The sequence below is a fragment of the Triticum aestivum genome, chromosome 1B (genome assembly GCF_018294505.1).
Source record: "Triticum aestivum cultivar Chinese Spring chromosome 1B, IWGSC CS RefSeq v2.1, whole genome shotgun sequence".
In the NCBI taxonomy this organism is placed as follows: Eukaryota; Viridiplantae; Streptophyta; class Magnoliopsida; order Poales; family Poaceae; genus Triticum; species Triticum aestivum.
In genome coordinates this window covers 488582181-488654269 of record NC_057795.1, presented here as the reverse complement: position 1 = coordinate 488654269, position 72089 = coordinate 488582181, and the positions used below count along the sequence as shown (strand labels likewise).

The following is a 72089-nucleotide window of genomic DNA, read 5'->3' as shown; positions in this document are numbered from 1 at the left end:
GCTCTGTAGCATTTCTCATATTATATGTGGATGACATACTATTGATGGGAAATGATATAGAACTTTTGGAAAGCATAAAGGCCTACTTGAATAAGTGTTTTTCAATGAAGGACCTTGGAGAAGTTGCTTACATATTAGGTATCAAGATCTATAGAGATAGATAGAGACGCCTCATTGGTCTTTCACAAAGCACATATCTTGACAAGATATTGAAGAAGTTCAATATGGATCAGTCCAAGAAGGGATTCTTGCATGTATTGCAAGGTGTGAAATTGAGCACAACTCAATGCCCGACCTCGGCAGAAGATAGAGAAAAGATGAGTGTCATCCCCTATGCCTCATCCATAGGCTCTATTATGTATGCCATGTTATGTACCATACCTGATGTGAACCTTGCCATAAGTTTGGTAGGGAGGTACCAAAGTGATCCCAGAATGGAACACTGGACAGCAGTCAAGAATATCCTGAAGTACCTAAAAAGGACTAAGGATATGTTTCTCGTTTATGGAGGTGCCGAAGAGCTCGTCGTAAAGGGTTACGTCGATGCTAGCTTTGACATAGATCCGGATGACTCCAAGTCACAAGCCGGATACATGTATATTTTGAATAGTGGGGCAGTCAGCTGGTGTAGTTGCACAAAGCGTCGTGGCGGGATCTACATGTGAAGCGGAGTACATAGCTGCTTCGGAAGTAGCACATGAGACAGTCTGGATGAAGGAGTTTATCACCAACCTAGGAGTGATTCTCAATGTGTCGGGCCCGATGACTCTCTTCTGTGACAACACTAGAGCTATTGCCCTTGCCAAGGAGCCCAGGTTTCACAAGAAGACCAGGCACATCAAGCGTCACTTCAACTCCATTTGTGAATATATTCAAGATGGAGACATAGATATTTCTAAAGTTCATACGGATCTAAATGTTGCAGATCCGTTGACTAAACCTCTTCCATGAGCAAAACATGATCAGCACCAGAACTCTATGGGTGTTCGATTCATCACAATGTAACTAGATTATTGACTCTAGTGCAAGTGGGAGACTGTTGGAAATATGCCCTAGAGGCAATAATAAAATGGTTATTATTATATTTCCTTGTTCATGATAATTGTCTATTGTTCATGTTATAATTGTATTAACCAGAAACCGTAATACATGTATGAATACATAGACCACAACATGTCCCTAGTAAGCCTCTAGTTGACTATCTCGTTGATCAATAGATGGTTATGGTTTCCTGACCATGGACATTGGATGTCATTGATAACGAGATCATCATTAGGAGAATGATGTGATGGACAAGACCCAATCCTAAGCATGGCACAAGATCATGTAGTTCGTTTGCTAGAGCTTTTCTAATGTCAAGTATCTTTCCTTAGATCATGAGATTGTGCAACTCCCCGATACCGTAGGAATGCTTTGGGTGTATCAATCATCACAACGTAACTGGGTGACCATAAAGGTGCACTACAGGTATCTCCGAAAGTGTCTGTTGGGTTGGCACGAATCGAGACTGGGATTTGTCACTCCGTATGGCGGAGAGGTATCTCTGGGCCCACTCGGTAATGCATCATCATAATGAGCTCAATGTGACTAAGGAGTTAGCCACGGGATCATGCATTACGAAACGAGTAAAGAGACTTGCCGGTAACAAGATTGAACGAGGTACGGGGATACCGACGATCGAATCTTGGACAAGTAACATACCGATGGACAAAGGGAATTGTATACGGGATTGATTGAATCTCCGACATCGTGGTTCATCCGATGAGATCATCGTGGAACATGTGGGAGCCAATATGGGTATCCAGATCCTGCTATTGGTTATTGGCCGGAGAGATGTCTCGGTCGTGTCTGCATGGTTCCCGAACCCGTAGGGTCTACACACTTAAGGTTTGGTGACGCTAGAGTTGTAATGGGAAGTTGTATGTGGTTACCAAAAGTTGTTCGGAGTCCTGAATGAGATCTCGAACATCACGAGGAGTTCCGGATTGATCCGGAGGTGAAGATTTATATATGGGAAGTCCAGTTTTAGTTATCGGAAAGGTTTCGGGGGTTATCGGTATTGTACCGGGACCACCGAAAGGTGTCCGGGGGTCCACCGAGTGGGGCCACCTACCCCGGGGAACCAAGTGGGCTGAATATGGGTGGGAACCAGCCCCTAGTGGGCTGGTGCGCCCCCCCCCCCCCAAGGGCCCAAGGCGCCTAGGGTTGAAAACCCCTAGGGGTGGGGGCGCCTCCCACCAACTTCGGCGGCAAGCTCCCCCCCCTCTAGATGCATCTAGGGGGGACGGCCCCCTCTCCCCTTCACCCTATAAATAGAGGGGTATGGGAGGGCAGCCGCACCCTTGCCCCTGGCGCAGCCCTCCCCCCTCCTACACCTCCTCCTCCGTAGTGCTTGGCGAAGCCCTGCCGGAGAACCACGAGCTCCACCACCACCACACTGTCGTGCTGCCAGAGTTCTTCCTCAACTTCTCCTCTCCCCTTGCTGGATCAAGAAGGAGGATACGTCCCCAGACTATACATGTGTTGAACGCGGAGGCGTCGCCCGTTTGGTGCTTTGATCGGATCTTCCGCGATTTGAATCGCCGCGAGTACGACTCCATCATCCTCGTTCTTGTAACGCTTCCGCTTAGCGATCTTCAAGGGTATGAAGATGCACTCCCTCTGTCTCTCGTTTCTAGCATCTCCTAGATTGATTTGGTAACACGTAGGAAATTTTTTGAATTATTACTACGTTCCCTAACACAAGGTGGGTTCGATGGGAGGAAGAGTGAGAGACGGATAAGTGGTGACGGGCAAGGTGGGTTAATAAAGGGTGACCGGCATAGGTTTTAATGGCAATGTTGCAAGGTTCATAATGCACATTTTGACCCAGCCTTTGAACCTCTTCATAATGCAGATCAACAAGGAGAACAAGGGAAAGGAGGTGGTGCCATCGAAGGAGCAGGACAAGGGCAAGGACAATGTGCCCCCTCAGAGGTGACGCTCGTCCAGAGCCCGAGCACGGAAGACGACATGGTGAAGGTGCTCCCCACCAGCAAGCCCCGAAACTATGACCACTACCATGAGGTGGGAGGGCCAACTACCTTCTGCAAGGTGATCATGCCCCCAGTTCAAGGTCATACCTATGTTGTTGGACTTCACGAGGCACTTCCCATCCGTGCCGCATGAGTTCAAGCTGAAGACGAACATCGACTGCTCCTGGAGGGTCATTGTCCGGCTGTTCAACGGTAGGGTCACCCTCGATCAGGGTTGGGCCACCTTTGCTGACATCCATCAGATCAAGATAGGCTTCATGGTGACCTTCAAGCTGCTCATTTGTATGCTCCAGTTGCTTGACAGCCCCTTGTATGCTCCAGTTGCTTGACAGCCCCTCGTATGCTCATGTTGCTTTAGTTTAATATCGAACTGCTTTGCGTTTGAACCTACATGTTAATGTGTGGCACAATATTTATAACTGCTTGGTACTACTATCTTCTGTTGTGTGTGTTATTCCTCACGCCGCTGTGTACTAGTAACCTCACCACCGCACCAAAGAGGTTACCAGACAACAGGCGTTGCATTCAACCAAACAGCAGGCCTTCTGTGTGCGTGTACAAAAGCAAACAACCAAACACCATGCCTAAGCTAATCCCTAATGCGTGAGAACTAAATGCGGGCAACCAAACATGTTGCAGATGTTGGTTTAGAGGCTGCAAGAATGTCGCGGGGGCGGCACCGAAGGCCGGCGTGGCGGCGGTGCCGTAGGCGGGCGCGGGCGGGGGCGTGGCACCGTAGCCACTGTAGGGAGCGGCCTTCTGCGCGGCAAAGAGGGCCTGTGGCTCGCCGGGCGAGGCCCAAGGATGTCCGGAGCAGGAGCCCAAGGGAACGGCATCGAGTACGCGTGGACGACGTCGGTCCACGGGGTGGTGCCGTACGTCCACGGAGGAGTCGTCTGCTGCTACTGACAAGCCCCCCTCCCCCCGGTGCCTATTGCTGCTTGCGGCCATCCCCGCGGCGGTTGCTGCGGCGCCCGCCGCCAGGCTGCTGGGGGCAGCGGGAGGGGCGGGAGGCGCGGGCGGTAGGGGAAAGTGCCCTGGAGGCGCGGGGGTGGCGGTTGCTGGCGCGGCACGGGTGGGGCGCCACGGGAGGTGCTGGCGGCGAGGGCGTGATGCTGCACACGCTTCTTGACCCCCTTCATCCGGCGCCCCTCCATCCACAAGTACGCCACAAACTTGGGGAAGGAGGGCTCCGGCATCAAGGTGAGGTTGGAGGCGGCGTTGCCGAAGTCCTCGTTGAGGCCGGCGGTGAGCGTGCTGAGGAGGAGGTCGTCATCAACCTTGGCGCCAATGTCGCGGAGCTCATCCACCAACGTCTTCACGGGGCGGCAGTAGTCATCAATGGACTGTTCATCCTGGTGATAGTCAAAAAATTCCTGCTGCAAAAAAACGCGGCGCTGAATCTTGTTGTCGGTGAAGAGGCCGTTCAGCTTGACCCACATGGCGCGGGCGTTGTCGCCGGCGCTCACGACCGTGTGGAACAAGTCCTTGGAGATGGTGGTGAAGAACCACCGGATGATTGTGGCGTCGATCGCGGTCCACTCGGGGTCGTCCACCATGGCGCGGGAGTCAACGGTGCCATCCACATGATCGACGAGGTTGTTCTCGCGGAAGAGCAGCGAGAAGTACGTCTTCCACGCGAAGTACGTGGAGTTGGAGGCGTCGAGGACGACGGGGACGCGTGCGTGGACGTTGATGTCGCGGATTTCAGCAGAGTCGACGGCGAAGGGGTTGGAGTAGGTGGAGGCGTTGGACGACATGGCGGCGAGGGTTTGGGGAAGGGGGCGGCGCTGCTGTGGTAGGGCGGCGCGGCGGTGGGAGAAGGGCGGCGCGGCGGGGAGGAGAGGACGCGCGGGAAGGTGCGCGTGGAGAGAGGTGGCAGTGGCGGCGTGGGGCGGCGGCGGTGGCAGATCGCGGCGGCGGCGGAGGCGGCCCGAGGCGGCGGCGGCTAGGGTTGGCGGAAGTGGGAGGATCGACTTGCGATAGACACCATGTAGAAAATGATTTGGTGCATCGATAATTGATTTATCGTGCACTAGGCACATATATATAGGTACAAGGGGTGCGACCGGAAGATACACGTACATACAGAGGGAGACAGACACTACATGTACTACATACGAAACCCAGGCCTACGTACATGTACACATGTTCAACAAGTATGTAGGTTTTGTTTGGTGAAATCGTATGGAGAAATAAGCACTTTAGGATATGAATCTAATGAAATCTATTTTATGTCACTGAGAATATAATAATTGTTAACCAAATGCTTCTCTGCCATTGTCTCAAAGAACCATCTAAATTCACTCAACACTGTACTAGGCTGCTAGCATGACCTATGTGTGATGTTTGTCTTGTTTACATTAGGAATCTTGAGAACCTACCCATTAGTTTACGGTTGATCATTGCATGCATCAGCGTGCATGCCGTCAGTCAGACGCCCACGGAATCTTTATACCAGACTAAACAACTGAGTGACACTCACGGAAAGATATGACACAAAAGCCTTCAAAGCTTCCTTTTGTAGCTACGGCAGCGCCTAGGTCACCACGGATAGCTTACATAAAACATTGATCACGGTGCTGTATATAACATAAATATATGCACTTTTGGTTGGCTCGCATTCCATTCGGTTCGGTAATATTCAATCCAGTTTGACCCGCCGAAGTCCGGAGGAGAGAGAAGAAAAGCAGCGGCGATAACGCGACATTCCGTCATGATAGCAGGATCAGTGGATCCTAGCTTCCCAAGCCTTAATTTGAACAGAGTGTCTTTGTTCTACGAGCGAGATCATGCACCGAGACACAATTCCCTCTCTTTATGGTTAAGTACCTGGACATAATATAATTCGACAACGGATTATAAACAAACCTTCTACACGGGCCGTAGCCTTTTGATGTTGTGACCGGAAAGCAGTGGTGGTTTAAGTTATGACAATGATTATACAAAGCAAAAGGTTCAGGCTGGAATATGAAAATCAGTACTACTACTACTAGTGGTTTAACACTTGGTATGGCTAGCTAAGTATGTAGTGCGCAGCACAGGCCGACATATACTACTTGTGTAGAGGCAAATGTGGAGAGCGATGTATGGGTTTATTTGGAAAGGCACGTACGCATATGCCCCACATGCACGCACGAGGCAGCCACACGGTTCATCCAAAAAGTTGCAGACAACCGGATGTAATGAAAGATAATGCCACTGTTTCCCTGTACCTAAATTCCCCACTAGAGCTGCAGACCGCGTAACAACCAGCCGTGCAGTTTTAGTAGCAGCAGTGAAAGATGTACATGTGGTATGGATGCTAGTATTCTTGCCGCCCTACTAGATCAGCCGCTGGTTACACGTCAGGGGCTCCGTGTTGATGTCAGTGCACTGCAGCCAAGTCGCTGGTGCATTTCTGGATCTGAACAGTAAGGTTTTTGTGGCCAGTAGCTCGGTTTGCATGAGTGCGCGATCGACCGGCCGATCCGCTGCCGCAGCTCGATCGCTGGCTTTTCCGTCCATCGTAAGGCTGCACTGATCTGCTCTGCTAGATCGATCGGCGATCCACACGTTCAAGTTGCCGAATCGCAGGACCAAAAGCTGGCGAGCCCCGCGCACCGGTGGCGTAACGCCGGTGATCACCGCGGTGGAACTGGAAAACTACCGGCCGCCCCGTGGGGTCTGGAGCGCGCGCAGCGGCCTTTTGGATGGACGCAGCTTCGGTGACTTAAAGACACCTGCCTTTGGGTCCTTGACATGTGGGTCAGCCACATGTTGGACCCACATGTCATAGGCACAAAGGCATGTGCCTTAAGGCTCCGGAAAGAAAAGCAGCGGCTCTAGCGGCCTCCCGGGATTTTTTGTCGAAATAGACCACCTACCCAACAAAATTGCCAAAAAAAAAACCCTTCAGATAAAATTGACAAAAAAGACCCCTTGACCGTGGCGGCAGGCGCGCCGGGCGACACGTGGCACCTGCCGCCACGGTGTGAGGCGGCAGGCCCTGCCGTCATCGGATCAGGCGGCAGGCTGGCCAGAACGAGAACGGGCTAGCGTTGTAGCTGTTGGGCCCTGCCGCCTGCCAGGCAGCAGACTTATCTCGGGCAAAGGGGTCGAACGGGTCGCTGACCCAGGGCGTCTACGCAACAACCACACGTCTATTCAATTAATCACACAAATCGTTTTTAAAAAATAATCACACGAATGATGACCAGATGAACTGAACACACCTACATGTATCATGCTACGTCTTGATTATGGCGAGATGAACCCTCTCAGTTACCGTGTGTTCCTCACATGCGTAGCCCAAGGGCTCCATGCTGGACCGTCACGTGTTGTTTGCCGCTGCGAGCGATTATTCTGGAGCTGGCCGTGCCGCTGCTGCTCCAACGCACATAATCAGTCAGTACACCAAAGCGGCGTGCACACGGCTGCCGCCTGCCCCTTAGGCGGCAGGGCCCACAGCGCCAGCCCAGTTCCGTCGCGGGTGCGGATTCCCGTTCTGGCCAGCCTGCCGCCTGACCCGGTGGCGGCAGGGGCTGCCGCCTCGCACCGTGGCGGCAGGTGCCACGTGTCGCCTGGCGCGCCTGCCGCCACGGTCAAGGAGGTTTTTTTTGTTAATTTCATCCGATGGGGTCTTTTTTGACAATTTTATTGGGCAGATGGTCTTTTTTGACAAAAATTCGCCTCCCGACGGTCACCGCGTTCTCGTCTAAGATCGATCGTGCTACCACCCTGCCGCTACTGTGCGCTAGTGATCCGGCGTAGCTTGAGGCCAGCTCTAGCCACAGTGGTTAGGTAGTCCATGTAGTATAACAGCAGTGGCTTACCGCTAGCCTCTCCCTTTTCCTTTGGCCCGTGCCTTATCGCTAGCTTTTTTTGTTGCATCGATCTGCTTTCCATGGGACTGTGGGAGGATCTAGATAAGGGTGGCTGCCGGGGCCGGCGAAGCAAAAATTAGGTATGTCAGGCTGAGCTGACCCTTCTGATTCCTTTAGAAACAAAAGCGCAGGTGGATGGATAGACAGATCGCCGTTAATCATGCACGCAGCGATCCATGGCTGGCCCACTCTCGCAAAGTCAAAGCAGGTCGACTGGCCGCGGGTGGTGAACTGCATGCCGCGGGAGTCTTTCGTTCCATCGTCCACCTCGCAGATTTCACCGGCACCAAACCAGGAGCACAGATCGAGAGGCACGTGTGAAACACTTGGACAACATCATGCCGCGAATTTGGTTCATGATAGTCGTCCGTTCTATCATCATAGTCGTCATCATGGTCGCCCGTTCTATCATCATAGTCGTCATCGTTGAAGTAGTCCTTCCAGTAACGGAAGGACACGGGAGCGCGACAGCCCTGCCCGGCCGCCGCCTAGCGCTCGCGGAGGAACCGCTTCGTTTCCTCATATGTCGTGCGGAGGGCCACCTTGGCCAATGCCGAGAAAGGTCGGGATGCCCTAGCAGCCTTGCCCCTGCTGACGGCAGAGAAGGTGTCACTAAACAGCCAGTCGCCATCGATCTTGACGAGCTCCCCGTCGAGACGGTGACGCGCGACCGCCTTTGCCGTGGTCGGCGAATGGTCACGGCCCTGGCCTCACAAGGTCGGCGTCCGCGCGGACCTAGGCTGGTGCCTCGTCGGACTTTTTTTTTTGAAAGAAAATTCGAGCTTTATTCATTTGAAATAATCATTACATCGTTTATGAGGATTGGTACAATTGCATTATGTGGTTCCTCAAGCCAATCAGAAATGAAAGAAAATCTAGCCAACTTGGCAAGTTCATGAGCAACTTTATTTGCTTCTCTATTACAATGCTCGAATCTAGAAATAGGAAAATCACAAGCTAAGTGAAAACAGTCATCAAAAATTGCAGCTGCTGCCCCCGACGATCGTCCTCCTTCGTTCATGGTCTCGATCACCTCCATATTATCCGAGTTAATAATTATGCGATTACAACCCGTCCTTTGCGCAAGCGATAGGCCAAATTTTAACGCCAAAGCTTCAGCCATCAACACATCTGCACATCAGTCAATCTTACCATTTCCCCCACCGATGAACCTACCTTTGTCATCTCTTAAGACAGCCCGATCGTACCCCTGAGAAGGTCGTGATCAAAAGAAGCATCAACATTAAGTTCAACAAATCCTGTCGGGGGATTAGACCATCCTCCTCTTTAAATGGAAGCCTTCGGCGAGGAGGCATTAACAAAATTGGCAGCGAGAGCGCGTATCCCCATGGATATCTGTTGTGCATTCTGAGTAGTCTCGTTGTGTACCAATTTGCGCCTTTCCCACCACAAGTACCAGGCTGATATGGCAATCATGTCACGCACATTACGAGTGCCCATAATACATAGTTCCTGATCTGGTAATGAAAGTAAATATTCCAAGATTGCCTCACCCGCATAGTCTATTTTACACGCTTTGTCGATAATACCGTCCATCCCTAGTCTTCTCCAGACTTCTTTTGCTCTGTCACATAGAAACAACAAGTGTTTTGTGTCTTCTCGCCCAGATGAGTAGGCAGGACACTTAGGCGAGACTTTCACATGTCTATTAGCTAAGTTAACACGACACGGAATAGTGCCGTGAAGTGTACGCCAAATAAATATTTTAACCTTTGCTGGACAAGCAAGCTTCCAAATCCTCGCCCAAATAGGATTGACCGTGGTACGTCCCATCCCATTGGTATGTCGTAACTTGTTCCCATATTGGTGGTCCCATTCCACAAAATAAGCAGACCGAACTGAAAAATCCCATTTTTTGTGAAATTCCAAGCTATGAAATCTGGCATATCATGTTGCGATATCGGGATCGTAAGCACTCGCTGAACATCAATAGGCCATAGAGTCTGTGTGAGAAGATCTTCATCCCAACTATTTAGGATTGGATCAATCAAATATGCTACCTTCCGTAACAACTGGCCTCCCTTAGGGGTAACAATTTTACGGTTTGCACAATTTGGAATCCATGCGTCCTCCCAAATGTCAATATTCTGCCCGTTTCCTACTCGCCAAATATGACCATACTTCAGGGAGCTCACACCCGCCATAGTACTTTGCCAGGTGAAGGAAGATCCCTTCTTCAGGTCAGTGTTCAACAAGTCACCGTCAGGATAGTATTTGACTCTCAAAATAGTAGCACATAGAGAATCCGGATTCTCGAGAAGACGCCAAGCCTGTTTAGCCAGCATAGCCAAATTGAAACAATGGATATCCCGAAAACCCATTCCTCCTTGGTTCTTGGGTACACACATTTTCCACCAAGCCACCCAATGCATCCTCCTTTGGTTGTCCTCATCTCCCCACCAGAAATGCCCCATCGCGTCAATAATTCCTTTGCAATTTTTTTTAGGAATTTTAAAGACCGACATTGCATAGGTGGGAATAGCTTGAACAACCGCTTTAAGTAAGATCTCCTTTCCTCCAGCCGACAGAAGTTTTTCCTTCCAGCCACTAATTCTCTGAACAATACGATCAATTAAGTATTGGAAACAATCGGTTTTATCTAAACCCACATTGGCCGGTAGTCCTAAATATTTGTCATTCAAGGCCTCAGTCATTATATTGAGAATTGTACACTTTTGTTCTCTAGTGTCCACTCCCGTATTAGGGCTAAAAAAGATGCTGGATTTGTCAACACTGACCATCTGCCCTGAAGCTGCGCAAAACGAATCTAGAACTGATTTTAATGTTTCCGCACTTTGCAAATTTGCTTTCATAAGGATTAAAGAGTCATCAGTAAAAAGAAGGTTCGTGACAGATGGGGCATCTCTGCAAACCTTTACTCCTAAAATATTCCCATTTTCTTCCGCATGCGTTAGTAAAGCTGTGAGACCCTCCGTGCATAACAGGAACAGGTAAGGAGACAGCGGGTCTCCTTGCCTCAGACCCCTAGTAGGTTTAAAGCTTTCACTCTCCTCCGCATTAAACCGAATACGATATTCAACAGTAGAAACACACTCCATAATAAAATTTACCCACACCTCACGAAATCCAAGTTTGAGCATAATCTCCTTGAGAAAAGGCCATTCAACCCGGTCATAAGCTTTATGCATATCCAATTTTATCGCACATAATCCTTCTTTGCCTGCTCTCTTTTTCTTGATGGTGTGGAAGCATTCGTATGCCACCAATACATTGTCCGTAATAAGTCTTCCAGGAACGAATGCGCTTTGAGTTGGGCTAATAATATCTGGTAGGAACACCTTTAGGCGAGAGGCAATCATTTTTGCAATAATTTTATACACCACATTGCACAGACTAATTGGTCTAAACTGTGTTACCTTCTCCGGAGAATTGACTTTTGGTATCATCACAATCACAGTATCATTCTAGCCAGATGGGATAGTGCAAGTGTTTACTGGCCAAACAGCATTTAGGCTAGGCTGCTTTTAATTTTGAATTGGAAAAACTTCATGAATTTGGAAAAAGTTCACAATTTTTTAAAAATCATGAATTAACAAATTTACAAATTTAAAATAGTTCACTGATTTTATAAAAGGGATTTTAAAAAAGGTTTCATGAATTTTAAAATTAAAAAAAGAAAAGAAAAAATAGGAGCATTTGGCTGGAACATCTAAACATAACGAAGCTTTCAGTCGTGGATACTCACTAAGGGCCAACAAGCGCCAAATAGTAAATACCGCTGCTTCTCCTACGGAAGTACTCCCTCCATCCCCATACAAAATTTTAACTTGTAAAACAATCTTATATTATGGGACAGAGGGAGTACCTTTTTTTAGAGGAAAATGACTCAAAGCCCCGGTTCTATTTGCATTACCAAACGAAACCACATGAGATCCATAATCAGTTACAAGCATGCGGGGGGATAAACAGCTCACGCGCTGCCCCGGCAAACATAAATAGACCGTGCCCATAGGGCAACATCCACTAACTCAAAGGAAATCCAGGACAGTCTCGAAAGGAGCTACACCAATTAGTCGAGGAAATCAAACGAAAACGCGATCATGTAGCGCCTCCGAGCACTTCTGCATGCCTAGCCAGGATCCGGCCATAGCAGGAGGGGTGGGGATCTTGCTAACTGCTCCATCTTCCGCACCAAGTGCATCACTTTTCCTTTGACAGGGTCTGAGCATCGAACCGCCCAGCTGTCCAATGTAAAAGCAGTCTTTCTCCACAACGCCTGCATCCCAGTCCAGGGGATATGATTGAAGCACATGTCGTTACGATATTTCCATAAAGCCCAAAGGGCAGCGGAATGCAATAAACAATCTGCAGGGTGATTTTTGTTAAAGGACCACCATTCTAGCGTGTCAGTCACAGACATTCCAGCATGGTTGTTAGAAATGTCCCCAATCACTCTCCAAAGTTCCTTCGAAACGACACAGCCAAAAAATAGATGCTCAATAGATTTAGGGTCACTACAGAAAAGACAGGTAGCATCATCTACCGTTTGTCTTTTCTGAAGATTATCCCTAGTCAGAAGTTTATTTTTAGCCATGAGCCAAAGAAATATATGAATATGCAGGGGAACTTTTATATTCCATATGGATAAGAGGCCCCCCAGGGTGAATCCCTCTAAACTTAATAATATCATAAAAGGATTTAACAGTGTAAGTACCCTTAGTATCATAATCCCAGCAAACCGTGTCAACTTTGTCTGTCAGCACAGTATTTTTGATGTAGTTGAATAGATCATTCCATTCAGCTAACATATCACTAGTAAAACATCTCCTAAATGAGATCTTTAGATTGGTGCCGTCCCAGACATCACCCACAGTGATGTCCCGTTCATTGGCAATACTAAATAGCTGAAGGAAATATGCCCTAGAGGCAATAATAAAGTTATTATTTATTTCCTCATATCATGATAAATGTTTATTATTGATGCTAGAATTGTATTAACCGGAAACATGATACATGTGTGAATACATAGACAAACATATAGTCACTAGTATGCCTCTACTTAACTAGCTCATTAATCAAAGATGGTTATGTTTCCTAACCATAGACATGTGTTGTCATTTGATTAATGGGATCACATCATTAGAAGAATGATGTGATTGACATGACCCATTCCGTTAGCCTAGCACTTGATCGTTTAGTATGTTGCTATTGCTTTCTTCATGACTTATACAAAGTTCCTGCAACTATGAGATTGTGCAACTCCCGTTTATCGGAGGAACACTTTGGGTACTACCAAACGTCACAACGTAACTGGGTGATTATAAAGGAGTACTACAGGTGTCTCCGAAGGTACATGTTGAGTTGGCGTATTTCGAGATTAGGTTTTGTCAGTCCGATTGTCGGAGAGGTATCTCTGGGCCCTCTCGGTAAATCACATCATTATAAGCCTTGCAAGCAATGTGACCAAATGAGTTGGTTATGGGATGATGCATTATGGAACGAGTAAAGAGACTTGCCGGTAACGAGATTGAACTAGGTATTGGATACCGACGATCAAATCTCGGGCAAGTAACATACCGATGACAAAGGGAACAACGTGTGTTGTTATGCGCTTTGACCGATAAAGATCTTCGTAGAATATGTAGGAACCAATATGGGCATCCAGGTCCCGCTATTGGTTATTGGCCGAGAATGGTTCTAAGTCATGTCTACATAGTTCTCGAACCTGTAGGGTCCGCACGCTTAACGTTACGATGACAGTTTTATTATGAGTTTATAAGTTTTGATGTACCGAAGTTTGTTCGGAGTCCCGGATGTGATCACGGACATGACAAGGAGTCTCAAAATGGTCGAGACATAAAGATTGATATATTGGAAGCCTATGTTTGGACATCGGAAAGGTTCCGGGTGAAATCGGGATTTTACCGGAACACCGAGGGGTTACCGGAACCCTCCCGGGGGTTAATGGGCCTTAGTGGGCCATGAGGGAGAAGAGGAGGGCCGGCCAGGGCAGGCCACACGCCCCCTCCCCCCGTAGTTCGAATAGGACAAGGAAGGGGGGGCGGCGCCCCCCTTTCCTCTTTCCCCTCCCCCCTTTCCTTCTCCACCAAGGCAAGAGGGGGGAGTCCTACTCCTGGTGGGAGTAGGACTCCTCCAGGCGCACCCCAAGGGGGCCGGACGCACCTTCCCCTCCCTCCTTTATATACGGGGGCAGGGGGGCACCCCATAACACACAAGTTGATCTACGGATCGTTCCTTAGCCGTGTGCGGTGCCCCCCTCCACCATATTCCACCTCGGTCATATCGTCACGAAGTTTAGGCGAAGCCCTGCACCGGTAGAGCATCATCATCGTCACCACGCCATCGTGCTGACGGAACTCATCCCCGAAGCTTTGCTGGATCGGAGCCCGGGGATCGTCATCGAGCTGAACGTGTGCTGAACTCGGAGGTGTCGTATGTTCGGTGCTTGGATCGGTCGGATCGTGAAGACGTACGACTACATCAACCGCGTTGTCATAACGCTTCCGCTTATGGTCTACGAGGGTACGTGGACGGACACTCTCCCCTCTCGTTGCTATGCCATCACCATGATCTTGCGTGTACGTAGGAAATTTTTTGAAATTACTACGTTCCCCAACAGTGGCATCCGAGCCTAGGTTTTATGCATTGATGTTATATGCATGAGTAGAACACAAGTTAGTTGTGGGCGATATAAGTCATACTGCTTACCAGCATGTCATACTTTGGTTCAGCGGCATTGTGAGATGAAGCGGCCCGGACCGACATTACGTGTATGTTTACGCGAGACTGGTTTCACCGCTACGAGCACTCGTTGCTTAAAGGTGACCGGCGGGTGTCTGTCTCTCTCACTTTAGTTGAACCGAGTGTGGCTACGCCCGGTCCTTGAGAAGGTTAAAACAGCACCAACTTGACAAACTATCGTTGTGGTTTTGATGCGTAGGTAAGAACGGTTCTTGCTAAGCCTGTAGCAGCCACGTAAAAATTGCAACAACAAAGTAGAGGACGTCTAACTTGTTTTTGCAGGGCATGTTGTGATGTGATATGGTCAAGACGTGATCCTATATTTTATTGTATGAGATGATCATGTTTTGTAACCGAAGTTATCGGCAACTGGCAGGAGCCATATGGTTGTCGCTTTATTGTATGAAATGCAAACGCCCTGTAATTGCTTTACTTTATCACTAAGCGGTAGCGATAGTCGTAGAAGCAATAGATGGCGTAACGACAACGATGCTACGATGGAGATCAAGGTGTCGCGCCGGTGACGATGGTGATCACGACGGTGCTTCGAAGATGGAGATCACAAGCACAAGATGATGATGGCCATATCATATCACTTATATTGATTGCATGTGATGTTTATCCTTTATGCATCTTATCTTGCTTTGATTGACGGTAGCATTTTAAGATGATCTCTCACTTAATAATCAAGAAGTGTTCTCCCTGAGTATGCACCATTGTGAAAGTTCTTCGTGCTGAGACACCACGTGATGATCGGGTGTGATAGGCTCTACGTTCAAATACAACGGGTGCAAAACAGTTGCACACGCGGAATACTCAGGTCATACTTGACAAGCCTAGCATATACAGATATGGCCTCAGAACACGGAGATCGAAAGGTCGAACGTGAATCATATAGTAGATATGATCAACATAGTGATGTTCACCATTGAAACTACTCCATCTCACGCGATGATCGGACATGGTTTAGTTGATTTGGATCACGTGATCACTTAGATGACTAGAGAGATGTCTGTCTAAGTGGGAGTTCTTAAGTAATATGATTAATTGAACTTAAATTTATCATGAACTTAGTACCTGATAGTATTTTGCTTGTCTATGTTTGTTTGTAGATAGATGGCTCGTGCTGTTGTTCCGTTAAATTTTAATGTGTTCCTTGAGAAAGCAAAGTTGAAAGATGATGGTAGCAATTACACGGACTGGGTCCGTAACCTGAGGATTATCCTCATTGCTGCACAGAAAAGTTACGTCCTGGAAGCACCGCTGGGTGCCAGGCCTGCTACTGATGCAACTGACGACGTTAAGAATGTCTGGCAGAGCAAAGCTGATGACTACTCGATAGTTCAATGTGCCATGCTTTACGGCTTAGAACCGGGTCTTCAACGATGTTTTGAACGTCATGGAGCATATGAGATGTTTCAGGAGTTGAAGTTAATATTTCAAGCAAATGCCCGGATTGAGAGATATGAAGTCTCCAATAAGTTCTATAGCTGCAAGATGGAGGATAATGGTTCTATCAGTGAACACATACTCAAAATATCTGGGTATAATAATCACTTGATTCAACTGGGAGTTAATCTTCCTGATGATAGTGTCATTGACAGAATTCTTCAATCACTGCCACCAAGCTACAAGAGCTTCGTGATGAACTATAATATGCAAGGGATGAACAAGACTATTCCCGAGCTCTTCGCGATGCTAAAAGCCGCGGAGGTAGAAATCAAGAAGGAGCATCAAGTGTTGATGGTTAACAAGACCACCAGTTTCAAGAAAAAGGGCAAAGGGAAGAAGAAGGGGAACTTTAAAAAGAACAGCAAGCAAGTTGCTGCTCAAGAGAAGAAACCCAAGTCTGGACCTAAGCCTGAAACTGAGTGCTTCTACTGCAAGCAGACTGGACACTGGAAGCGAAACTGCCCCAAGTATTTGGCGGATAAGAAGGATGGCAAAGTGAACAAAGGTATATGTGATATACATGTTATTGATGTGTACCTTACTAATGCTCGCAGTAGCACCTGGGTATTTGATACTGGTTCTGTTGCTAATATTTGCAACTCGAAACAGGGACTACGAATTAAGCGAAGATTGGCTAAGGACGAGGTGATGATGCGCGTGGGAAATGGTTCCAAAGTCGATGTGATCGCGGTCGGCACGCTACCTCTACATCTACCATCGGGATTAGTTTTAGACCTAAATAATTGTTATTTGGTGCCAGCGTTGAGCATGAACATTATATCTGGATCTTGTTTGATGCAAGACGGTTATTCATTTAAATCAGAGAATAATGGTTGTTCTATTTATATGAGTAATATCTTTTATGGTCATGCACCCTTGAAGAGTGGTCTATTTTTATTGAATCTCGATAGTAGTAATACACATATTCATAGTGTTGAAACCAAAAGATGCAGAGTTGATATAACGATAGTGCAACTTATTTGTGGCACTGCCGTTTAGGTCATATCGGTGTAAAGCGCATGAAGAAACTCCATACTGATGGGCTTTTGGAATCACTTGATTATGATCACTTGGTACTTGCGAACCGTGCCTCATGGGCAAGATGACTAAAACGCCATTCTCCGGAACTATGGAGCGAGCAACTGATTTGTTGGAGATCATACATACTGATGTTTGTGGTCCAATGAATGTTGAGGCTCGCGGCGGGTATCGTTATTTTCTCACCTTCACAGATGATTTGAGCAGATATGGGTATATCTACTTAATGAAACACAAGTCTGAAACATTTGAAAAGTTCAAAGAATTTCAGAGTGAACTGGAAAATCATCGTAACAAGAAAATAAAGTTTCTACGATCTGATCGTGGAGGAGAATATTTGAGTTACGAGTTTGGTCTACACTTGAAACAATGCGGAATAGTTTCGCAACTCACGCCACCCGGAACACCACAACGAAATGGTATGTCCGAACGTCGTAATCGTACTTTACTAGATATGGTGTGATCTATGATGTCTCTTACTGATTTACCGCTATCGTTTTGGGGTTATGCTTTAGAGACGGCCGCATTCACGTTAAATAGGGCACCATCAAAATCCGTTGAGACGACGCCTTATGAACTGTGGTTTGGCAAGAAACCAAAGTTGTCGTTTCTTGAAGTTTGGGGTTGCGATGCTTATGTGAAGAAACTTCAACCAGATAAGCTCGAACCTAAATCGGAAAAATGTGTCTTCATAGGATACCCAAAAGAGACTATTGGGTACACCTTCTATCATAGATCCGAAGGCAAGACATTCGTTGCTAAGAATGGATCCTTTCTAGAGAAGGAGTTTCTCTCGAAAGAAGTGAGTGGGAGGAAAGTAGAACTTGATGAGATAACTGTATCTACTCCCTTATTGGAAAGTAGTTCATCACGAGAACCGGTTCCTGTGACAACTACACCAATTAGTGAGGAAGCTAATAATAATGATCATGAAACTTCAGATCAAGTTTCTACTGAACCTCGTAGGTCTACCAGAGTAAGATCCGCACCAGAGTGGTACGGTAATCCTATTCTGGAAGTCATGTTACTTGACCATGACAAACCTACGAACTATGAGGAAGCGATGATGAGCCCGGATTCCGCAAAATGGTTAGAAGCCATGAAATCTGAGATGGGATCCATGTATGAAAACAAAGTATGGACTTTGGTTGACTTGCCCGATGATCGCCAAGCCATTGAGAATAAATGGATCTTTAAGAAGAAGATTGATGCTTATGGTAATACAACTGTCTATAAAGCTCGACTTGTTGCGAAAGGTTTTCGACAAGTTCAAGGGGTTGACTACGATGAGACTTTCTCACCCGTAGCGATGCTTAAGTCTGTCCGAATCATGTTAGCTATTGCTGCATTTCATGATTATGAAATTTGGCAAATGGATGTCAAAACTGCATTCTTGAATGGATTTTTAGAAGAAGAGTTGTATATGATGCAACCAGAAGGTTTTGTTGATCCAAAAGGTGCTAACAAAGTGTGCAAGCTCCAGCGATCCATTTATGGACTGGTGCAAGCATCTCGGAGTTGGAATAAACGTTTTGATAATGTAATCAAAGCATATGGTTTTATACAGACTTTTGGAGAAGCCTGTATTTACAAGAAAGTGAGTGGGAGCTCTGTAGCATTTCTGATTTTATATGTAGATGACATATTATTAATTGGAAATGATATAGAATTTCTGGATAGCATAAAGGGATACTTAAATAAAAGTTTTTCAATGAAAGACCTCGGTGAAGCTGCTTACATATTGGGCATCAAGATCTATAGAGATAGATCAAGACGCTTAATAGGACTTTCACAAAGCACATACCTTGACAAAATTTTGAAAAAGTTCAAAATGGATCAGGCAAAGAAAGGATTCTTGCCTGTGCTACAAGGTGTGAAGTTGAGTCAAACTCAATGCCCGACCACAACAGAAGATAGAGAGAAAATGAAAAATGTTCCCTATGCTTCAGCCATAGGCTCTATCATGTATGCAATGTTGTGTACCAGACCTGACGTATGCTTAGCAATAAGCTTGGCAGGAAGGTACCAAAGTAATCCAGGAGTGGATCACTGGACAGCGGTCAAGAACATCCTGAAATACCTGAAAAGGACTAAGGATATGTTTCTCGTATATGGAGGTGACAAAGAGCTAGTCGTAAACGGTTACGTCGATGCAAGCTTTGACACTGATCCGGACGATTCTAAATCGCAAACCGGATACGTGTTTTTATTAAACAGTGGAGCTGTAAGTTGGTGCAGTTCTAAACAAAGCGTCATAGCGGGATCTACATGTGAAGCGGAGTACATAGCTGCTTCGGAAGCAGCAAATGAAGGAGTCTGGATGAAGGAGTTCATTTTCGATCTAGGTGTCATACCTAGTGCATCGGGACCAATGAAGATCTTCTGTGACAATACTGGTGCAATTGCCTTGGCAAAGGAATCCAGATTTCACAAGAGGACCAAGCACATCAAGAGACGCTTCAATTCCATTCGGGACCAAGTCCAAGTGGGAGACATAGAGATTTGCAAAATACATACGGATCTGAATGTTGCAGACCCGTTGACTAAGCCTCTCTCACGAGCAAAACATGATCAACACCAAGACTCCATGGGTGTTAAAATCATTACTATGTAATCTAGATTACTGACTCTAGTGCAAGTGGGAGACTGAAGGAAATATGCCCTAGAGGCAATAATAAAGTTATTATTTATTTCCTCATATCATGATAAATGTTTATTATTGATGCTAGAATTGTATTAACCGGAAACATGATACATGTGTGAATACATAGACAAACATATAGTCACTAGTATGCCTCTACTTAACTAGCTCATTAATCAAAGATGGTTATGTTTCCTAACCATAGACATGTGTTGTCATTTGATTAATGGGATCACATCATTAGAAGAATGATGTGATTGACATGACCCATTCCGTTAGCCTAGCACTTGATCGTTTAGTATGTTGCTATTGCTTTCTTCATGACTTATACAAAGTTCCTGCAACTATGAGATTGTGCAACTCCCGTTTACCGGAGGAACACTTTGGGTACTACCAAACATCACAACGTAACTGGGTGATTATAAAGGAGTACTACAGGTGTCTCCGAAGGTACATGTTGAGTTGGCGTATTTCGAGATTAGGTTTTGTCACTCCGATTGTCGGAGAGGTATCTCTGGGCCCTCTCGGTAAAGCACATCATTATAAGCCTTGCAAGCAATGTGACCAAATGAGTTGGTTACGGGATGATGCATTACGGAACGAGTAAAGAGACTTGCTGGTAACGAGATTGAACTAGGTATTGGATACCGACGATCAAATCTCGGGCAAGTAACATACCGATGACAAAGGGAACAACGTATGTTGTTATGCGCTTTGACCGATAAAGATCTTCGTAGAATATGTAGGAACCAATATGGGCATCCAGGTCCCGCTATTGGTTATTGGCCGAGAATGGTTCTAAGTCATGTCTACATAGTTCTCGAACCTGTAGGGTCCGCACGCTTAACGTTACGATGACAGTTTTATTATGAGTTTATAAGTTTTGATGTACCGAAGTTTGTTCGGAGTCCCGGATGTGATCACGGACATGACGAGGAGTCTCGAAATGGTCGAGACATAAAGATTGATATATTGGAAGCCTATGTTTGGACATCGGAAAGGTTCCGGGTGAAATCGGGATTTTACCGGAACACCGGGGGGTTACCGGAACCCTCCCGGGGGTTAATGGGCCTTAGTGGGCCATGAGGGAGAAGAGGAGGGCCGGCCAGGGCAGGCCACGCGCCCCCTCCCCCCTAGTCCGAATAGGACAAGGAAGGGGGGGCGCCCCCCTTTCCTCTTTCCCCTCCCCCCTTTCCTTCTCCACCAAGGCAAGAGGGGGGAGTCCTACTCCCGGTGGGAGTAGGACTCCTCCAGGCGCACCCCAAGGGGGCCGGCCGCACCTCCCCCTCCCTCCTTTATATACGGGGGCAGGGGGGCACCCCATAACACACAAGTTGATCTACGGATCGTTCCTTAGCCGTGTGCGGTGCCCCCCTCCACCATATTCCACCTCGGTCATATCGTCGCGGAGTTTAGGCGAAGCCCTGCGCCGGTAGAGCATCATCATCGTCACCACGCCATCGTGCTGACGGAACTCATCCCCGAAGCTTTGCTGGATCGGAGCCCGGGGATCGTCATCGAGCTGAACGTGTGCTGAACTCGGAGGTGCCGTACGTTCGGTGCTTGGATCGGTCGGATCGTGAAGACGTACGACTACATCAACCGCGTTGTCATAACGCTTCCGCTTGCGGTCTACGAGGGTACGTGGACGGACACTCTCCCCTCTCGTTGCTATGCCATCACCATGATCTTGCGTGTACGTAGGAATTTTTTTGAAATTACTACGTTCCCCAACAATAGCCTCCAATATTTAGTGGCTAGCGTGGTATGACCAAACCACCGATTCCCCCAAACCTGATGCTCTTGCCATTACCAATATTCCAGGAATATCCTATGTTAGCAGCTTTAGCAGCCCACAGAATCCCTTTCCAAAAGGGGGAAGCACCATTGACAGAGGGAGTACCTTGCAAAGCAGACCTCCTGCTTAGCGCTTGAGGGAGTACCTTGCAAGGCGCCACCAAACAAATTGTGCTCGCCCGGAACTAAGATGGGCCGCGGTCCAAATAACGCTCAGCTTGGTCGCTAGCTCGTTCAACGGGAACGTACGGGAAAGCCCTTTGTTTTTTTTTTCTATTTTCAATTTTTCCGTTTTAAAATATAATTTGGGATTTCAAAAAGGTTGTGAATTGTGACAAAAATATTACTCAATTTAAAGGGAAAAGTTTCCCATCAACCGGTGGATTATAAGCACTGCATCCGCCCGTCTCGTATATTTACCACGTGTCCTTATCCTTATCTACTCTTCATGCTTCTTATCCATTTGTTATTTTCTCCTTTCTCTTTCAACCTCGCTCACACCCTCTCGCCTGCAGCTGCGCTCTAGGACCGCCACCGCCCGGCCGCCGCTGGTCGTCCTTTCTCCTCTCCTCCTTTTCCTCTCCTAGTGCTTCCTATGTTCGCAGCCATGGCCGCCGCTCGAGCGCGCAAGCCCCAGCTCCACTTCGGCCACCATCGGTCCAGTTGTGCCGCTTTGGCCTCCCCTCTTGCCCTCCGTCGTCGCTTCAGTTGGAGATGTTTTTTTATACTTTCCGCAACAAGGGCCTTGTTGCAGAAATCCTCTCGCAACATCACCTCTCTTTCACAAATTCCTCAATATACACCAAAGATGACATCATCATTTTTAGTGAATTTTTTTCTGCAACATGATTCATTTTGCAAATGTCCTCCCGCAACATCATCTATGTTGCAAAAAATGCGAAAGACAAAAATAATAATTCTGCAACACCACCTTTGTTGAAAAAGTCCTCCCGTAACATCATCTATGTTGCAAAAAAAAAGGTGAAAGACAAAAATAGTAATTCTGCAGCACCACCTTTATTGCAAAAGTCCTCCGGTAACATCATCTATTGTTGCAAAAAAGGTGAAGATAAAATCAAATTATCAGGCAAAAATGACGCTTCGGTGGTTTTGCAACAAAGCACCTATTGCGGCGCGAGCTTTGCAACATGTACCTTGTTGCAATTTGCGACAAACCTCATTGTGGAGATCTGACGACTGTTTGTGGCTCAATCCAGCGACGTAGGAGGCGGCGGATGTTTTCCATAAATCCACCAGCAGACGCGTGGCGTCGCCCCAATTTAAAAGTGTTTATGACTTGAAAAATGTTCGGAAAGTAATAAATTCTCATGAATTCAAAAAATGTTTGTGATTTCCAAAAAACAAAACTGTGTATTCAAAAAATTTCATGATTTTTAGAAAAATTTCATGACTTGAAAAATGTTCAGGAAATACTAAAATATCACAGCTTCAAAACATGTTCATGATTCCCAATTTTTTTTGCATATTAAATAAATGTTCATGAATTTTTAGAAAATGTTATTGAAATTGTAGAATATGTTCACGAATTTTTATAAAAGGTTAAAATATATAAAAATATTTAGCAATTTCATAATTTGTTCCCAAATTTAAAAATGTGTTTTTTCAAATTCAAAAAAAGCCCACGAATTCAAAAAATTATTCAATATCTCAAAAAAGATTTGTCAAATACAAAACCTTACTCAATTTCAAAAATTGTTCCCCTGTTTAAAGAAAAATTGTTCACAAGTTTCAAAAAAAGTATGCAATTTCAGAAAATGTTAGTGAACTTAAGAAATGTTCACGATTTTATAAAAATGTTAACATATTTTAAAAAAAGTTAATGAATTTAAAAACTGTTCATGATTTAAAAAATACCTTGAAGTTGAAAAAGTGTTCGTGATTTCAAAAACAGTCCATGATTTCAAAAATGATCACAGATTTGAAAAATTTATGAACAAAAAATAAAAAAATACAAAGTAAAAGTAAAAAATATTTAAAAAGGGAAAAAAGACAAATTTGGAAAAAAAAACTACAGGAATTTGGAAACTTTGAAAAAAGTCCAGAAAGTTACAAAAAATGAAATTTTTCATGAGTTAAAAAAAGCCCAGGAGTTTCTTTTTCCATATTTGTAAATGTTCATCAATTTTCCTTTTTTCATATTTTGTCGTTTTTTCTTTTCAAAAGGTTCATCAATTCAAAAAGAGCCAAGGAATTTGGAAAAAAAAATCCAGGGAGTGAAAAAAAATCATGAATATGAAAAAAGTTCGCTCATTGAAATAAAATCATGAAAATGAAAAACACAAAAAGTGTTGGAGTTGTGTCGAATATAGTGTACGAGGTAGGTTACAGTTGGACTTGTAGTTGTATTGTGTTTAGATAGGATATGGAGTCGTGTCTTAGTAGGACACTTGTATCCTAGGCCTCTCATATATAGCGGGGTAGACACACGATGTAACCTATGCCAACATAATAGCACACGCGCGCAAGGGGAGCCGGTGGCGTGTGCCGGCGCCCGGGTGGCCGGTGTGCGGTATTGTGACGGTGTCACGGGGAGGAGCGCCCGTAGTCAGGCCCCGGGGATGTAGCCATATCGGTGAACCTCGTTAACAAATCTCGGTGTTGTGCTCGTGTGATTGCTTGGTCCTTGGATAATCGGTGGTATGCCTCGGATTTATTCTAACAAGTGGTATCATGAGTTAGGTTGTTCGTGGCTGCGGATTGTTGATCTAGAGGAAGTATCGAGTTTGAGATGCAGCCTGTTGCGGTGCGATTCTCGACGAGATTGAAAAAAGCGAAGCAGAGTCGGTGAGACTGGATCAGCTGAAGGCTCGGGTGCGCGTTGTCGTAGAAGTGACGTGCGGCGATCGATCGGTGCATCGATCGGGCGAGCGTATATGCGATGCACATGCACGTATGGCAGCGAAGGCAGCAACAGCAGCGTGTGCGGCTCGATCACGCAAGGTACGGAGGCGCGCCGTGTGGGCTGGCTCAGCGGGGCTAAGCTAGTGTGGTGTTATGCTTGCGGACAAGACGTGGAGGGAGCTGATTAGACGTTGCAGGGAAGGGCTGTGCTGCAGATCCGATTCATGCTCCAGGAGATTTGTTTTGGACCAAAAGAGGGCCGAGTCCTCATTGGCACGGCAAGAGGCAGATCGAATCAGATGAAAGAATTCATCGTGTATGCATCCATCGGAATTGGCAGAGGCGTTGGCAAAGCAACTACTAGCATTGGAAGTTATGCCTGGGAGCTAATACACGTGAGTACAAGAAGGATTTTTGGTACGAATTTGCTACTGGTGCATCTTGTGTACTTGAGCACGTGTTGGAAGCTCGGTTATTTTTTCACAAGGTCAGTTGTACGAAGAATCATGATGTCATCGGGCATCGGGTTTGAGGTGAAGAAGTTCACGGAACAGAAAACCTTGGATTATGACAGACAATGGTGGAAAATTTATTGGCACAACATGATGCTTGAGGGCGTTGCGGGAAGTCTTGTCAGCTAAGATGGAATTATGTCTGATGGATGGAAATTTCGTGGAAGACGATTTGGGAGACTTGAGCGTGTCATACAGTCGAATGAGTTCGGCTGGGTCAGACTGGGCAGTCTGACGGGATCGACGCAAGTCGGTTGATACAAAAGACGGTGGTGGGATCGACGACGATGATGTAGGAGCGTGATGCTGATGGTGACCGACTTCTGGGCGTGGAAACACGTGGCGCAGGCCCTGAGTGCTTGTGTGGCTTCGACAAGACTATGGTGCGGGGTTGATTCAAGACGGTGCACATGAGAGCTTGGAGTCGACGGGGCGCAAGGGTGGACTGATCATCTACCATGGAGTCATGTTGAAGGTGGAGCTGGATTGAGGGGCTACGGTGTAAGGATCCAGAGAATCGAAGCCTATTCAGCGAAAAAGAAAAGCGAGTGGCATGTAGTTCGGACTGGAGCCCAGTGGTCTGATGGAAGCGTGGAACTCGTCATCGGTCGGTGATGATCGATGGTACTCTGCAGTGGGGGTTGAGTGGTGTGGTTTCACGACCCTTGAGACTCGACCGGGACAGCGGAGGCTCGACGCGGAAATAGCGACGAGGCGTGCGGTACGCACGGGACATGGAGACGGGCTAGGGCTCTGGTGGTCATACATGTGGTGAGACAACTGCGAATTTGACTCAGGATGACTATAAGCAACGATGAAATTCTTTTAAGTTTCAGACGGGGCGGTCAAAAAGGAGCGGTGATGTTGAGTTCAGGTAACTCTTATGTGTGACACCCAATATGTGAGTTGTTCACTTTCACGTAGGTCAGTGATCAGTGTGTGATGGCATTGGACTGATGCTCTGGAAGTTGGGAGCACAAGCTAGAGTGACAAGGAACTTAATTTTGCTCGAGTATTGACTGTGGTCAAGAAAAGAAGGGACTACAAGTTGCAGGTGGAGTCACATGGAGTCTTTGGAGTAGCAGCGGTACTCATGGGATAAGCTCAAGTCCAATGTACATGGAAGTTTGACGCATGGACAAATTCAGGGTGGTGGAGTATATTCGCCAAGGTGGAGTTTGTTGGAGTTGTGTCGAATATAGTGTACGAGGTAGGTTACAGTCGGACTTGTAGTTGTATTGTGTTTAGATAGGATATGGAGTCGTGTCCTAGTAGGACACTTGTATCCTAGGCCTCTCATATATAGCGGGGGTAGACACACGATGTAACCTATGCCAACATAATAGCACAGGCGCGCAAGGGAAGCCGGCGGCGTGTGCCGGCGCCCGGGTGGCCGGTGTGCGGTATTGTGACGGTGTCAACGGGAGGAGCGCCCGTAGTCAGGCCCCGGGGATGTAGCCATATCGGTGAACCTCGTTAACAAATCTCGGCAAAAAAAGTCAAACACTTCTAGAAGCTTCACAAAACCGACTAGAATCTTCTAGAAGTTTTACAAAACCGACTAGAATCTTCTAGAAGCTTCACAAAATTGGATGAGGGATACCTAAATGAAAAATGCAACCTGCATGGGCCGGGCCATTTCCTACGTACATATATTGAGGTGGCTGATCTTAAGGAGTAGTTTGGTTGCTGTCCTCGGCGAGATGCCTGGGCAAAAATGTTGCCTGGCTTGCGCCTGCAATTTCGACTCTTCTCGCCTAGCGAGGCAGCTTGGACGTGTTGTTGTTTGGATAGTGGCATGAGCCTGAAGGGTCATCAGAGGATTAAAATAATATAAAAACTGATAAAGCAGCGAACAACCTACCTGCAAACCGCTAGTTTAGCTCAAGGATGATGCTCCCCTTGGCCCAGGCAAACAAAAAAGGACGTCTGGCAGGCTAATCATCTGCCTGCGCTGTCTAGGCCAGGCTCTCTATTTTTTTTCAGGACAACAACCAAACAACACTCAGACAGTTTCCAGCAAAGGTCCAGGCCAGGCATCATCGAGCGTGGACGCAAACCAAACTGGCTCTAAGCGTCAAACATGAACCAACAGCCTTGCAAATAGACCTTCTAGTTGAGGCCCGTGTGCGTCAACTAATGGGTGGCATCGCTAAAGCCACGGCAAATGTGCTGGTCCACTTTGCCCCGCGAGTGATTATTTTCGTTCTTTGGATTTTTAGTCGGTATTTCACCCAAAAAGGTTATTCATTTTTTTAGGTAGGTACTAGCACATATGCTCGTGCGTTGCATCGGGAGAGAAAAATCATCGGTTATGTACAAGCGCAACACCCTGAATTCGATAAAAATGTAACTTGTCCCGACCACCAAAGCGACCGACAATGCAACATCGGCAACATGGAGGCACTCGCCAAAGTCTAGAAATAAAAGCATATCAACAAGGCAATAATCACATATGACTTGCAGTACATCTAACAACATACAGGGGAAACCTTCTTATATTACCTTACCAAGCTATTTGTAATACTAATTTCTTTGCATAGATACTTCCAAAAGTGTTGAAAATAGCAAGTGAGAAAACACGACACATGAAAAGATTAAAAAAACTAAATAAATAAATGTTTTGCGTACCGACCCTTCTATTAAATTAAACTGGCCTTTATTTTCTAGACCACGGGAATATCATATAATCCTTCGATTATGCAGGTTTTTCGATCCTTATCTTCCAGCCCACAAAATCATCAACTCCTCCTCTAATTATGCTCATTTTTTCCAACACACAGGGATTTTAATTTACATTAGCCCATTATCCTTCAGTTATGGATGTTTTCTCAATCCTTATTTCCAGCCCACAATATCATCAGCTCCTCCTTTAATTATGCATGTTTTTCCAGCCCGCAAGGATTTTAATTTACATCAGCCATGATCCTATAATTATGCACTCGTTCGGCCCACAAATACCCCTTTTTATAGCGTTGTCATACAGCATGCAAAGCACATCTCACCTTGTATGTGAGAGATCCTATTTAATTAGCTCACGATAGACAATGGTAACGTATATAAATTGATAAGAATCAGTTTTGTGTAGCAAGGTGGGACTATTCAACACGAAATAACCATAGTCGTAGGTTCAGAGTTCTTTTTTTATGTTCAGGCGCTGCAGAAGCTGGCCCAGCTGGAGCGCAGGGTTGTGTAGCCTTTGTGCCTCCTCCAATATAAATATAGTAAAATCTTTACAAATCAACAACTGGTTTGTGGCTGACTTGGTTAGGCAATGTAGAGTATGGTGTGTGGTTCTAAGCATGAGTCCCATTGAGCCCTAATATTTTTGCAGAATTATTATTGTATTGAATATACATCATTGTGGCTAGCCAGCAGCCCAACGTGAGGCCGCGTGCGTGTGTGCGATATATGAAAAGCTAGAGTATGTGCGTACATAAACGTGACACCAGACGGACAAAACCAAATAGCATACGTGAAACTAATCGAAGCGGGACCAAATGAGCCGGGACGAAATCAAGAATGCCACCTTCCTTTAATAGTTGGTATAGATATAGATATAGATTTAATAATTCTATTAATCAAGAGTATAATTTTGTTAGAACATTGTTCAGTATGTCTTTAATAAAAATATATGTAGATATTAGAAAATGTCCATCGTATACTAAAAAAAACCAATGAGTATTAAAAAAAAAGTTGATCGTATAATTAAAAATGTTCATATTAAAAATTGTTCAATCTATATAATAAAAATGTTCATCATATATTAAAAATGTATTCCAATATGTATTTGAAAAATATCCATTGAATACTGAAAAACATTTAGTACGTGCTTGATCTTTTAAACCATATATTTGGACAAGGATCATTGTTTTTCTCTCGTCCCTAGCGGCTGGAACCCTAGCCGCCGCCAGGAGAGGCCGATCTTTCAATGCCGTCCTCCGACGGCTCCCCTCCGCCGGCGACCTCGGTCATCGGTGGTGAGGAGGGTTGCTGGATCCACACGCGTGGATCAATTTTTTACGACCTCGATCGTCGGTGGTTAGGGGGGTTGCCGGATCCACATGTGTGGATCATTTTTTTCTCCCTCGTAGTCTAGGTTTTTAGGTTTTTCATCGCCTTTGCTTTGGCGGCGATGATGATGGCGATGAATAAAGATTCTTCTGATCCTTCCCTTACGAGGCCATTGGTCCTATGGTTGGTGATGGATTTGGAAACCAATATGTTCAAGCAAGGATGGCGTGGCAGCGGTGGCATCCTCGTGGTGGGCCTGTGTCCTCGGGCTCCACCATTGCGAGGGCGTTTGCTCCAGTGTCGGCGCGGAGCTTGGGAGGTAGTCCAGGAGCGGATGCAGATTATGTCTGCATCGACGACATCTAGAAGACGGAATATGTGCTGGGCTCGTGGTATGTGGATGGCAGGTATGGTTTCCTCCTTCGGCGTCTTAGTCGTGGTGGGGTGCCAGATCTGGAGTTCGATGACATGCCCGGCGTGTTGCCCCGGTCTGATTCGTTCAACGGCAAGGGTTTCACTTTTGGTGAGCCACCTTGGACGTCCACATAGCTGCATATTAGCGACGGAGTCGCGTCGAGTACGGGTGAGGAGGTGATTCGTCATTCCTTTATTTGGTGGCTACTATGGTGATGCTGAAGGCAGGTGATGTGCGTTGGTGTCAAGCTCAGAGATGTTCTGCTATCTTTCCAGCTTTATCATGTTGGTCTTTACATGACTTGTACTTTATCCTTTATGATATGAATGAGACACATATTACCATGAGAAAAACCATATATTTGGACAAACTCACCGTATATTGCAAAACTATAAAAAAAGAAATGTAAAAAAACAGAAGAAAAACCAGAATCTGAATAGATAAAAGAAAAAAAAAAGAACAACCTTTACGTGGATTGGCCCTGTCTTAAGGAGTCTTCAGCAAAGCCACGACTATATGACGCACACATGTGTCATATAGGACTTTTCCCTTGCAAATTGCAGGGAGCAACTAGTTAATGAGCGCTTCTTCAGGAGCCTCACAACGATAAGCGCCATTTGACGCGCTCTCAGCCGTCCACCACGTATCGCCCTCTGGATGCTTTCTCTGAAGTTATTTATTTTTTATTTTTTCGCATGTGTTTTCAGCTTTTTAAACGGTATTTTTCTCGGATTCTTTTGACGTTTTGGTTTTTCACCGGTCTTCCTTATTATTTGAACCAAAAAAATTTGCACGAAAAAACGTGTTTGCACGAAAAAATGTAGAATCTGCCCTTGGGTGGTTGGATTCGATGAAGGCGATTGCTATTTGGCCGAGTGCTTTTTATGTGCGTGTGCTGGTGTTGGTTGTGTGCATCTCAACTATGTAGAGGCCGAGTGTGTGTTTATTATGTTTGTATTCTCTTGATGCTTCATTTTAAGTTAATAAAAATCAACATTTGCTGAAAAAAGCTCGATTAACATTATGTACCAAGAAATTGAATGAACCAAATAAATAAAAGGCAATAACTCCCAAATCTGTGGTCGAGCTAAGCTAAAATTTTCTAAAATTGGTGCATTTATGAATTTATTGTTATATTTTTATTTTCCGGAAAATAGTTTTCAGATCAAATATTTGAAATTGGTTAGAAATTTCTAAAGCGAACAGTTTTTTTGCCACATGTGCACTTACAACCATAACCCATCCATCATCAGAAATTATGCCAAGCAAGCTAAACTCATGCACCTTCACAGAAGAATATTTGCTATTCTACTCGCCCACTTTTTTTCACCTAGACCCCAGTTTTTCTATAAGTTTGCTGGCACACAACTCACAAAAATATCTAATATACCGCTCACTCCATTCACAAATATAAGCAGTCAAACTTTTTTGTGAACCAACTGTAAATAGAGGCGCTTTAGTGTGTATGTTCACTAATTTCAGTTTGCATGTAGTCTATATTAAAATGTCCAAAATATCCTATATTTTTTAGCGGATGTAGTATTTGTCCATTTTTTTTCGAAAAATGGAAGTCAGTTTTGAACGGGAATGTATCCGGTGCACCCGCACTTGTGGTGCTACCGGTGCACCGGATGCCATAGAATATTTTAAAAAATCTGAAAAAATCTAGCATGTTAACACAACATTAATGTATGGTGTCATAAAATTTCGTATAAAATTTTAGAATATTTTTTAATATACAAAATGACAAATTTGAATCAGTGTGATAATGAGCCAAATCTAGGGCCCGAGTTATGTTATGTACTATTCAATGCTGAATTTGTCAATTTTTGTGACAACCTACATTGATGTTGGATGATTGTGCTTAATTTTTTTTTAGATTTTTTGAACATTTTAAAAGCATAATGTGAGATCGATGCACCGGTAGCACCACAAGCTCCGAAGCACCGGATATTTTCCCAGTTTTAAACTTTCTAAAATGGAAGGCGCACGTGCTGTCCAAAGCACAAGATTCCATCCACGCTCGTCATGAGACGGAGCGTATGCATGACTTTGTCCATCCCGTAGTTTGACGCACGTGCCCCATCCTAACTAAGCTCAACGCCTCGACCAACCCCCGTAGCCATCCGAGAAATCAAGCAAAGACATATACGGCCGTAACTAAACCGCGCGTGCGGATCAGTGAAACTTCCAGGCGGGTTCGTCCCCGGCCGGGGCCAAGCCGCCGACAACGACGCCAACATTTGCTCCATGGACGAATCGATTTCACCACATGCTTGGTCTTGGAGTTGAGCAGTGCTCCTCGCCGATGGGTTTTTGGCTCCTTTGTTCGACTCCCCGTCTGCGTCAGGATGTCATTGTTACCCTGAGTGGTTGCTGATCAGCGACGCTAATGATCTCCTGGCCAGTCAAGGGTGTCCCGGGGCGGCCAAAAATAATATTTCCAAAAGAGAATCCGGCCGTTGGATAGAATGCAGGTGCTCTTCGTCCTTGAAGCTGGCTGATAGGATACCCCGCTGGCCTCTTATCTTAATCGTGATCCTCTTTTGTTTTGCTCGCTCGGCCTGGAGCTTCCCTAGTGCGGAGCAGGTCAGTCGCCGCCAATCATTCAAATTAAAATACGAAGACAGCATTAAGCCTTCAAATAATAAATAATTGAGAGGAGCTGGCGTGTCATGTGTGTCCCTGACTATCTGTCGCGTGGAAAGAAAGTTTTGTTTCCAATAACCAAATGGAACCAAAGTTGCAAGGCTCACCAGCCTCACTTCCCAGAAGAATAATGGACTAGCGGCATCTTATATTCCTTCAGTCCAAAGACACTGTATGTGTGTCGACCGGATCGGCACTACTGGTGTAAAGCGCAAACTGAATCTTAAACTAACGGCCACTTGCCATGCTTGACCAATAATGTGATGTGTCCCCTTCACTGGCTCCACACAATCATGGTTAAGGCAGAAACGTAATGATAATTCTTTTGGCTATTTCTCGATTCATTCGCTTTTGTATAAACAACGGCCGGCATGCCTTTGGCAATGCAAAGAGAAATTTAGGGGCAGAGTGACATTTTCTGATTGTCGTGAAATCAAATGTTTTCTTAAATAATTATTCGAACGTTTAGCTATAGATTAGTGTTTGATCATCTGAAAGAGCTCTAAAACTAACTTCTCTTTTGTGATGACTCTACCTCTACCCACCTCACGTCTACCACACCGGAGAATATCAGGTGCCCCCACAATTAGGTGCTGCCATACCCATCAGGTATAGGATATCCAAGTGGGTACAATGTATAGCATTTAAATTTGTAAAGAGGTAAAGAAATTAGTTCAAAATTCAAGTGACACTTACCCATGGATATAAATGTCACCAAGTCTTGTCCATGCTCATTGTTTTTAAGTAGGATACCTGCGAGTACCCATACCAATGGGCAAAATTGCCATCACTTCTCCCATGATTTTATTTTTTAAATAAATATAAATATTTTAGTGTTTCAAAATTTTCCGAAAAGCTATGAATGTTCACAGACAAGTGTCTACAAATATGTAAAAAGTTCAAATCAGAATCCAAAATACAGTAGAGAAACAAGAAAGACAAAACTAACATTCATAGTGTCACAAAAAGGCAAAAGGGCAAAACGGCACAATTCACATCCCTTTATCTAGGTTTCTATTGTACTCTCCCCTATATGGACATGCCAGTCAATGTGACAAGTGACATTGACATGGTTTCAATAGATTTTCAATTTTTATCTCTCAAACTTCAAATCAGACTCACAGTTACATCTTCACTATTGGATTCGTTGCTTGAAGGCTTCAAAACAACATCCCATGTCGATATTTTTTGATGATTTTTTATGGGTAGTAAAAGTTGAATTGTCATGTCACTAGTGATTATTAGGTTGTAGTTGTTTGGTTGGATTCACCACTACATCATTTCGAATGTGTGATACTATCGCATATTTTGATAACATTTCACATATCTTCTCTGAGTTGCTAACAACGTAGACGTTCAATATTAAACTAACTAGTTAGTACCCCCACTTCATTTCATTTTACTCTGCACATAAGATTTGTTTGAGTCAAACTATGCAAAGTTTGACGAAATTTAAATCTAAAAATGTCAACATCTAAAATACTAAAGTTATATAGTATGAAAATTAAATCCATGATGCATCTAATTATATTGATTTCGCATTGTGAATATTGATTTTTTTTCCTATAAAGGAGTTTGACTTCAGATAAATTCTATATGCAAACTAACTAACTAGTTAGAACGAAAATTACTCATTGCTAATATGGCAACCGACATACCATAACCTAGTAGTTTATGGTGAAGAAAAAGTTCATCAAGACACATAGTAAAAGTTGAATCTACTCTAAAGCTCTTATCGAGACAAACACATTGTTAAAGACAAATCACAAGTTGGATTAGTGGTTGTGGTGACAAATTGCTTTCAGTTATTGTATTCAGCATGTGTGAGGTCAGCAAATCTGTTCCCATGCCGACAAATGCAATTTGTCTATATGCACGTGTTTCCCCCTCTCATTAGATAAAATTTCTTTGTAACAAAGGATAAATATTTTATACATAATTATCATGATTTACTTGCTATTTTTTATTGCCAATATGATTACATATAAAAATTGGATTGAATATGCCAACCAAGTCAAAACTTATTGGGTAATCAAAGAAGCGTTATTTTGTTGATCGAGTTGTATTTTATTTAGTAAACTAATAAAACATGGAGCAGCTGAGGCAAATTTCAAGAAAAAAATGCTGGAAAAATCGACAAAACAAAAAACAGGAGACGGCGTGAGGAGGATGAAAGCTGTGACAGAATTTTATGAACGTTGTTGAAGTAGGTGAGAATTTGCGTTAGACTGCTAAGGGAGTTCAAATTCGTAAATATCCTAAGAACGGGCTCGTAGCACCGCGTGTTGGTTGCAATAGAGTATCTTTTATAGATTGCAATCTGGACTACGTGCGGAGTAAAATAAGTGAATCTACACTCTAAACTACGTCTATATACATCCGTATGTAGGCCATATTAAAATCTCTAAAAAGACTTATATTTAGAAACAAAGGGAGTACTAACGTACTGTAATCACTATTTTGAAATAAAACTTCGTTTACCTCGTCAGAAAAAGTTTATGGCCATGTTTGGATCCAAGGGACTATTTTTAGTCTGACTAAAACTAGTCTCTTTCAGAGGCTAAAGTTCCAATCACCCCTGACTAAAGAGAGACTAGAACTAGTCTTAAGACTAAAAAAATTTAGTCAAGGGAACCCTACTAAAATGTGGATTAGTCCTCTCTCTCCTCATTTAACTCCTCTTCTTTAACACATGCGAGTTCGGGATTGGAGGGTTTGGAGGATAATAAATGCTCATTAACTCATTTTAGTCTATTTAGTATTTGTATCCAAGCATGGGTGAGGCTAGCAAGTTTTAGTCCCACTATTTTTAGTCATGGGACTAAAACGTATCCAAGCATCCTCTATGTAGTTTTCAAACAGATGAGCCAGATGTCTGGATTAGCAGAAGCATTAAACTCACTAATCCAGAGTACACGCCACGTCAAACAAAGCGGCAAAGTCGCAGCCACCACCACCACCTCTTGGTTTCCGGCCACCTTCCGGTCGAACCAGCCAGACCCCTCCCACGTCTCCATCGGTCCGGCGGACCCGACCCCACAGGCCCCACCGTCATACTCCGCGCCCATATCCTCGCGCAAACTTATAAATTATTCCGTACACGCAAGGCTTGGCGCAGCCGCCACATTTTACTCCAACCACTCTCTAGCATTGCTCCTCCCCGCCCCCCGCTATCTGCACGAGTATTTTCCCTCTCTCGCTCTCCTCCCAACGTAAGCCGAAGCCGACCCCTGTTCCACTTCCACCACCCGCCCCACCCTCCACCGCACACCACCTGCTCGCCGAAATGCCGACGCGGAGGCTCCTCCGCATCCTCCCGCTTCTCCTGGCGCTGCTGCTCGCCGGCTCGCCAGACGGCGCGGCCGCGGCGGGCGGCGGCAACGGGACGTGCCCGCTGGACCTGAGCTACGTGCCCACGTTCCCGTGGGACCCCGCGCCGTGCGCGGGGGCCGCGCCCAACATGACGGCCTGCTGCCAGACGCTGCTCTCCGTGCTCGCCATCGGCCTCGCCGGCCGGCTCCGCGCCACGGGCCAGTTCCGCGTCCCGTCCGCGGCGGCCTCCGCCGCCTGCATCGCCGACTTCGCGGAGGCGGTCGCGTCGGCGCCGGCCTCGCTCCCGGGCGCCTCGCTCGTGCCGTCCTGCTTCCCGTCGCCGGACGAGTTCGCCGTCTCCCCGTCCTTCTGCGCCGGCGTCACCACCGCGGCCGAGTACAGGGCCGTCGTCGGGAACGCCTCCGTCGCGGGCCTGGACGCCGCCTGCGGCCCCGACCTCTCGTCCTTGCCGATCTGCGACCGCTGCCAGACCGCCGGCATCGTCGCCACCTCCCCCCTCATCGCCGCCAGCGCCAACGCCACGACCGAGTCGCAGCAGAACTGCTTCTACCTCACCGTCATGTACGCCGCCGGCATCTCCAGCGCCGAGGGACCCACCTCCCCCACCGCCGCCCATTGCATCCTCGGCCTCGGCCTGTCCACCCCTCCCTCCCAGCGCTCCAAGTCCAACAACGCAGCCATCTACGCCACCACCATCCCAATCGCCTTCATCCTCCTCCTGTCAGTCCTCGCATTCTTTGTATGGAGAAAGACAAGGCACGCCAAGAACAAGAAGAGGAACCACACGATCCCTGAGGAGGGGTCGGAGGACCGGCGTCCGCACCTGAGGCCCAACACCGGGTCAATACAGTTCGACATTGCCGAGTTGTCCAAGGGGACGGACAACTTCGCGGATCGAAACCTCATCGGCCGCGGTGGGTTCGGAGTTGTCTACCGTGGCGTGCTCGCCGATGGGTCTGTGGTTGCCGTCAAGAAGATGCTCAACCCAGAAATGGACGGCGGTGACGAGGAGTTCACCAACGAGGTGGAGATCATCAGCCACCTCCGGCACCGAAACCTGGTGCCGCTGCGTGGCTGTTGCATTGTCGATGACGACATAGAGGATGGGAAGCAGATGTTCCTCGTGTACGACTTTATGCCCAATGGATCGCTCGAGGAGTTCATCTTCCGGGACAGAGTAGGAAGCAGCAAGCGGGCGGCATTGACATGGGCACAACGTCGCAACATAATAATGGATGTGGCAAAAGGACTGGAATATCTGCATTATGGTGTCAAGCCTGCGATCTATCACAGGGACATCAAGGCGACCAACATATTGCTCGACAATGAGATGCGGGCACGCGTGGCGGATTTCGGGCTAGCCAGGAGGAGCCGAGAAGGGCAGTCTCACCTCACGACGCGGGTTGCCGGCACACATGGCTACCTGGCGCCCGAGTACGCGCTCTATGGACAATTGACAGAGAAGAGTGACGTCTATAGCTTCGGCGTTCTGGTGCTTGAGATATTGAGTGGGCGGCATGTGCTTGACATGACGGCTTCGAATGGGCCAGTGCTGATCACCGACTGGGCGTGGACGCTCATCAAGGCTGGCCAGTCAAGGGAGGTGCTCGACGATGCATTGTCGACGTGCGAGAGCCCAAGAGGTGAGGCCATCGAAAGGTTTGTTCTTGTTGGAATCCTGTGCGCTCATGTGATGGTTGCGCTCCGACCGACCATCACCGAGGCGGTGAAGATGCTTGAGGGAGACATGGACATACCAGAGATACCAGATCGGCCGCTGCCATTTGGGCACAACTTTTTGATGTTCAGCGAAGCTGGGAGCAACTTCAGCGCTTCCCCGGCTATCAGTGGGCCTTTAATGGATAATGGGGACATGCTTAGGTGATGTAATTCTTGTGTTTGTTCTGGTCAACTGAAGTCCAGAGTTGTGTGTCGATACTTCTTTGATTATATTGACTTTCTGAATGAGGCATTCAAATGGCCAAAATGGCATTCATGTCAAACTTTGTCACTTTCGCACCTTGGCCATCATCACTAACAAGACACACTGTAATCAGGATAGGCAGCAATTATACAAGCATCTTGGCAGGGACAGGAACTGTCTTAGTTAAAGGTTATGTGTTGGGAACCAACTAGCGCTGTTAAGTTCATCAAGCCAGACATGAAAAGGAAGATACATTTAAGGTTTCACAAGGAAATTGAAGGTAGCAGTTGTGGCCTGCAGGTAGAGGAGCTTCAGTTCACACAGGCCGTGGCAGGATTCGTTGGCCTACTTGTCTTCCTGCAAGTTGGGGTGGCTGGGCTGCAGCCGGAAGGTGAACGGCATCTGGGAAGTGAAATCCCTACCCTGATGGTACCCGAGCTCCATCTCCCTCATGTTGCTGCTCAGGTCGTCCTGCTGGTGCTGGAAACAGGAGGAGAACTTCAGCAATTTCTCAGCTTTTGGGTTACTTGTCAGCAAAGCAGAAAGTGCGGTTACCATTCACTGAAATTTTAACCTATGCAGTGAATTCTGTTATTAGAGTTTCGGTTATTCAATTGGACTGGGTAGAGGTGATTCAGTTTGCACGGTATGAAGACAGGCATGCTGTTTTGAAAAATAATGCAGCAAGGAACTATGTAGTGGCTAGTTATTTGGTTGCTGAGTAGATGACTCTGATCAGCCACATTAAGTACTGATCAGCGGTCTAACTGCATTAGCAACATTGTACTAAAACCAAGATCACGCCCTTGGAGGATATGATTATGCTCCATTTCACTTGTTGGCAAAAGCTGATGCATGTCTGCAGTTCTGCAGGATGATTAATTCTAGACTGAAGAAAGCAAGGAAGTGCTCAAGAATTACCATCCTCAAAGCCAGCAGCTTGTGCTCCTCCTCCAGCATCTTCTCCTGCGGTAAATCACAAAGGAGGAGCATGATCAGAATTTTCTTTGCCAAAAAAATGATCAAAATTCTTCTTCAAAAAACTCCATGGTGTACAGAAGGAAATGCAAAGCGCAGTGGTAAATTTAGTGCCCATACATTCCTCCTGTGCATCTTCCAGTGGTCCATCTGCAACAAGGAGACGACACCAACATCAGAGACAGACAACAATATTCCACAAAACAGATATGAAACACTTGCAAGCTCTGAATCTTTTACACCCTGCATTACCATCTTGTCCCTGAGGCTGGTCTGGCCGTTGGTGAGCGCCTCCTCGATGGCGATCAGCTCCTTGGGCTGCAGCGAGTTCACATCCTCGCCTTTCATATGCCTGCACCGTCATCAGCCGCCGCAGTCTAGTCATACTCATACAAACGTTGAAGCGCCACATGTAGAATTGGAAAGAAATCAAAGCTGGAAGCTGGATGGAACAACACTTGCCTGAGCTCGATCTGCATGTTGTCGTTCTCCTTCTTCACCCTGTCAATCTCCGCGCTGATGCTCTGAAAAAGAAAAACATTTCCAGGGTTTTCAGACTCTGAACATTTTTATTGGATGGGTGCTGAAAGAAACCGCTGAGGTAGATCAGGGAAGAACCTTGTGCTTCTCGTCCCACAGGATCTTCCCGGAGTTGGTCTGGTACTTCTCCAAGATCCTTGGCAGCCTGACATCAAAGGCAAAGTTAGCAGCTTCGTGACCGGTTAAAAAGAAGAAGAAACAGAGCTCTTGGCTAGAAGCATAAAGGGTGAGAGAGGGAGGAACGGGAGGAAAACTTACGTGGTCTTGGGCGTCCAGAAGTCGTAGAGCTTGCCGGCGCTGGAGAAGATGACGACGCCGACCTCGGCGTCGCAGAGCACGCCGATCTCGCGGGCCTTCTTCACCAGCCCGGCCCGGCGCTTGGCGAAGGTCACCTGGCGGTTGGACGAGTTCTCGATCCTCTTGATCTCGATCTTGCCGCGCCCCATCTCAACAAGCTCCTCGCTCGCCGAGAAGAAAGAAAGAGGACCCAGGAGCACCCAAGACCCAGAGGACTCCTCCCTCCCTTGTCTCTGTGGAGTGTGGACGCTTGGGAGCAGCAGCGGCCTGTGGTGGTGGCGATCTTTATGGGCGGGCGTGAATGCCATGGCTGGGGGAGGATGGGAGGAATAAAGGAGGGTGGCTGCCATGGAGGGAATGGAGGTGAGGGGGCTTTCGGCTCGCCCCAGGGTCGGATGGCCGGAAATGGAAACTGCTCGCGTGCTCTGCTTCGGTTCGTTGCGGTTGGATTTTAGCTGACCCTGGCTCGCGGACTTGGAGGGAAGGGGCTCCCGTTTGATCAGCGGACACTTCACGCGCTCTCCCCATGTCTCTCTCTTTCCTGCTCTTTTTTCTCTTTCATCATTTTCACCTTTTATTTTTGCGGGGAGCGTCCTCTCTTCTTTTATTATGGTTCATTCATTGATTCATAGACTCCCTTTTTTTCCCTTCTCCTTGGCAGTAATTTTTTCTTGGATTATGTACTCCCTCCGTCCAAAAATACTTGTCATCAAAATGGACAAAAAGGGATGTATCTAGAACTAAAATACATCTAGATACATCCCTTTTATTCATTTTGATGACAAGTATTTCCGGACGGAGGGAGTACTTGTTTTTGGAGGGTGGATTATGTACTCTTTTTTTTTCGAGGATAACTTCCATTCTATTGATCAACTGTCAAGTTAGTACAAAGAACACCACAAGTATGTACTTTTCAAAACTCAAAAGTAAAGCTAACAACCTAAATCATCATAATTTAATTTTCATAGATTTTGCTTACCACATATACCTCATGGTCCTTGGCAGTAATCTTGTGGGAGCAGTGTTAGTGTGCTACACGTCCGACAATTTTTAATACGATGCTTGTGCGACGAAATTGTACTTGAGCAAGGATCATTTATCAGAAAATCGTATCATTTTATCAGAAAATCGCATGTAGGTCGGACGCAAAGAAATGTCAATTTTGATCTGGTAACGGCACTCCCTCTGTTGCACGATCTGAGGCATACAATATTCCAAATCAAGATATTAGTGGAACTTCATTGTTTGAGCGCTGCCATCCTCGTCTTCCAAAAGAAGGTCTATAATTCTGTCTCAAGTCAAATATAGGGAAAAATATCAACAACTACAATACCAAGTAGACAGTGTTTAGCGATACCAACTCTGTATTGTAGTTGTTGAATGGTTTTCTCTGTAATGTTGGCCACACTTTGCCTCGTTTGACCAACAAAAAAGTTAAGCATAAAAGTTGTAATTTATAAGCCGTCTTTTGGGAGATTTTTTTTTCAAAAAAGGGGACTCCCCGGCGTCTTTTGGGAGGTGGAGGAAGCAACTTATTATCTCTTCATGTCAAAAGTATCAATAATTTCTCTTCCCACAAGATATTAAGAGTATTGTGGTCATTTCCTTGTTTTTTTAGCAATGGGCTCTTCCACGGATTTCTATTGGAGAACCAACACAAAAGTTAAGCACAATTTGTAGCTGGCTCTCATGTCCGTTTCTCTTTGCCAACGGGAAAAACAAAAGCGAGAGGGACAAGAGTGCATCAATCAATCAATGTGATGAGAGGCTCGCTCCCTCCCCATCTCATGGGCACACGGCCATTCCAAGTCCCCATACTATTACAGTATTACGGAAACAGGTCTGAAGTAGGAGCTGTTTGGGAGGTGAAGAATGACAGAATGGTTTCCTTGATTGATTCCAAGTACAACAGAGGGTACATATATGGTAGCCCGATACAACCAAGGGAAGGCGTGCGGTAGATCGTGCACCGATCGTGGCGAAACCGTGGCTGACCCGGTCTGTCCGGGTCATCTGGCTAACCCCCCCCCCCCCCTTCCCCCCTCCCGCAGTGTCAGCGGCGGGCTCGACGACGTTGAGACTGGCACGAATGTCGAGGAAGGCTGTTGTGGGGAGGCCCTTGGTGAAGATGTCGGCAAACTAAGCACTTGTAGGAACATGCAGGACTCGTACATCACCGAGAGCTACTTTTTCTCTAACAAAATGAATGTCTATCTCTATATGTTTTGTTCTACGATGTTGGACTGGATTACATGACATGTAAACAGCTGAAATGTTATCACAATAAACAACAGTAGCTTGGTGAAGAGGTCGGTGCAGCTCACTGAGAACTTGACGAAGCCAAACAGTTTCAGCAACGGCATGTGCGACGGACCGATACTCAACTTCGGCAGATGACGTGGAAACTGTTAGCTGCCTTTTCAAAGACCATGAAATCAAATTATCACCAAGTACACACAATAACCAGAAGTGGATCGTCGAGTATCTGGACATCTGGCCCAGTCTGCATCTGAGTACGCTGTTAGAGAGGTAGGAGAAGATGGGGTGATAGAAAAGCCATGGCCGAGTGTGCCCTTGATATAGCGTAGGATGCGTTTGAAGGAAATATGCCCTAGAGGCAATAATAAAGTTGTTATTTTATATTTCCTTATTCATGATAAATGTTTATTATTCATGCTAGAATTGTATTAACCGGAAACTTGATACATGTGTGAATACATAGACAAAACTACATGTCCCTAGTATGCCTCTACTAGACTAGCTCTTTGATCAAAGATGGTTAAGTTTCCTAGCCATGGACATGAGTTGTCATTTGATAAACGGGATCACATCATTAGTGGAATGATGTGATGGACAAGACCCATCTGTTATCTTAGCATCATGATCGCTCAGTTTTATTGCTACTGCTTTCTTCGTGTCAAATATATATTCCTCCGACTATGAGATTATGCAACTCCCGAACACCGAAGGAATGCCTTGTGTGCTATCAAACGTCACAACGTAACTGGGTGATTATAAAGATGCTCTACATGTATCTCCGAAGGTGTTTGTTGGGTTGACATAGATCGAGATTAGGATTTGTCACTCCGAGTATCGGAGAGGTATCTCTGGGCCCTCTTGGTAATGCACATCATATGAAGCCTTGCAAGCAATGTGATTAATGAGTTAGTTACGGGATGATGCACTACGAAATGAGTAAATATACTTGCCGGTAACGAGATTGAACTAGGTATGAAGATACCAACGATCAAATCTCGGGCAAGTAACATGCCGATGACAAAGGGAATAACATATGTTGACATTGCGGTTCGACCGATAAAGATCTTTGTAGAATATGTGGGAACTAATATGAGCATCCAGGTTCCGCTATTGGTTATTGACCGGAGAGGTGTCTCAGTCATGTCTAGATAGTTCTCGAACCCGTAGGGTCCGCACGCTTAACGTTCGATGACGATATGTATTATATGAGTTATGTGTTTTGGTGACCGGAGGTTGTTCGGAGTCCCGGATGAGACCACTAACATGATGAGGAGTCTCAAAATGGTCGAGAGGTAAAGATTGATATATTGGAAGGTTATATATGGACACCGGAATGGTTACAAAAAGATTCGGGAATTTTTCGGAGTACCGGGAGGTTACCAGAACCCCCCGGGGAAGTTAATGGGCCTCATGGGCCATAGGGGAGAGGAGGAGGCAGGCCATGGGAGGTGGCGCCCCCCTAGCCAGTCCGAATTGGACAAGGGGTGGGGGCGCGGCCCCCCTTTCCTTCTCCCTCTCCCCCTCTTCCCCCTTTCCCCCTCTCTGTTGGAAGGAAGGGGGGAGCCGACTAGGACTAGGAGTCCTAGCGGGACTCCCCCCACTTGGCGCGCCCCCTAGGGCCGGCCGGCCTCCCCCTCCTCCTTTATATACGGGGGCAGGGGGCACCCCAAAGGCACATCAATTGTTTACCCGTGTGCGGTGCCTCCCTCCATCGTTTACTCCTCCAGTCATATTGTCGTAGTGCTTAGGCGAAGCCCTGCGCGGATCACATCACCAACACCGTCACCATGCCGTCGTGCTGATGGAACTCATCGACTCCTTCGTACCTCTACTAGATCAAGAGTTCGACGGACGTCATCGAGCTGAACGTGTGCAGAACTCGGAGGTGCCGTACGTTTGGTACTTGATTGGTTGATTCGAGAAGATGTTCCACTACATCAACTGCATTAAGTTAATGCTTCCGCTTTCAGTCTACGAGGGTACGTGGGCACACTCTCCCCTCTCGTTGTTATGCATTTCATAGATAGATGTTGCGTGAGTGTAGGAAAACTTTTGAAATTGCATGCTACGTTTCCCAATAGTGGCATCCGAGCCAGGTCTATGTGTAGATGATATGCATGAGTAGAACACAAAGAGTTGTGGGCGGTGATCGTCATATTGCTTACCACCAATGTCTTATTTTGTATCAGCGATATTGTTGGATGAAGCGGCCCGGACCAACCTTACATGACCACATTCATGAGACCGGTTCCACCGACAGACATGCAACTAGTTTTGCATAAAGGTGGTAGGCGGGTGTCTGTTTCTCCAACTTTAGTTGAATCAAATTTTACTGCGGCCGGTCCTTGTGAAGGTTAAAACAGCAAACTTGATAAATCAACATTGTGGTTTTTGTGCCGTAGGTATGTACGGTTCATGCTAGCAGCCACGTAAAACTTGCAACAAACAAAGTAGAGGACGTCTAACTTGGTTGCAGGGCATGTTGTGATGTGATATGGTCAAGAAATGATGTGATATAAAGATTGTTGTATGAGATGATCATGTTTTGTAAAAGTTATCGGCAACTGGCAGGAGCCATATGGTTGTTGCTTTATTGTATGAAATACAAACGCTACGATGGTTGGTGGGACGACCACGACACTACGATGGAGATCAAGGTGTCAAGCCGGTGACGATGGAGATCATGGCATTGCTTCGGTGATGGAGATCATGAGCACAAGATGATGATGGCCATATCATGTCACATATTTTTGATTGCATGTGATGTTTATCTTTTATGCATCTTATTTTGCTTTATAGCGATAGCATTATAAGATGACCCCTTACTAAAATTTCAAGGTATAAGTGTTCTCTCCGAGTATGCACCGTTGCAAAGTTCTTCGCGCTGAGACACCACATGATGATCGGGTGTGATAAGCTCTACATTCAAGTACAACAGGTGCAAGCCAGATTTGCACATGCGGAATACTCGGGTTAAACTTGATGAGCCTAGCATATACAGATATGGCCTCGGAACACTGGAGACCTAAAGGTCGAACGTGAATCATATAGTAGATATGATCAACATAGTGATGTTCACCATTGAAGACTACTCCATCTCACGTGATGATCGGACATGGTTTAGTTAATTTGGATCACGTATCATTTTGATGACTAGAGGGATGTCTATCTAAGTGGGAGTTCTTAAGTAATATGATTAATTGAACTTAATTTACCATGAATTTAGTCCTGATAGTTTTTTGCATATCTATGTTGTAGATCAATGGCCCGTGCTACCGTTCCTTTGAATTTTAATGTGTTCCTAGAGAAAGCTAAGTTGAAAGATGATGGCAGAAACTACACAGACTGGGTTCGTAACTTGAGGATTATCCTCATTGCTGCACAGAAAGAATTATGTCTTTGATGCACCGCTAGGTGCAAGGCCTGCTGCAGGAGCAGAAGCTGACGTTGTGAATGCATGGCAAGCTCGATCTGATGACTACTCATTAGTTCAGTGTGCCATGCTTTACGGCTTAGAATCTGGACTTCGAAGACGTTTTGAACGTCATGGACCATATGAGATGTTCCAGGAGTTGAAGTTAATATTTTAAGAAAATGCCCGAGTTGAGAGATATGAAATCTCCAACAAGTTCTATAGCTGCAAGATGGAGGAGAACAATTCTGTTAGTGGGCACATACTCGGAATGTCTGGGTACCATAATCACTTGACTCAGCTGTGAGTTAATCTTCCAGATGATTGTGTCATTGACAGAGTTCTTCAATCACTGCCACCAAGCTACAAAGGCTTTGTGATGAACTACAATATGCAAGGGATGGAAAAGACTATTCCCGAGCTCTTCGCGATGCTAAAGGCCGCGAAGGTAGAAATCAAGGAGCATCAAGTGTTGATGGTTAACAAGACCACTAGTTTCAAGAAAAAGGACAAGGGTAAAAAGAAGGGGAACTTAAAGAAGATTGACAAGCAAGTTATCACTCCCGGGAAGAAACCCAAAGTTGGACCCAAGCCTAAAACTGAGTGCTTCTACTGCAAAGGGACTGGTCACTGGAAGTAGAACTACCCCAAGTATTTGGCGGATAAGAAGGATGGCAAGGTGAACAAAGGTATATTTGATATACATGTTATTGATGTGTATCTTACTAATTCTTGTAGTAGTGCCTTGGTATTTGATACCGGTTCGGTTGCTCATATTTGTAACTCGAAGCAGGGACTACGAATTAAACGAAGATTGGCTAAGGACGAGGTGACGATGCGCGTCGGAAATGGTTCCAAGGTTGATGTGATCACCGTCGGCACGCTACCTCTACATCTACCTTCGGGATTAGTTTTAGACCTGAATAATTGTTATTTGGTGCTAACCTTGAGCATGAACATTATATCTAGATCTTGTTTAGTGCGAGACGGATATTCATTTAAATCAGATAATAATGGTTGTTCTATTTATATGAGTAATATCTTTTATGGTCATGCACCCTTGAAGAGTGGTCTATTTCTGTTGAATCTTGATTGTGATGATACACATATTCATAATATTGATGCCAAAAGATGCAAAGCTGATAATGATAGTGCAACTTATTTGTGGCACTGCCGTTTGGGTCATATCGGTGCAAAGTGCATGAAGAAACTCCATAAAGATGGACTTTTGGAATCACTTGATTATGAATCATTTGATAATTGCAAACCGTGCCTTATGGGCAAGATGACTAAAACTCCGTTCTCCAGAACAATGGAATGAGCTAGTGACTTATTGGAAATAATACATACTGATGTATACGGTCCAATGAGTGTTGATGCTCGTGGCGGGTATCGCTATTTTCTGACCTTCACAGATTTCTAACCTTCACAGATGATTTGAGTAGATATGGGTATATCTACTTAATGAAACACAAGTCTAAAACATTTGACACTGATCTAGGAGTGGATCACTAGACAACGGTCAAGAACATCCTAAAGTACCTGAAAATGACTAGGGATATGTTTCTCGTTTATGGAGGTGACAAAGAGCTTGTCGTAAGTGGTTACATCGATGCTAGCTTTGACACTAATCCGGATGACTCTAAGTCACAATTCTGATATGTATTTTTGTTGAATGGTGGAGCTGTCAGTTGGTGCTGTTCCAAGCAGAGCGTCGTGGCAGGATCTACGCGTGAAGCGGAGTACATAGCTGCTTCAGAAGCAGCTAATGAAGGAGTCTGGATGAAGGAGTTCATATCCGATCTAGGTGTAATACCTAGTGCATCGGGTCCAATGATTTTTTTTGTGACAATACTGGAGCAATTTCCTTGGCGAAGGAATCCAGATTTCACAAAAAGACCAAACACATCAAGAGACGCTTCGACTTCATCCTAGATTTGGTCAAGGAGGGAGACATAGAGATTTCCAAAATACATACGGATCTGAATGTTGCAGAGCCGTTGACTAAGCATCTTCCATGAGCAAAACATGATCAACACCAAGACTCCATGGGTGTTAGATTCATTACAATGTAATCCAGATATTGACTCTAGTGCAAGTGGGAGACTGAAGGAAATATGCCCTAGAGGCAATAATAAAGTTGTTATTTTGTATTTCCTTATTCATGATAAATGTTTATTATTCATGCTAGAATTGTATTAACCTGAAACTTGATACATGTGTGAACACATAGACAAAACTACGTGTCCCTAGTATGCCTCAACTAGACTAGCTCGTTGATCAAAGATGGTCAAGTTTCCTAGCCATGGACATGAGTTGTCATTTGATAAATGGGATCACATCATTAGTGTATTGATTTGATGGACAAGACCCATCCGTTAGCTTAGCATAATGATCGTTCAGTTTTATTGCTACTGCTTTCTTCATGTCAAATATATATTCCTCCGACTATGAGATTATGCAACTCTCGGACACTGGAGGAATGCCTTGTGTGCTATCAAACGTCACAACGTAACTGGGTGATTGTAAAGATGCTCTATAGGTATCTCCAAAGGTGTTTGTTGGGTTGGCATAGATTGAGATTAGGATTTGTCACTCTGAGTATCAGAGAGGTATCTTTGGGCCCTCTCGGTAATGCACATCATATGAAGCCTTGCAAGCAATGTGACTAACTAGTTAGTTACGGGATGATGCACTACGGAACGAGTAAAGAGACTTGCCGGTAACGAGATTGAACTAGGTATGAAGATACCAACGATCGAATCTCGGGCAAGTAACATACCAATGACAAAGGGAATAACATATGTTGACATTGCGGTTCGACTGATAAAGATCTTCATAGAATATGTCAGAACCAATATGAGCATCCAGGTTCCGCTATTGGCTATTGACCGGAGAGGTGTCTCGGTCATGTCTACATAGTTCTCGAACCCATAGGGTCCGCACGCTTAACGTTTGATGACGATATGTATTATATGAGTTATGTGTTTTGGTGACCGAAGGTTGTTCGGAGTCCCGGATGAGATCACAAACATGACGAGGAGTCTCAAAATGGCCGAGAGGTAAAGATTGATATATTGGAAGGTTATATACGGACACCGGAATGGTTCCGGAAAGATTCGGGAATTTTTTGGAGTACCAGGAGGTTACCGGAACCCCACGGGAAGTTGATGAGCCTCATGGGCCATAGGGGAAGGAGGAGGCAGGCCACGGGAGGTGGTGTGCCCCCATAGCCAGTCTGAATTGGACAAGGGGTGTGGGGTGCGCCCCCCCTTCCTTCTTCCTCTCCCCTCTTTCCCCTTTCCCCCTCTTCGTTGGAAGGAAGGGGGGAGTCGACTAGGACTAGGTGTCCTAGTGGGACACCCCCCACTTGGCGTGCCCCCTAGGGCCGGTCGGTCTCCCCCTCCTCCTTTATATACGGGGGCAGGGTGCACCCCAAAGGCACATCAATTGTTTAGCCGTGTGTGGTGCCTCCCTCCACCGTTTACTCCTCCGGTCATATTGTTGTAGTGCTTAGGCGAAGCCCTGCATGGATCACATCACCAACACCGTCACTACGCCATCGTGCTGACGGAACTCATTGACTCCTTTATACCTCTACTGGATCAAGAGTTCGAGGGACGTCATCGAGCTGAACGTGTGCAGAACTCGGAGGTGCCGTATGTTCGGTACTTGATCGGTTGATTCGAGAAGACGTTCCACTACATCAACCGCGTTAAGTTAACACTTCCACTTTCGGTCTACGAGGGTATGTGGACACACCCTCCCCTCTCGTTGCTATGCATCTCCTAGATAGATCTTGCGTGAGCCTAGGATTTTTTTTTGAAAATTGTATGCTATGTTTCCCAATAGTGCTTCACATGGTAATAGTGAGGAATGCGAGGATCATGCATGTACATGCAGGCTTGCTGGACAGCGTAGGTGAGTTCAGGACGAGTGAGTGTCATATATTGGAGGACTCCGGTGAGACTGCGGTAGAGAGTGGGGTCGGAGAAGGGGTCACTGTGGGAGGATAGTTTGGAACCTGTCTCATCTGGTGTTCGAGAGGGATGGCAGTCGAACATGCCGGCTTTGGAGAGAAGATCGAGAGCATATTGACGTTGTGAAAGAAAAAGTCCAGAAGATGATCGTGAAACGGCGATGCCGAAAAAGTGATGTAGAGGTCCAAGATCAGTCATGCAGAATTCAGTACGTAAAGAGAGGATGATCTGGTTAAGAAAGGAGTCAGAAGATGCTGTTAAAACAATGTCATCAACATAAAGTAGTAAGTAGGCGATGTGGTATTGTGAGTGGAAAATGAACAGTGATGAATCTGAACGAGAAGGAGAGAAACCAATTGTTTGAATAAAGGAAGCAAACCATTGAAACCAAGCCCAAGGGTGCTTGTTTGAGACCATATAGTGGTTTTTGGAGGTGACAGAGGTGACCAGGAAATGATGAATCAGAGAATCCTAGCAGTTGTTGACAATATACAGTTTCGTTTAGAGAACCATGGAGAAAAGCATTTTTGACATCTAATTGGTGGATAAGCCATGAGTTGGAAACAACTAAGCTGAGGACAACCCGAATCGTGCTCGATTTAACTACAGGAGAAAACGCCTCATCAAAATCGATGCCGGCCTGCTGAGAATCACCGCGACAAACCCATTGAGCTTTGTAGCGAGAAAGGGATCCATCAGAGATAAACTTATGCCGGAAAACCCACTTCATGGAGACAACGTTGGCGCCGGAAGGTTGAGGTATGAGAGTCCACGTTTTCTTGGGAAGAAGGGTATCGTACTCCTCTTTCATGGCACAAAATCAATTTGGATCCATGAGGGCAGCTTTGTAGGAGGTGGGAATAGGATAGAGAGGATTAGATGAGGCGGTGAGGTTAAGGCATTTAGCAGGGAGGCCAAACCCTGTCTTGCTGCGAGTTCTCATGGTGTGGTCGTTGGTGGGAATGGGTACGGGAATGGCACTGGGAGGTAAGTGTTGGAAATATGCCCTAGAGGCAATAATAAAAGGATTATTATTATATTTCCTTGTTCATGATAATTGTCTTTTATTCATGCTATAATTGTGTTATCCGGAAATCGTAATACATGTGTGAATACATAGACCATAATATGTCCCTAGTGAGCCTCTAGTTGACTAGCCCGTTGATCAACAAATAGTCATGGTTTCCTGACTATGGACACTGAATGTCATTGATAACGGGATCACATCATTAGGAGAATGATGTGATGGACAAGACCCAATCCTAAGCATAGCACAAGATCGTGTAGTTCGTTTGCTAGAGCTTTTCCAATGTCAAGTATCTTTTCCTTTGACCATGAGATCGTGTAACTCCCGGACACCGTAGGAGTGCTTTGGGTGTACCAAACGTCACAACGTAACTGGGTGACTATGAAGGTATACTACGGGTATCTCCGAAAGTGTCTGTTGGGTTGACACGGATCGAGACTGGGATTTGTCACTCCGTATGACAGAGAGGTATCTCTGGGCCCACTCGGTAATGCATCATCATAATGAGCTCAAAGTGACCAAGTGTCTGGTCACGGGATCATGCATTATGGTACGAGTAAAATGACTTGCCGGTAACGAGATTGAACGAGGTATTGGGATACCGACGATTGAATCTCGGGCAAGTAACATACCGATTGACAAGGCACCCCCCTTGGCCGCCCCCCTAGGAGATCCCATCTCCTAGGGCTGGCGCCCCCCTGGGGACCCTATATATAGAGGGGGGGAGGGAGGGCAGCCGCATCCTTGCACTTGGCGCCTCCCTTCCCCCTTGCTACACCTCTCCCTCCCGCAGACGCTTGGCGAAGCCCTACCGAGATCCCTGCTGCATCCACCACCACGTCGTCGTGCTGCTGGATCTTCACCAACCTCTCCTTCCCCCTTGCTGGATCAAGAAGGAGGAGACGTCACGCTGACCGTACGTGTGTTGAACGCAGAGGTGCCGTCCGTTCAGCGCTAGGATCTCCGGTGATTTGGATCACGACGAGTACGACTCCCTCAACCCCGTTCTCTTGAACGCTTCCGCTCGATCTACAAGGGTATGTAGATGCACTCCTCTCTCTCGTTGCTAGATGAACTCATAGATTGATCTTGGTGAAACTGTAGATTTTTTTTATTTTCTGCAACGTTCCCCAACAGTGGCATCAAGAGCTAGGTCTATGCGTAGTTCTCTTTGCACGAGTAGAACACAAATCTGTTGTGGGCGTAGATGTTGTCAACTTTCTTGCCACTACTAGTCTTATTTTGCTTCAGCGGTATTGTGGGATGAAGCGGCCCGGACCGACCTTACACGTATGCTTACGTGAGATAGGTTCCACCGACTGACATGCACTAGTTGCATAAGGTGGCTAGCGGGTGTCTGTCTCTCCCACTTTAGTTGGAGTGGATTCGATGAAAAGGGTCCTTATGAAGGGTAAATAGAAGTTGACAAATCACGTTGTGGCTTTTTCGTAGGTAAGAAAACATTCTTGCTAGAACCCTATTGCAGCCACGTAAAAGATGCAACAACAATTAGAGGACGTCTAACTTGTTTTTGCAGCAATTGCTTTGTGATGTGATATGGCCAAAAGTTGTGATGAATGATGAATGATATATTGTGATGTATGAGATCATGTTCTTGTAATAGGAATCACGACTTGCATGTCGATGAGTATGACAACCGGCAGGAGCCATAGGAGTTCTCTTAATTATTGTATGATCTGCGTGTCAATGATTTAACGCCATGTAATTACTTTACTTTATTGCTAAACCGTTAGCTATAGTAGTAGAAGTAATAGTTGGCAAGCAACTTCATGGAGACACGATGATGGAGATCATGATGATGGAGATCATGGTGTCATGCCGGTGACGAAGATGATCATGGATCCCCGAAGATGGAGATCAAAGGAGCTATATGATATTGGCCATATCATGTCACTACTATTTGATTGCATGTGATGTTCATCATGTTTTTGCATCTTGTTTACTTAGAACGACGGTAGTAAATAAGATGATCCCTCATAATAATTTCAAGAAAGTGTTCCCCCTAACTGTGCACCGTTGCGATAGTTTGTTGTTTCGAAGCACCACGTGATGATCGGGTGTGATAGATTCTAACGTTCACATACAACGGGTGTAAGACAGATTTACACATGCAAAACACTTAGGTTAACTTGACGAGCCTAGCATGTACAGACATGGCCTCGGAACACAAGAGACCGAAAGGTCGAACATGAGTCGTATGGAAGATACGATCAACATGGAGATGTTCACCGATGATGACTAGTCCGTCTCACGTGATGATCGGACACGGCCTAGTCAACTCGGATCATGTAACACTTAGATGACTAGAGGCATGTCTAATCTGAGTGGGAGTTCATTAAATAATTTGATTAGATGAACTTAATTATCATGAACTTAGTCTAAAATCTTTGCAAAAATGTCTTATAGATCAAATGGCCAACGCTCATGTCAACATGAACTTCAACGCGTTCCTAGAGAAAACCAAGCTGAAAGATGATGGCAGCACTATACGGACTGGGTCTGGAACCTGAGGATCATCCTCATAGCTGCCAAGAAAGCATATGTCCTAGAAGGACCGCTAGGTGAAGCACCCATCCCAGAGAACCAAGACGTTATGAATACTTGGCAGTCACGTGCTGATGATTACTCCCTCGTTCAGTGCGGCATGCTTTACAGCTTATAACCGGGGCTCCCAAAGCGTTTTGAGCAACACGGAGCATATGAGATGTTAGAGGAGTTGAAAATGGTTTTCCAAGCTCACGCCTGGGTCGAGAGATATGAAGCCTCCGACAAGTTCTATAGTTGTAAGATGGAGGAAAATAGTTCTGTCAGTGAGCACATACTCAAAATGTCTGGGTTTTACAACCGCATGTCCCAGCTGGACATTAACCTCCCGGACGAGGCGGTCATTGACAGAATCCTTCAGTCGCTCCCACCGAGCTACAAGAGCTTTGTGATGAACTACAATATGCAGGGGATGGTGAAAACTATCCCTGAAGTACTTTCAATGCTAAAGCCAGCAGAGGTAGAAATCAAAAAGGAACATCAAGTGTTGATGGTCAATAAAACCACCAGGTTCAAGAAAGGCAAGGGTGAGAAGAACTTCAAGAAGGACGACAAGGATGTTGCCATGCCCGGTAAGCCAGTTGCCGAGAAGAAGTCAAAGAATGGACCCAAGCCTGAGACTGAGTGCTTTTATTGCAAAGGGAAGGGTCACTGGAAGCAGAACTGCCCCAAATACTTAGCAGACAAGAAGGCCGGCAACACTAAAGGTATATGTGATATACATGTAATTGATGTGTACCTTACCAGTGCTCGTAGTAGCTCCTGGGTATTTCATACCGGTGCCGTTGCTCATATTTGTAACTCAAAGCAGGAGCTGCGGAATAAGCGGAGACTGGCAAAGGACGAGGTGACGATGCGCGTCAGGAATGGTTCCAAGGTCGATGTGATCGCCGTCGGCACACTACCTCTACATTTACCCACGGGATTAGTTGTAAACCTCAATAATTGTTATTTAGTGCCAAGTTTGAGCATGAACATTGTATCTGGATCTCGTTTAATACGAGATGGCTACTCATTTAAATCCGAGAATAATGGTTGTTCTATTTATATGAGAGATATGTTTTATGGTCATGCCCTGATGGTCAATAGTTTATTCTTGATGAATCTCGAACGTAATGTTACACATGTTCATAGTGTGAATACCAAAAGATGTAAAGTTGATAACGATAGTCCCATATACTTGTGGCACTGCCGCCTTGGTCACATTGGTGTCAAGCGCATGAAGAAGCTCCATGCAGATGGACTTTTAGAGTCTCTCGATTATGAATCATTTGACACATGCGAACCATGCCTCATGGGCAAAATGACCAAGACTCCGTTCTCCGGAACAATGGAGCGAGCAACCAACTTATTGGAAATCATACATACTGATGTGTGCGGTCCAATGAGCGTTGAGGCTCGCGGAGGATATCGTTATGTTCTCACTCTCACTAATGATTTGAGTAGATATGGGTATGTCTACTTGATGAAACACAAGTCTGAGACCTTTGAAAAGTTCAAGGAATTTCAGAATGAAGTAGAGAATTAACGTGACCGAAAAATAAAGTTCTTACGATCAGATCGTGGAGGAGAATATTTAAGTCACGAATTTGGTACGCACTTAAGGAAATGTGGAATTGTTTCACAACTCATGCCGCCTGGAACACCTCAGCGTAATGGTGTGTCCGAATGTCGTAATCGCACTCTATTGGATATGGTGCGATCTATGATGTCTCTTACCGATTTACCGCTATCATTTTGGGGATACGCTCTAGAGACAGCTACATTCACTTTAAATAGGGCCCCGTCTAAATCCATTGAAACGACACCGTATGAATTATGGTTTGGGAAGAAACCTAAGCTGTCATTTCTAAAAGTTTGGGGATGCGATGCTTATGTCAAGAAACTTCAACCTGAAAAGCTCGAACCCAAGTCAGAAAAATGCGTCTTCATAGGATACCCTAAGGAAACCATTGGGTATACCTTCTACCTTAGATCCGAAGGCAAGATCTTTGTTGCCATGAACGGATCCTTTCTGGACAAAGAGTTTCTCTCAAAAGGAGTAAGTGGGAGGAAAGTAGAACTCGATGAAGTACTACCTCTTGAACCGGAAAGTAGTGCAGCTCAGGAAAATGTTCCTGTGGTGCCTACACCAACTGGAGAGGAAATTAATGATGATGATCAAGGTACTTCGGATCAAGTTGCTACTGAACTTCGTAGGTCCACAAGGACATGTTCCACACCAGAGTGGTATGGCAACCCTGTCCTGGAAATAATGTTGTTAGACAACGGTGAACCTTCGAACTATGAAGAAGTGATGGCGGGCCCAGATTCCAACAAATGGCTTGAAGCCATGCAATCCGAGATAGAATCCATGTATGAAAACAAAGTATGGACTTTGACAGACTTGCCCGATGATCGGCGAGCGATAGAAAAAAATGGATCTTTAAGAAGAAGACGGACGCGGATGGTAATGTTACCATCTATAAAGCTCGACTTGTCGCTAAGGGTTATCGGCAAGTTCAAGGAGTTGACTATGATGAGACTTTCTCTCCCGTAGCGAAGCTGAAGTCCGTCCGAATCATGTTAGCAATTGCCGCATACTATGATTATGAGATATGGCAGATGGACGTCAAAACGACATTCCTTAACGGCTATCTTAAGGAAGAACTCTATATGATGCAGCCGGAAGGTTTTGTCGACCCTAAGAATGCTAACGAGGTATGCAAGCTCCAGCGACCCATTTATGGGCTGGTGCAAGCATCTCGGAGTTGGAACATTTGCTTTGATGAGATGATCAAAGCGTTTGGGTTTATGCAGACTTATGGAGAAGCCCGCGTTTACAAGAAAGTGAGTGGGAGCTCTGTAGCATTTCTCATATTATATGTAGATGACATACTTCTGATGGGAAATGATATAAAACTTTTGGACAGCATAAAGGCCTACTTGAATAAGTGTTTTTCAATGAAGGATCTTGGAGAAGCTGCTTACATATTAGGCATCAAGATCTATAGGGATAGATCAAGACGCCTCATAGGTCTTTCACAAAGCACATACCTTGATAAGATATTGAAGAAGTTCAATATGGATCAGTCCAAGAAAGGGTTCTTGCCTGTATTGCAAGGTGTGAGATTGAGCTCGGCTCAATGCCCGACCACGGCAGAAGATATAGAAGAGATGAGTGTCATCCCCTATGCCTCAGCCATAGGATCTATTATGTATGCCATGCTGTGTACCAGACCTGATGTAAGCCTTGCCGTAAGTTTGATAGGAAAGTACCAAAGTAATCCCGGCAAGGAACACTGGACATCGGTCAAGAATATCCTGAAGTACCTGAAAAGGACAAAGGACATGTTTCTCGTCTATGGAGGTGACGAAGAGCTCGTCGTAAAGGGTTACGTCGACGCTAGCTTCGACATAGATCTGGATGACTCTAAGTCACAAACCGGATACATGTATATGTTGAATCGTGGAGCAGTAAGCTGGTGCAGTTGCAAGCAGAGCGTTGTGGCGGGATCTACATGTGAAGCGGAGTACATGGCAGCCTCGGAGGCAGCGCATGAAGCAATATGGATGAAGGAGTTCATCACCGACCTAGGAGTCATACCCAATGCGTCGGGGCTGATCACTCTCTTCTGTGACAACACTGGAGCTATTGCCCTTGCCAAGGAGCCCAGGTTTCACAAGAAGACCAGGCACATCAAGCGTCGTTTCAACTCCATCCATGAAAATGTTCAAGATGGAGACATAGATATTTGCAAAGTACATACGAATCTGAATGTCACAGATCCGTTGACTAAACCTCTTCCGCGAGCAAAACATGATCAACGCCATAACTCTATGGGTGTTCGATTCATCACAATGTAACTAGATTATTGACTCTAGTGCAAGTGGGAGACTATTGGAAATATGCCCTAAAGGCAATAAAAAAAGGATTATTATTATATTTCCTTGTTCATGATAATTGTCTTTTATTCATGCTATAATTGTGTTATCCGGAAATCGTAATACATGTGTGAATACATAGACCATAATATGTCCCTAGTGAGCCTCTATTTGACTAGCCCGTTGATCAACAGATAGTCATGGTTTCCTGACTATGGACATTGAATGTCATTGATAACGGGATCACATAATTAGGAGAATGATGTGATGGACAAGACCCAATCCTAAGCATAGCACAAGATCGTGTAGTTCGTTTGCTAGAGCTTTTCCAATGCCAAGTATCTTTTCCTTTGACCATGAGATCGTGTAACTCCTGGACACCGTAGGAGTGCTTTGGGTGTACTAAACATCACAACGTAACTAGGTGACTATAAAGGTATACTACGGGTATCTCCGAAAGTGTCTGTTGGGTTGACATGGATCGAGACTGGGATTTGTCACTCCGTATGACGGAGAGGTATCTCTGGGCCCACTCGGTAATGCATCATCATAATGAGCTCAAAGTGACCAAGTGTCTGGTCATGGGATCATGCATTACGGTACGAGTAAAGTGACTTGCCGGTAACGAGATTGAACGAGGTATTGGGATACCGACGATCGAATCTCGGGCAAGTAACATACCGATTGACAAAGGGAATTGTATACGGGGTTGCTTGAATCCTCGACATCGTGGTTCATCCGATGAGATCATCGAGGAGCATGTGGGAGCCAACATGGGTATCCAGATCCCGCTGTTGGTTATTGACCGGAGAGCCATCTCGGTCATGTCTACGTGTCTCCCGAACCCATAGGGTCTACAGACTTAAGGTTCGGTGACGCTAGGGTTGTAGAGATATGAGTATGCAGTAAACCGAAAGTTGTTCGGAGTCCCGGATGAGATCCCAGACGTCACGAGGAGTTCCGGAATGGTCCGGAGGTAAAGAATTATATATGGGAAGTCGATTTCGGCCATCGGGAAAGTTTCAGGGGTCACCGGTATTGTACCGGGACCACCGGAAGGGTCCCGGGGGTCCACCTATCCCGGAGGGCCCCATGGGCTGAAGTGGGAGGGGAACCAGCCCCTGGTGGGCTGGTGCGCCCCCCCTTGGGCCCCCTGCGCCTAGGGTTAGGAACCCTAGGGGAGGGAGCGCCTCCACTTGCCTTGGGGGGCAAGGCACCCCCCTTGGCCGCCCCCTAGGAAATCCCATCTCCTAGGGCTGGCGCCCCCCTAGGGACCCTATATATAGAGGGGGGAGGGAGGGCAGCCGCATCCTTGCACTTGGCGCCTCCCTTCCCCCTTGCTACACCTCTCCCTCCCGCAGACGCTTGGCGAAGCCCTGCCGGGATCCCTGCTGCATCCACCACCACGCCGTTGTGCTGCTGGATCTTCATCAACCTCTCCTTCCCCCTTGCTGGATCAATAAGGAGGAGATATCACGCTGACCGTACGTGTGTTGAATGGGGAGGTGCTGTCCGTTCGGCGCTAGGATCTCCGGTGATTTGGATCATGACGAGTACGACTCACTCAACCCCGTTCTCTTGAATGCTTTCGCTCGATCTACAAGGGTATGTAGATGCACTCCCCTCTCTCATTGCTAGATGAACTCATAGATTGATCTTGGTGAAACCGTAGAATTTTTTTATTTTCTGCAACGTTCCCCAACAGTAAGCAGCGTTGGGGTTGTGGAGAAGAAGGACAGGAAGAGGATGGCATCGAGAGGCGCTCGGAGGAAGAAAGAGGCGAGGAAGGCACCGCAGACGGGGTTGCATGCGATCGGATGCATGGTGTGGTGGCGGGACCCACAGAGGAGGAATCTTGGTTGTCGTATGGCGGAGTGGTGGGGCGCGATGAGCCTGGATGGGGGTTGGTGGATAGCGTCGAGGGGAGGCCGGGTGAATGGTGTTGGTGATTGGCTGTGTCGGGCACAGGGAGTCCCGACGATGGTGCATGCACAGGAGAGGTAGTTGCGGAAGGATTGGTGGGATCTAGTTGTTGGGATTGGTTGAAGGTGACTACGTGAACAGGGCCATGAATCCCATGCACGTCGATCGTACAGGAGTGGGAAATAACATAATTAGGGGCAGAAAGAGGAGGAGAAAAATCAGGCGTGATGTGGGTAGCGAAAGGGGATAGTGTTTCATTGAATGTGACGTGCCTGGAGAGAATGACACGACCAGTTTCCAGGTCAAGGCATCTACATCCTTTGTGGGATTCGGAGTATCCTAGAAACACACAAGGCACCGGGCGAGGATAGAGTTTGTTAGAAGTAGTGGAAGAGAGGTTTGGGAAACAGAGACACCCAAAAATCCGTAAACTGTTGTAGGAGGGCAAGGCTAGAAATAACGACTCGTAAGGGGAGAATTGGGGGCATTTGGTGGTGGGTAGAATATTAAGAAGATAAGTAGCATGACGTAAAGCTTCAACCCTAAACTTGGGTGGCATGGAGGACTGAATCAAGAGTGTGCAAATGATGTCATTGATAGTGCAAAGAGAACATTCAGCTTTCCCATTTTGAGAAGATGTGTATGGGCAGGAACAACGCAGGAGAATGCCATGTTGCAAAAAGAAAGTCGCGATTACGAGCATTATCAAATTCACGGTCATTATCACATTGGAGGGAATGAATGGGGAGAGAAAAATGTGTGTAGACATATCGCTGGAAATTAACAAAGAGACTATGAACATTTGATTTTGAGCGAATAGGAAAGGTCCATATATAATGATAATAGTCATCCAGGATTACAAGATAATACTTAAAGCCAGATACACTAGGGATAGGCGATGTCCATAAGTCACAATGCAACAATTCAAAGGAAAAGTACTACAGGTTGTAGATGTGCCAAAGGGCAGCCTAACATGTTTGCCCATTTGGCATGCGTGACACAAGGAGGAATCATGTGAGTCACGAACATGCAGAAGTTGAAATTCTTGAAGAAGGGTAGTCGTGGTGGCGGTGTTGGGGTGACCAAGGCGGCGGTGCCACAAGGAAACGGAGGCGATCATGGCAGTAGGTGTCGGTGTAGAGATCGCCGGAGCTATTGAACCGAGCTATCACCGCCTTGCTGTGGAGATCCTTCACAGATAACCCAAAGGGATCAAGCTCAACGTAAACTTAGTTATCAATAGTAAAACAGCAAACAGAGATCAAGTTTTTATTTAAGGAAGGAGCGACAAGAACATCACGAATGAGAAGAGGGGATCGAGAAGAGGGAATAGTAGTGGAACCAACATATGAAACAGGAACAGAAGAACCATCGCCTATAGTAATAGAGGGATGGATGGAAGATAGGGTACAACTAGATGCAGACATATGTGAGGATGCTGAAAGTGCAACTAATCCCGGGTGGTTTTGGTAATTCATAACAACATATAGCTCATTGAACTAATATCCATTCAAGATTAATGTTTCAGAAAGTTCAATGATTGGTATGGCATGGACTAGAGATGTGGACCCCTCAAAATGCGAAGGACACGTATTGGCAAAAGCTCAAGACTCTTCACTTTCATTTTAATGATCCAAGATCACATTGAGTCCATAGGAAAAGCCAATACTATTAAAAGGGGATGAGGTGTTGCTTAATGGCTTGCTTGCTCAAAATGCTTAGAGATATGCTCCAAAAGCTCTCAACCACATTCTCATTTCCACATATGTCCTAAACCTAAAGTCAAATTCGGCCCCAACAATTTGATCTATCCGGTGAAAGGATCGATATGGTTGACTAGAGGGGGGGGGGGTGTGAATGGGAAACTACCAATTTTAGCTTTTCTTCACAACTTAGGTTAAGCAACAAATAAGTTGTCTAGATGTGCAACTAGGTGAACAACCTGTATGATGCAAAAAATCACAACAACAAGTGCAAGCAAATGATACAACACAATATAAACTTGCACAAAGTAAAGGGAAGAGATAACCACAAGTGGAGCCAGTGGAGATGAGGATGTGTTACCGAAGTTCCTTCCTTTTGGGGGAAGTACGTCTCTGTTGGAGCGGTGTGGAGGCACAATGCTCCCCAAGAAGCCACTAGGGCCACCGTATTCTCCTCACGCCTTCACACAATGCGAGAAAGTGATTCCACTAGTGGTGTGATACCTCTTGAGCATGTGTTGGTTTTCCCTTGAAGAGGAAAGGGTGATGTAGCAAAGTAGCGTAAGTATTTCCCTCAGTTTTTGAGAACCAAGGTATCAATCCAGTAGGAGGCTACACTCAAATCCCTTGTACCTACACAAACAAATAAGAACCTTGCAACCAATGCGATAAAGGGGTTGTCAATCCCTTCACGGCCACTTGCAAAAGTGAGATCTGATAGAGATAATAAGATAAATATTTTTGGTATTTTTATGATATAGATTGGAAAGTAAAGATTGGAAGATAAAATAGATCGGAAACTTATATGATGGAAAATAGACCCGGGGCCCATAGGTTTCACTAGTGGCTTCTCTCAAGTTAGCATAAGTATTATGGTGGGTGAACAAATTACTGTCGAGCAATTGATAGAAAAGTGCATAGTTGTGAGAATATCTAGGCATGATCATGTATATAGGCATCACATCCGCGACAAGTAGATCGAAATGATTCTGCATCTACTACTATTACTCCACACATCGACCGCTATCCAACATGCATCTAGAGTATTAAGTTCATAAGAACAGAGTAACGCATTAGGCAAGATGACATGATGTAGAGGGATAAACTCAAGCAATATGATATAAACCCCATCTTTTTATCCTCGATGGCAACAATACAATACGTGCCTTGCTGCCCCTGCTATCACTGGGAAAGGACACCGCAAGATTGAACCCAAAGCTAAGCACTTCTCCCATTGCAAGAAAGATCAATCTAGTAGGCCAAACCAAATTGATAATTCGAAGATACTTGCAAAGATAACAAATCATACATAAAAAAATTCAGAGGAGACTCAAATATTGTTCATAGATAATCTTGATCATAAACCCACAATTCATCGGATCTCGACAAACACACCGCAAAAAGTATTACATCGAATAGATCTCCAAGAAGATCGAGGAGAACTTTGTATTGAGATCCAAAGAGAGAGAAGAAGCTATCTAGCTAATAACTATGAACCCGAAGGTCTGAGGTAAACTACTCACACTTCATCGAAGAGGCTATGGTGTTGATGTAGAAGCCCTCCATGATTGATTCCCCCTCTGACGGAGTGCCGGAAAAGGCCCCAAGATGGGATCTCATAGGTACAGAAGGTTGCGGCGGTGGAAATAGGGTTTCATGGTGCTCTCGGATGTTTTCAGGGTATATGAGTATATATAGGCGAAAGAAGTCGGTCAGGGGAGCCACGAGGGGCCCACGAGGGTGGGGGCGCGCCTCCCTGCCTTGTGGCTGCCTCATTTCTTTCTTGACGTCCACTCCAAGTCTCCTGGATTGCGTTTGTTCCAAAAATAACTCCCCCGAAGGTTTCATTCCGTTTGGACTCCGTTTGATATTCCTTTTATGCGAAACACTGAAATAGGCAAAAAAACAACAATTTGGACTGGGCCTCCGGTTAATAGGTTAGTCCCAAAAATAATATGAAAGTGCATAGTAAATCCCATTAAACATCCAAAATAGGTAATATAATCGCATGGAACAATAAAAAATTATAGATACATTGAAGATGTGTCAAACATCCCCAAGCTTAATTCCTGCTCGTCCTTGAGTAGGTAAATGATAAAAACAGAATTTTTGATGTGGAATGCTACCTAACATAATTTTCAATATAATTTTCTTTATTGTGGCATGAATGTTCAGATCCTAAAGATTCAAGATAAAAGTTTAATGTTGACATAAAAAAATACTTCAAGCATACTAACTAAGCAATCATGTCTTCTCAAAATAACATGGCCAAAGAAAGTTCATCCCTACAAAATTATATAGTTTGGTCATGCTACATTTTCGTCACACAAAATATTCAAATCATGCACAAACCCGATTTCAGCCAAGCAATTGGTTCATACTTTTTTAACGCGCTTCAGCCTTTTCAATCCTCACGCAATACATGAGCGTAAGCCGTGGATATAGCACTATGGGTGGAATAGAATATAATGATGGGGGTTATGTGGAGAAGACAAAAAAGGAGAAAGTCTCACATTGACGCGGCTAATCAACGGGGTAGGAAGATGCCCATGAATTGATGTCAATGCAAGGAGTAGGGATTTCCATGCAACGGATGCACTAGATCTATAAATGTATGAAAGCTCAACAAAAGAAACTAAGTGGGTGTGCATCCAACCTGCTTGCTCACGAAGACCTAGGGCATTTGAGGAAGCCCATTGTTGGAATATACAAGCCAAGTTCTATAATGAAAGATTCCCACTAGTATATGAAAGTGACAAAACAAGAGACTCTCTATCATAAAGATCATGGTGCTACTTTGAAGCACAAGTGTGGAAAAAAGATAGTAGCATTGTCCCTTTTATTTCTCCCACTTTTTTTATTTGGCCTTTCCTTTTTTTGCCTTTCTTTTTCTTTCTTTGGGACAATGCTCTATTAATGATGATCATCACACTTCTATTTATTTACAACTCAATACTAGAACAAAATATGACTCTATATGAATGCCTCCGGCGGTGTACCGGGATGGGAAATGAAACAAGAGTGACATGTATGATAAATTATGCATGGTGGCTTTGCCACATATACGATGTCAACTACATGATCATGCAAGGCAATATGACAATGACGAAGCGTGTCATAATAAATGAAATGGTGGAAAGTTTCATGGCAATATATCTCAGAATGGCTATGGAAATGCCATAATAGGTAGGTATGGTGGCTATTTTGAGGAAGATATAAGGAGGTTTATGTGTGATAGAGCGTATCGTATCATGGGGTTTGGATGCACCAGCGAAGTTTGCACCAACTCTCAAGGTGAGAAAGGGAATGCACGGTACCATAGAGGCTAGCAAATTGCGGAAGGGTAAGAGTGCGTATAATCCATGGACTCAACATTAGCCATAAAGAACTCATAAACTTATTGCAAAAATTTATTAGCCCTCGAAGCAAAGTACTACTATGCATGCTCCTAGGGGAAGGGTTGGTAGGAGTTAACCATCGCGCGATCCCGACCTCCACTCATAAGGAAGGCAATCAAAGAACACCTCATGTTTGAAATTTGTTACACAACGTTTACCATACGTGCATGCTACGGGACTTGCAAACTTCAACACAAGTATTTCTCAAATTCATAATTACTCAACTAGCACGAATCTAAATACCATCTTCATATCTCAAAACAATCATCAAGTATCAAACTTCTCATAGTATTCAATGCACTTTTTATGAAAGTTTTTATTATACCAATCTTGGACGTCTATCATATTAGGACTAATTTTATAACCAAAGCAAATTACCATGTTGTTCTAAAAGAATCTCAAAATAATATAAGTGAAGCATGAGAGATCAATAATTTCTATAAAATAAAACCACCACCGTGCTCTAAAAAGATATAAGTGAAGCACTAGAGCAAAATCATCTAGCTCAAAAGATATAAGTGAAGCACATAGAGTATTCTAATAAATTCCGATTCATGTGTATCTCTCCCAAAAGGTGTGTATAGAAACGTTGATTGTGGTAAACTAAAAAGCAAAGACTCAAATCATACAAGACGCTCCAAGCAAAACACATATCATGTGGTGAATAAAAATATAGCATCAAGTAAAGTTACCGATGGATAAATACGAAAGAGAGGATGCCTTCTGGGGCATCCCCAAGCTTAGGCTTTTGGTTGTCCTTGAATTTTACCTTGGGGTGCCTTGGTCATCCCCAAGCTTAGTATCTTTCCACTCCTTATTCCATAATCCATCAAATCTTTACCCAAAAACTTGAAAACTTCACAACACAAAACTCAACAGAAAATCTCATGAGCTCCGTTAGCGAAATAAAACAAACCACCACTTTAAGTTACTGTAATTAACTCATTATTTATTTATATTGGTGTTAAACCTACTGTATTCCAGCTTCTCTACGGTTCATACCCCCCGATACTAGCCATAGATTCATCAAAATAAGCAAACAACACACGAAAAACAGAATCTGTCAAAAAACAGAACAGTCTATAGAAATCTGTAACTCTCGAATACTTCTGGAACCCCCAAAATTTTAAAAAAATAGTAAGTCCTAGAAAATTTGTTTATTAATCTTCTTCAAAAAGAATCAACTGAAAATCACATTTCTGTGATTTATGAAAATTATTCTCGTGCGTGCAAAAGTTTCTGTTTTTCAGCAAGATCAAATTAACTATCACCCAAGAAGATCCTATAGGTTTTACTTGGCACAAACACTAATTGAAAAATAAAACCACATCTAACCATAGGCTAGATGAATTATTTATTACTAAGAAGGAACAAAAAGCAAAGAACAAAAATAAAATTGGGTTGCCTCCCAACAAGCGCTATCGTTTGACGCCCCTAGCTAGGCATAAAAGCGAGAATAGATCTAAGTATTGCCATCCTTGGTATTGGGAAAGAAAAGAGAAAATTTCTTATCTATAGCATTTATCTTTCTATTTTTGGAAAGCACATTGCCATTAATGGTGGAAGAAAGATTAAGCACGCTACAGAAATTTGCATCTAAGCTAGTCTTCATCTCTTTGATAATTTTGTTTTGATAAAAGCATAAAAGAGAGGTGGATTCAACCTTCTCACTCATGGGGTGCCCAAATATAGTTTTCATATATTCATAGGTATCTATAGCATCCCCTCAAGAAAACCTTCTTCAAAAATAGAATCTAAAACTTCTTGAACAAAGAGGGTAAGCCAACATAAAAGCTTTTTAGGTATATCTCAATTTGATATTGTGGCACATAGCTAGCTCGGATCCTTAATAGCCTATCCCAAGCATCTTTTGAAGACTCACCAAGTAAATAACGAAAACTTCCAGGATCATCTTCATCGAAATTATTCAAACTCTCATTGATAACCCCGGTAGGTCTTTCCATATCATCACTATTTATGAGCTTAGAGAGGGGACAGAGGGACTATCCAAAGTACTAAAACCCAGGAGAGAACCCTTAGGCCTTTTCGATTCAGCCATGGCGAAGGAAAGACAAACGATAAAGAGGCGAAGAAAAGGCAAAGGTGAAGTGGGGGGGGGGAGGAAAACAAGAGGCAAATGGCAAATAATGTAATGCGAAGGATAAGAGTTTGTGATGGGTACTTGGTATGTCTTGACTTGTGCATAGACTCCCCGACAACAGCGTCAGAAATCCTTCTTGCTACCTCTTGAGCATGCGTTGGTTTTCCCTTGAAGAGGAAAGGGTGATGCAGCAAAGTAGTGTAAGTATTTCCCTCAGTTTTTGAGAACCAAGGTATCAATCTAGTAGGAGGCTACACTCAAATCCCTCGTACCTACACAAACAAATAAGAACCTTGCAACCAACGCGATAAAGGGGTTGTCAATCCCTTCACGTCCACTTGCAAAAGTGAGATCTGAAAGAGATAATAAGATAAATATTTTTGGTATTTTTATGATATAGATTGGAAAGTAAAGATTGGAAGATAAAATAGATCGGAAACTTATATGATGGAAAATAGACCCGGGGGCCATAGGTTTCACTAGTGGCTTCTCTCTAGATAGCATAAGTATTATGGTGGGTGAACAAATTACTATCGAGCAATTGATAGAAAAGTGCATAGTTATGAGAATATCTAGGCATGATCATGTATATAGGCATCACGTCCGCGACAAGTAGATCGAAATGATTCTGCATCTACTACTATTACTCCACACATCGACCGCTATCCAGCATGCATCTAGAGTATTAAATTCATAAGAACAGAGTAACCATTAGGCAAGATGACATGATGTAGAGGGATAAACTCAAGCAATATGATATAAACCCCATCTTTTTATCCTCGATGGCAACAATACAATATGTGCCTTGCTGCCCCTGCTGTCACTGGGAAAGGACACCACAAGATTGAACCCAAAGCTAAGCACTTCTCCCATTGCAAGAAAGATCAATCTAGTAGGCCAAACCAAACTGATAATTCGAAGAGACTTGCAAAGATAACAAATCATACATAAAAGAATTCAGAGGAGATTCAAATATTGTTCATAGATAATCTTGATCATAAACCCACAATTCATCGGATCTCGACAAACACACCTCAAAAAGTATTACATGAATAGATCTCCAAGAAGATCAAGGAGAACTTTGTATTGAGATCCAAAGAGAGAGAAGAAGCCATCTAGCTAATAACTATGGACCCAAAGGTCTGAGGTAAACTACTGACACTTCATCGGAGAGGCTATGGTGTTGATGTAGAAGCCCTCCGTGATCGATTCCCCCTCCGGGGGAGCGCCGGAAAAGGCCCCAAGATGGGATCTCATAGGTACAGAAGGTTGCGGCGGTGGAAATAGGGTTTCGTGGTGCTCTCAGATGTTTTCAGGGTATATGAGTATATATAGGCGAAAGAAGTCGGTCAGGGGAGCCACGAGGGGCCCACGAGGGTGGGGGGCGCGCCTCCCTGCCTCGTGGCCGCCTCGTTTCTTTCTTTACGTCCACTCCCAAGTCTCCTGGATTGCGTTTGTTCCAAAAATAACTCTCCCGAAGGTTTCATTCCGTTTGGACTCCGTTTGATATTCCTTTTCTGCAGAACACTGAAATAGGCAAAAAACAACAATTTGGACTAGGCCTCCGGTTAATAGGTTAGTCCCAAAAATAATATAAAAGTGCATGGTAAAGCCCATTAAACATCCAAAACAGGTAATATAATAGCGGGAATAATCAAAAATTATAGATACGTTGGAGACGTATCATGGTGCCCTTGAAGGCGGCGACTGGACCTTTACAAACAAGGTTGGGGCAATCTCCACAACTTGATTGGAGGCTCCCAACGATACCACGGAGCTTCACCATAATGGAACGTGGCTCCGAGGTGACCTCAACCTTCTAGGGTGCTCACACCCAAGAATAACAAGATCCGCAAGGGATTAGTGGGGGAATCAAATTTCTCTTGGTGGAAGTGTAGATCCCGGCCTTCTCAACCAATCCCTAGAAAATCAACAAGTTTGATTGGCTAGGGAGAGAGATCAGGTGAAAATGAACTTTGGAGCAACAATGGAGCTTGGGCGAAAAGAGGCAAGTCAACTTGGAGAAGAAGACCTCCTTTTATAGTGGCGGAACCAATCCAACCATTACCCCCTCTTCAGCCTACACAGAGCGGTACTACTGCTCACTGGGGCGGTACTACTACTGCTAGCAGCGGTACTACTGCGACCACCAGCGGTATTACCATGGAGACTGAGAGCATAGGCATAAGAGGGAGAACGGGAGAAAGAAGGAGGGTTTGGGCTGCACCAGTAGCGGTGGTAGCCGCGGTACTACCGCTCATGGGCGGTACTACCGCTACTACAGCCGCACAACCCGACACGCGAAAAGACATCCTCAAATTGAGGCAGTAGTAGTGCTGAACCAGGATGGTACTGCCGCCGATGCACACAAGCGGTACTACCACTGTGGGACAGCGGTACTGCCGCTTGAGGACCATGGGCGGTACTGCCGCTTTGGCTGCAGTACAACTGCTATCTCCTCACAATCTCCACTTCCGTTGAAATGACAAACTCCAAGGAGAGGAAAGAATCTAGGGTGCAAAAAGAAGTGTACGTGTTGATTCCACCCTAGCCTTTCCAATGCGGACCCCCTCTTGATAGTACGGTGTCTCCTACGACTCAAGTCCACCAACCGAAACGAAAGAGACTACACCGTCTTCATTTAAAGCTCTGAGGGGAAAGAATCGTCTCGTGCCAATGAATGAATCTCTGAAAAACTCAACGCACACAATTAGTCTGCAAAAGCATTGTCGTCAATCACCAAAACTACTTATAGAGAGACATGCCCTAACAATCTCCCCCTTTTTGGTGGATTGATGACAACACGGAATTTGCACAAAGGCATGACATAATAAGTGAATCCCAGAGACTACAAAATATAGACGGGGCTCCCCCTAGATGTGTGCACTTAATAAGAGGTGCCTTTGGATTGCAAAGTACACACATTAGGATCAACACTCCCTGTCGGGGGGATGAACCCCGGGCAGGCAACGGAACCCGGATCTATTTCAAAAACAGCAGGGCCCGCATCGCCCCGCAAACCGGCATGCGCCAGGCCGGGTCGCTCAACCAGGCAAGGCCCGCAACCCGGCCAAGACCCTCGACTCGGCAAGGTACGTTGACCCGGCCGTAGGAGCTGGCACAAGGCAATTCAACCCGGCGCAACCGTGGCTTCCCCAACAAGCCAACCCACCTGTGGTGTCCACGGCAACCCAGCCACGGGTCAGCTCCCGTCCCATCCAGGCCGTACGATGGGACGAGACCTCAATCACCAATGACCAAGACTATAGTGCTCCCGCCCATGCCCGTGGTCAGCCAGAGCGTGGCAAAAGTGCCCCTTACCTACCCGCTGACCAGGGCTGACATGACAACAGTGTTCCCGCCCTCACCGCTGACGACAGCAAGCGGCGGCCTGACGGAGAACACTGTGCGCGGCTCGACTCGGCCATGCCATGACGATCGACAAGACGGCGCACAGTCCCCCTAGGTACGCGGGGCCCGCACCTAGGGGAACCCGGCGAACCACAAGCCCACATGCGGGACCCAGCCCGGTACCCCGGACACCGACAATACGGACCCACCGACTCGGCATATTACCATTGTAACCCTGTGTGGGTTGATCTATAAAAACCCCCAGGAGCCCATGCCTACAGAGGCATGCGAAGCAATACGAGATAAGCATGCAAGAAAGAGAAACCCAGGCAAGCATAGGACTAGCCACTGCATAGCAACACCAGGGAGAAGGAGCAGCCCAAGCCTTGGCCAACCTCCTTCCTCCCCCACGCAGCTCCAGGAGCAACATTGTACTATCGACCATCCAACTAAACTCGGCAGGACTAGGGGTGTTATCTCTCCGGAGAGCCCCGAACCTGGTATGTCCGGCGTCCCCGCCCGCGCATATCAACCTCGCCTCTGGAGCCCACCAGCGCCCTGAGCCTCCTCCTCTCTTTAGCCATCCCTTGGCATCTGTCGTGCGCCCACCACGACAGTTGGCGCCCACCACGACAGTTGGCGCCCACCGTGGGGTAGCTCGAGGAGCTGGCCGGAAGCATGCTTCGGACGGGGCCCTTCTCCTACTCCAATGAGTCCGTCGCTCTGGCGGACGACGTCATCGGCGCGCTCACCGCCTCCTTCACCGCGCTGCGCATCTTCGACGCGCTCACCGCCGATGAGTACCCCAGCGAGGTGCTCAGCTACTCCGACTGCCCGCTCTCTCTCAGCGGCGGATTCACTGCCGGGGCGATGGACACCCACGTGGAGGTCTTCGTCACCGGCGATGGTGCCTCTTCCTTGTCGAGCAAGGCGAGAAGAGTCATCGAAGCTGTGGCCGCCATGGCACAGACGGAGCCGTCCGACCCGCTGCATGCCCGACCTGGTGACGCTTTCTTTCCTTGCTTGGGCGTCTCCGCCTCCAAATCTTCGGAGGCGGCCCTCTTCTTCCCGCGTGGGGAGGAGGCTTTGACCTCCCCTTCCCGGCTATCCTCCATATGATGGGTAGCGATTTCCCCGGTCTGGATGCGTAGCGCGTGAAGTTCGGCTTCATTGCCCTTTCCTTCGCCTTTCCCCGAAGGGATTTTGCTGAGCGCCCGGCCCAACATCTTTGCAATGGTTGGACCAGGCGAGCCTTCAGGAAGTGGCGCCGAACACCTGATTCGCTCTGCCTTGTTGAGCCATTCCTGGCCAGGGAAGGATTTTCAGGATAATAGTTATGATAAATATAAATGAAGTGTCCCGCTTTTGGGTTACTTGCTTGGGCATCTAGGCGATTACAGCTTAGGCCCACATCCTCGGTGGTGTCCGGACACTTTACTTGCGGTCTGAAGAATAATTTACACATCCCTTCGAGCTTTAGGCCGAAGAAGTGCTTAATATTCCGCGAACCCTCTGGATTAAACTCCCACATCCGGAGAGTCCGACGTTTGCACGGCAACATCCGCCGGATTAGCATCACTTGCATTATGCTGACAAGATTTATGTCTGAAAGTGCAACTATCCCTAGGTGGTTTTGGTAATTCATAACAACATATAGCTCATTGAGCTAATGCTATTCCAAGACAAATATTTCAGGAAAGCTCAATGAATGGCATGGCATGGATGATGAAAGTGGATCCCTCAAAATATCAAGGACAAAGGATTGGCTCAAGCTCAAAAGCTCAAGACTCTTCATTTTACATTTTAGTGATCCAAGATCACATTGAGTCTATAGGAAAAGCCAATACTATCAAGGAGGGATGAGGTGTTGCTTAATGAGCCTCTTGCTTCAAGTGCTTAGTGATATGCTCCAAATACCCTCAACTACTTTCCCACATCCACATATGACCTAAACCTAAAGTCAAAATTGGTCACACCAATTCTTTCTATCCGGCGCCACCGAGTTCGGATGTCATAGCCACTGCCACAAACCCTAGGAAAATCGGTCTCACCGATAGGGATCTCGGTCTCACCAAGATGGGATTGTAATCTCTCTGTTTCCCTTCATAACCTTTCGGTCTAACCGAAGTGAGCGATCGGTCCCACCGAGATTGCAATGTAAACTCTCTGTTTCCCTTCCGTAACATTTCGGTCTCACCGAGAAGAGTGGATCGGTCCCACCGAGTTTACCTGACCAACTCTCTGGTTAGCTAATTACCAAAATCGGTCTCACCGAGTTTGTGTAATCGGTCTCACCGAGATTACGTTATGCCCTAACCCTAACCATATCGGTCCTACTGAGTTGCATGTCAGTCCCACTGAAAATCCGAACGGTCACTAGGTTTACTGAATCGGTCCGACCGAGTTTGTTGATTCGGTCCCGTCGAGATTGGTAAATTGTGTGTAACGGTTAGATTTTGTGTGGAGGCTATATATACCCCTCCACCTCCTCTTCATTCGTGGAGAGAGCCATCAGAACAAACCTACACTTCCAACTTACCAGTTCTGAGAGAGAACCACCTACTCATGTGTTGAGTCCAAGATATTCCATTCCTACCATATGAATCTTGATCTCTAGCCTTCCCCAAGTTGCTTCCCACTCAAATCTTCTTTCCACCAGATCCAAATCCTATGAGAGAGAGTTGAGTGTTTGGGAGACTATCATTTGAAGCACAAGAGCAAGGAGTTCATCATCAACACACCATTTGTTACTTCTTGGAGAGTGGTGTCTCCTAGATTGGCTAGGTGTCACTTGGGAGCCTCCGACAAGATTGTGGAGTTGAACCAAGGAGTTTGTAAGGGCAAGGAGATCGCCTACTTCATGAAGATCTACCGCTAGTGAGGCACGTCCTTCATGGGCGACAACCATGGTGGGATAGACAAGGTTGCTTCTTCGTGGACCCTTCTTGGGTGGAGCCCTCCGTGGACTCACGCAGCCGTTACCCTTCATGGGTTGAAGTCTCCATCAACGTGGATGTACGATAGCACCACCTATCGGAACCACGACAAAAACATCCATGTCTCCAACTGCGTTTGAATCCTCCAAACCCTCCCCTTACTTTCTTGCAAGTTGAATGCATTAATTTCCGCTGCTATATACTCTTTGCATGCTTGCTTGAATTGTGTGATGATTGCTTGACTTGTCCAAATATAGCTAAAACCTGCCAAACTCTAAAATTGGGAAAAGGTTAAGTTTTTAATTGGTCAAGTAGTCTAATCACCCCCCTCTAGACATACTTCAAGGTCCTACAAGTGGTATCAGAGCTTTGGTCTCCATTTGCTTTGATTTCCATAGCTTTTGGTGGTCATAGCCTTGGTTTCACAAGCTAGGAGAGTATGGCGTCTAGCGAGGGAAATTATCACCGTAGAGG

At 45.6% G+C, this 72089-nt stretch overlaps 2 protein-coding genes across 2 annotated transcripts; one reads left to right on the top strand and one right to left on the bottom strand.

The window, feature by feature from the left end:
- The first annotated feature begins 35164 nt into the window (after positions 1–35164).
- Positions 35165–39747, top strand: LOC123133897 (probable receptor-like protein kinase At1g11050). Its single transcript, XM_044553290.1, has one exon. It carries the CDS (start codon positions 35311–35313, stop codon positions 37240–37242), a length of 1932 nt encoding a protein of 643 aa, XP_044409225.1. The 5' UTR covers positions 35165–35310; the 3' UTR covers positions 37243–39747.
- On the bottom strand, positions 37393–39552 carry LOC123133909 (MADS-box transcription factor 4). Its single transcript, XM_044553296.1, has 7 exons — positions 39058–39552; positions 38878–38944; positions 38722–38783; positions 38512–38611; positions 38380–38409; positions 38203–38247; positions 37393–37761 (listed from the first exon to the last, which is right to left on the bottom strand). Exons 1-7 carry the CDS (start codon positions 39444–39446, stop codon positions 37627–37629), a joined length of 828 nt encoding a protein of 275 aa, XP_044409231.1. The 5' UTR covers positions 39447–39552; the 3' UTR covers positions 37393–37626.
- Positions 39748–72089: the final 32342 nt, after the last annotated feature.

Coding starts and splice junctions, on each gene's coding strand:
- LOC123133909 (XM_044553296.1), bottom strand. CDS start 39,446: ATGGCAGCCACCCTCCTTTATTCCTCCCATCCTCCCCCAGCCATGGCA. Junction 38,945..39,057: donor TTCTGGACGCCCAAGACCAC/GTAAGTTTTCCT, acceptor CTTTGATGTCAG/GCTGCCAAGGATCTTGGAGA. Junction 38,248..38,379: donor GGAAGATGCACAGGAGGAAT/GTATGGGCACTA, acceptor GATTTACCGCAG/GAGAAGATGCTGGAGGAGGA.
- LOC123133897 (XM_044553290.1), top strand. CDS start 35,311: ATGCCGACGCGGAGGCTCCTCCGCATCCTCCCGCTTCTCCTGGCGCTG.